The 72089-nt window shown below is 39.5% G+C and overlaps 3 protein-coding genes across 4 annotated transcripts; 1 reads left to right on the plus strand and 2 right to left on the minus strand.

Moving 5' to 3' along the window:
- The first annotated feature begins 850 nt into the window (after window positions 1-850).
- On the plus strand, window positions 851-10048 carry JCHAIN (joining chain of multimeric IgA and IgM). The gene is made up of 4 exons (XM_082726329.1): window positions 851-1088; window positions 5343-5469; window positions 8363-8443; window positions 9094-10048. The coding sequence occupies exons 1-4, from the start codon at window positions 1025-1027 to the stop codon at window positions 9296-9298; spliced, it is 477 nt and encodes a 158-aa protein (XP_082582455.1). The 5' UTR covers window positions 851-1024; the 3' UTR covers window positions 9299-10048.
- A 16826-nt stretch (window positions 10049-26874) lies between these two features.
- On the minus strand, window positions 26875-40373 carry ENAM (enamelin; the record flags this gene model as incomplete). The annotated part of the gene is made up of 8 exons (XM_082726330.1): window positions 40362-40373; window positions 38472-38540; window positions 38107-38151; window positions 37377-37418; window positions 35524-35796; window positions 34119-34199; window positions 32612-32662; window positions 26875-29718 (listed from the first exon to the last, which is right to left on the minus strand). The coding sequence occupies exons 2-8, from the start codon at window positions 38523-38525 to the stop codon at window positions 26875-26877; spliced, it is 3390 nt and encodes a 1129-aa protein (XP_082582456.1). The 5' UTR covers window positions 38526-38540; window positions 40362-40373.
- Window positions 40374-50519: 10146 nt separating this feature from the next.
- AMBN (ameloblastin) lies at window positions 50520-66168 on the minus strand. 2 transcript variants are annotated; one of them, XM_082726332.1, is made up of 9 exons: window positions 66093-66168; window positions 64750-64797; window positions 64138-64248; window positions 62507-62743; window positions 61579-61617; window positions 61256-61315; window positions 61118-61162; window positions 60678-60722; window positions 50520-51255 (listed from the first exon to the last, which is right to left on the minus strand). In XM_082726332.1, exons 1-9 carry the CDS (start codon window positions 66111-66113, stop codon window positions 51250-51252), a joined length of 612 nt encoding a protein of 203 aa, XP_082582458.1. In that variant the 5' UTR covers window positions 66114-66168; the 3' UTR covers window positions 50520-51249. The 2 variants fall into 2 exon arrangements, with proteins under 2 accessions (XP_082582458.1, XP_082582457.1); XM_082726331.1 differs by lacking the exon at window positions 50520-51255 and adding an exon at window positions 57555-58605.
- Between the last annotated feature and the right edge of the window lie 5921 nt (window positions 66169-72089).

A 72089-nucleotide genomic window follows, 5' to 3' on the forward strand; every position in this document is an offset into this window, starting at 1 on the left:
TCCTGAAGCATTTCTTTAGTGCCTCTCAAGATTCTAGGAGACCCTTAAAAAATTAGAGAACTGAGAACCAAAAGTAACATAATTGATGTTGTATATGTAGATATATAAACAACATGTTCCTGGAACCAACCCTAAGAGATAGGAAATTCTAACATGTTGGGGCAGAGGGTAGGGGAAATGTCCTGTCCAAAAGCTCAAGGTTTTGTTTACTTGTTTGTTTGTTTGCTTTTTGACACTAATTAATAACAAAAAAATCACAGAAATACTGCAGTGATTAAGTTTTCTGTTGAGGCATTTCAGATGAAAATCATTTCATGGGCTTATAATTCCAAAAGCCAGTATCAGACACAAGGTCTGCCTTAATGCTATCAAATTAAACCATGGCAACTGATACATCTAGTATCCATCTGTTTCAAATTCCAATTTTGTGTTTGAGTTTATAAAGTAACTGAAAGCAACCATATTATGTATATATTATATATGTTATTTAGAATATGTATATTCAAATCTGGTAACTTGGTTAATTAAAGACTAGGAGAAAAAGTTGACATAAGGTACAACTGGGACCTTGAAAGGCTTTAATTAATTTCTCCTTCTTCTCGTGCCTTCATTTACTGCTCTAGGCACAACAAATGTCCTATATTTGATTTGAAACTTTATTATCTAAGAACTAAAGTTGAGAACCCCCATTTAAACATTCTTAATGTACTTATGTCTTGAAGTTATTAATAATATTCATGTCTAATTTTATAGAGTCATTGTAAAATAAAGAGTTACTGCATCAAAGTATGGCTTTTGGGGAGATACTATGGAAGAAAATACAGAAACCTGGGACATACATCTCTGTACAGGGCAGCATTTAAATTTCTGACTCCAACCACAACTGTGATTGTTTTTAGTTTGTTAACTGCCTGGGAGTGTTATTTTAAGAAAGCAGAAGCACCATCATTTGCACAGTCCTTATAGATCACACACCTTAGCCCTGACTTTTCAGCTTCGGTTTCTCAAAAGGATTGAAGTCAAGATGAGGAGCCCTTTGTTTTTCTGTGGAGTCCTAGCCATTTTTGTTAAGGCTGTTCTGGTAACAGGTACGTGCTGTTTTGAAAATTAACCCACATAAAAGGAAAAATGGAACACAGATCTGCTTTTTAGATTTAAATTTTTATGTTTGCTTTGGTTAGCTAACCAGCTGGCTACTTTTTCTAACATGCCTTAATCTTTCTATGGGCAGTGATCTTTATGCAGAGAAAACTCACTGTAATTTTTTTATTCTTTTTTCTCTTATTTGTTTACCTACTATAACTTAGAGAAAAAGAAAATATATATTTGTGAATAAGTATGGATAGCTATACTTACATAAATATCCATTTTAAATCTTGAAAATCAGTAATCCTCTTCTTGAGTATCTTAAATGAATATTCTGGAAAAATGAAGTAATAATTACTATAACTACCATATGGGATGCATTGGGCTTTTACTTCCCTAGAGAGACTGATACTAGTTCTAACCATTTCCCTGAATCTGAGCCTACAGATTTAGTATGATAATTTAACAGTGTTTAGTCTTGTACAGGTTGCTTATGTCTCCCTGGCGTAACTTTGGTTGTTTTGTTTACTAACCTTTGAAACTACTGTAGAGAATGGAATACACTCTGAATACAGATGTAATAATTGTCATCTAGAAGGGTAATGAGTTAGAAGTGATGTAATTTGGCCTGATGTTTTCTAACACTTACTGAGCTTACTCTTATTTCAGAACAGGGTATGATGTAATTAAGAATAGTCATTTTACATATATTTTTATACTAATTTAGCATTAGAAATAATGCATTTCTTTTTTTTAAGATTTTATTTATTTATTTGACAGAGAGAGATCACAGGTAGGTAGAGAGGTAGGCAGAGAGAGAGGAGGAAGCAGGCTCCATGCTGAGCAGAGAGCCCCATGCAGGACTCAATCCTAGGATCTTGAGATCATGACCTGAGCTGAAGGCAGAGGCTTTAGCCCACTGAGCCACGCAGGTGTCCCGAAATAATGCATTTCTAATAATATTTTAAACAAAAAGATAGTAGTATTAAAACAGGTACAGTATATGTATCTATATATGTAAATAAATGTTCATGAACATGTTTATATACCTATAAACATATGTAAAACATATATAAAAGATCTATCATTGAGTACATACTATTTTCCAGGCATTATGCTAATGGCTTTACATATACTATTCCATTTAATTCTCACAATAACCACTTGAGGGTAAGTACTATTAATATTTCTAACATATAGGGGTGCCTGGGTGGCTCAGTCGTTAAGCGTCTGCTTTGGTTAGGTCGTGATTCCAGAGTCCTGGGATCAAGACCTGCATCGAGGCCCACATCAGGCTCCCTGCTTGGCGGGAAACCTGCTTCTCCCTCTCCTACTCCCCCTGCTTGTGTTCCCTCTCTCACTGTCTCTCTCTGTCAAATAAATAAATAAAATCTTTAAAAAAAATATTTCTAACATATAGTTGAATCCATTGATCTTCAGAGAAGCAATGTAACTTACCTACAGTCACACAGCAAACATGTAGAACCCAGGCCATCTCACCCTATAGCCCATGGCCTAACTTCGATCCTATTCTGCCTATATTGGAGAATCACCCTTTAGTAAACTCATTATGTTCATATCTACTGTGTGTTGTTAAGTATATTTTATTTGTTTGAACTGAATTAAATTTAACAAATATTTATTGGGCACCTGCTATGTCTTAGGTACTCTTGGAGTAAAGCAAGGCACAATCTATAACGCAAGTTTATTTGGAAAAATATTGCCAGTAAGTGAGAATGTTAGAAACTTTTAAGGCTTGGTGAATTGACTGTATTTGTACATTTCCTGGTAGATATAGTAGACTGCCTGATATTTTTATTTAGTAACAGTAAATAGTAATAAAAATTAATAGTTTTTTTCCTAGGTTTCTGGTAAGAAAATACATTTTATACTAAAAATAAAATATAGAAATTTTCTATTTAAGAGTTTAGTAGTCAAGTCACATACTTGACTCAATCTGTATTTTTGTTAGGCATTACACATTCATTTGTATTTTATTGAGAACAACATTTAATAAAATAAGATGAAATCAGAGAGAGAGATAAACCATAAGAGACTCTTAACTACGGGAAACAAACTGAGGGTTGCTGGAGGAGAGGTGGGGGAGGGGACGGGGTCACTGGGGGATGGACAGTAAGGAGGACACTTGATGTGACGAGCACCGGGTGTTACATGCAACTGATGAATCACTGAACTCTATCTCTGAAGCTAATCATACACTATATGTTAACTAATTGAATTTAAATAAAAAAATAAAAACATTTAAGAGTCATGAATATAGGAGTAGGGAAGAGGACACCATTTAAGTCGTCTTATTCTTTTCAAAATGTTAAGAGTTATATTATTGTCTTGTATTCATAATGTTTCTTCTCCAGTACTATATATACTTTTATCAGAAGATGTATGAAGAAGTTACGAATAATGCCATAATAATGCATAGTAAAGTACTTCCAACAGAAGTACAAAACAATGGTCTTAAATGTTTTTGTAATGACTGTTATCATCAAGACTGAAATACTGCAATTAGGTCCTCTCTGCTTTGGGACACCTCTGAAATAATTAGACTTCCAGTTACAATTATATCTATCCTGATCATTTAACCTTTGTAACTTCAATTAATGTGTTAAATATATATATTTTTAAGTTGAGACTTGATGGGAGAAATTTTAAAGGTCATTTAAAATTAAGATTAAAGTTAAAATTATAGAAATAAAAACATATTTAGTAGGTTAATTTTATGGTAGTGGAGTATAAGTTTGTCTTAAGTACCCTACACTGACTAAAAGCTAACATTGGTAAATTCTATCAAATTGAGTATTCTAGTTGGGAAATTGTACTATAGTTTTTCAGGATGTTACCACTGGGAGAAATTGGGTAAAATATATATGTGTTCTCTTTTTAGTATTTATTATTACCGCATGTGAATTTACAATGATTTAAAAAAGTTTAATTTAAAAACAAAACAAAAATATATCAAACATCATCATTATTGTTTAATTAGCACTAATAAAGTTGTTATTGATTCTTCAAATGCTTGTTAACTGATCTGAGTCCAGATAATGTGAAATTTTCTTTGCTTCTTCCTTGCAGCAATTCCCAGACCTCTTTGTCCAATATTCAGATTCGACAATAAATGTTGATACTCGGAGTTAAGGCTTTAATGGTCATCTGTGTATCCATTCACTTACTATTTTTTCTGTAAACAGCATATTATATTAATATGAGGTACAAGTAGAGCTTGTACCTCACAGTATTTTCTAAATTGTTTTTGTAAGTTCATAGCACTTTACGTCTATATCTTTTAAAATAATTCCTATAGGAAATATTAATAAATATAACACTTATTAGTTTATTTGATTGAATCATTATGCCATGATAGCCTTGTTATTATTATGAAAAAGAAGAATACAATTAAGTTTAGGAAAATTGCATTAAAGAATATTTAAACATCTCACAAAAATGTAGGGTTATCTTGGGGGAAAATGTGCCTGTTCTTAACTGTAATCCAATCTAAGGAGAAAAAAAGAATGTAAGTGGGAGTTCAGGAAGGATGTGACACTTCTAACTGGGACTTATAAAGGCTAATATTATTTGTTGTTCACTTTTGAATTATTACTTTGAAGTGAGAGACATCTAGTCTAGATTTTTTTTTCTCTATCATTTTGTCATTTGGCACTGATATTTGTAAGGCTACATTATTCAGAGCTGTGCCTGTATTAAAAACATTAGATGAAAACTAGAATTCTTTTAGCCCAGGTTCCCACAGATGGGGCCAAGAGAAAAAGAAAACAATTTGTCTGAAGTGCATTTGGATTTCCTTCACGACGCTGTGAGATTCCACTTAGCATGTTAGATTAGGAAAGAGGACAAAAATGGAGAAAACTGAAACTGATCAATTATAAAACTTAGTTTTTCTACTGGAAAAAGATAAACTGACCCAATAAAAGTATAGAAATACCTTTCCCCCCTTTCTTTTTTTTTAAATTATTTTTATTAACATATAGTGGATTATTTGCTTCAGGGGTACAGGTCTGTGAATCGTCAGTCTTACACAATTCACAGCACTCAACATAGCACAGACCCTCCCCAATGACCATAACCCCCCCCCCCCCCCGCTACCTCCCAGCAACCTTCAGCTTGTTTTGTGAAATTAAGAGTCTCTTATGGTTTGTTTCCCTGCCGATCCCATCTTGTTTCATTTTTTCCTTCCCTACCTCCCTTTCTCCCTTTCTTTTTAATGTGTTTTATTTCTCAAGCCCAAGACGAAGATGGAATGACTGTTCTTGCTGACAACAAATGTCAGTGTGCCCGGATCACTTCCAGGATCATCCCTTCTCCCGAAGACCCTAATGAAGACATTATAGAGAGAAACATCAGAATTATGTACGTGGCTCTTTAAATTTCTTTTATTTTTTCATGTCGTAAGCAGAGATACTATCTGATATTAGCCATTGTTTGAATGTATTGACTGTAATACCTATGTCTCTACTTCTTCTTCTTCTTCTTCTTCTTCTTCTTCTTCTTCTTCTTCTTCTTTTTAAGGGAGAGAGAGAGAGTAGGGTGGGGAGAGAGGCAGAGAGAGCGGGAGAGAGAGTCTTAGCAGGGTGGGCATGTAGCTTGATGTGGGATTCTATCTAGCAAACCTAAAATCATGACCTGAGTGGAAATCAAGGGTCTGTCACTTCATCAACTGAGCCACCCACTAGCCTCTCTACTCCTCTTTTTGATGTGTAATACTTACATGAACCTGTTTCCATAGATATTATCTATGTATGTATAGATACACATGTACTTTATGTGAGGATTAAATATGCTAAATGGACAAAATTAAATATGCTAATGGAAAAAAGCATCTAGGACATTGTTTAAAAACCCAAAGTAGTACTCATACATGTTTATTATCTTTCTCATTATTCAAGGCTTCTTCTGATATTACTAGAGCCTTTACAATCCAATAAAGAAGAGATTCATTCATTCATTCATTCAGCAAACATTTACTGAGGGCAACTGAACGCCACTGAGGATTGGAGCTGGTGATCCAACAATTTATATAAAACACAGTCCATGCCATCAAACAGTTTACTGTCTAGGGGAGCTTTAAACAACTTAAAAGGCAATTGCAATGCCGTATTGTAAATGCTGTGATAGGAATCAATGAAGGTGTTATGGGAGCACTAAGGAGGGGCACCGGGTCCAGTCCTGGGCGGCAGTGGGAGGCAGGCAGGGGTGTTGGAGTATGCGAAGGCAGCGGCGGTTAGCTGGCCCAGTGGGAGTGACCCAGTGGGGGTTACCTGGCCCAGCGTGTGGGGAACGACAGGGTTGGTAGGTGAGGCAGATCATTCCAGGCAAAGGAGACAGTTGCCGTGCCGATTGTATGAGATCACCATAGAATGCACTTCCCATAGTGCCAGGCACATTGCAAGTACTTCATAAATGTTAGAACTCTGGGTACTTTGTGGTTGTTAAGACTCGGAGATGAGAAAAACATGGCAAGTTTGTGGAATTGCAAGCAGGTGTTTCCAGCTGGTGTTTAACGAGGGTGGCCGCGGGGAGAGAGGGGGCTGGCGAGCTGCAGGTGGATCATCAGTGCCTTCTGTGCTCTTCTCTGGGTGGGGACACTGTGGGGGTAAAGCCGAGAAGAACATGGGGCTTGCATTTTAGACGCCATTTTGGCAAGAATGTGGTTAATACATTGCAGGGGTCAAGACTAAAAGAGGAAACTGCTGTTATATAGGAGAGGAATGGCAGTGTCTGGAACGAAGTGCATAGATTGCAAAGACCCAGAATCAGCGGAACTGTGGGATGGATTAGATGTGGGTCATCACAGAGAGGGGGCACCCAGGAATGGGATCTAAGGGCTTGACTCGGTATCTTTGGAGACGGTACTGCTAAATCCGCCCTCACCTTTTCCTTTGTGTCATTTGGTAGGGAGGGGGGCATGGGAGGAGGAATGATGGCATGTATTTTTGCATCAACACGGACGGGGCCGGAGGAAATTATGCTGTATGAAATAAGTCAAACAGAGAAAGTCAATTATCATATGGTTTCGTTTATTTGCGACTCATAAGGAAGAGCATGGAGGACATTAGGAGAAGGAAGGGAAAAATGAAGGCGGGGGGAATAAGACGGAGAGACAAACCATGAGAGACTGTGGACTCCGAGAAACAAACTGAGGGTTTTAGAGAGGAGGGTAGGGGGATGGGTGAGCCCTGTGATGGGTATTAAGGAGGGCACGGATTGCACGGAGCACTGGGTGTTGTACTCAATGAATTATGGAACACTACATCAAAAACTAATGATGTAATGTATGGTGACTAACATAACATAACAAAAAATTTAAAAATGAGGAATAAAAAAAGAAAAAATGTAAAATTAATGAAATTACCTCAACTATTTGATGTTACCTAATTTTTCATGGAACATCATCCAATCAGGAAGTCTGGAGTCCAGTTACAGTTTTACTACTTAGTTGTTATGTGAACTTGGATAGGTCATTGAGATCTCTGGTTTATAATTTCGGTATTCCATAAATATGGATAATAATGTCTGTCCGTTTATTCCATAAATATTGAACATATTCTACATGTCACACATCTAGAAAAGCACCGAGAAAACGTAAATGGTTTTGCCTCAAAGAACTTATGTAATCTGGGGAAGCAACTTCTCTACAGACAAGAAACTATATGGCACTTATAATAAAGATACGTAAACTTCAGGGCACCTGGGTGGCTCAGTTGGTTAAAGCCTCTGCCTTTGGCTCAGGTCATGATCCCAGAGTCCTGGAATCAGGCCCCACATCAGGCTCTCTGCTCAGCAGGGAGCCTGCTTCCTCCTTTCTCTCTCTACCTGCCTCTCTGCCTACTTGTGATTTCTGTCTGTCAAATAAATAAATAAAAAATCTTAAAAAAAAAAAGATGTGTGAACTTCAACGAGATATAAGAGGAGGAGTTTGTTCAGGAGTGAGGCTGGATCATCATGAAAAGGGGAAAACTTGAGTTGATTTTTGAAGGAAAAGCAGGGCTTTGCCAAGTGAGCAATGATCATTGTCAGAGGAGTTTCTGTGAGGTTTACTTTGAATGGGAAATGTTTAAAATATGCAAATTACTGTGAAATCTGACTAATAGTATTACTGTAGAGTGGTTTTAGTGTTATAAAGTGCTAAATGTGCTAAATTCCTGATGAAATAGAAAATGCTGTCCCAGCAATATACCTATTACTAAAAAAGCAGTATCTGTTCATTTCATTGTTTTGATTTATTTTCTTTCTTTTTTTGTAGTGTTCCTCTAAACAACCGGGAGAATATCTCTGATCCCACCTCACCAGTGAGAACCAATTTTGTGTACCATTTGTCTGACCTGTAAGAGATTTTCCTTCATGCTAATATAGATACGGACGTTAATAACTTTATATTTGTTAGTAGCAATGTTTCTGAAAATACGGGGTATAAACATTTACCGATACAATTTGAGCTTTTGAGTATGTTAATTTCTATGTTAATTATTAGATATCATAAATTTATAAAACTTTATCACAGATAAAGGTTAGCTATGAATTTATTCTGAATAAGAAATTATTGTCAGTAGTACGGAAGGGCCAATTTGTCTTAAGTTAAGTAATTAGATTTCAGACATATTAATATGCAGCTGTTTCTTTGGAAGCTATAGAATCCAACATCAAATACTTCCTTTTCTTAAAAATATTCTGCCTTCCTTGTTACTGTAAAGAACTTGTTTAATCCCAGTGTACAGGTGGGAAAAACCCAAGAGAGTAGAAGTTGTTGTATGGCATAGACAAAACAATCATATTATATCATTAATTATATTGTTTACTTTCAACTAATTCTTTTATATTAAAGGTTGAAAAATCCCATTACCTATTCCGTAGAGTAGCTGAGGTCTGAAAGGAGTTATGAGCAAGAGCTGCTAATTTTGGATAGAAACGAATATTCACTCATATTCCGAGACAACAGTTGACGGGGATTGTCTAATGAATGCATTTGTTTTTCAGCTGTAAAAAATGTGATCCTGTAGAGGTGGAGCTGGACAATCAAATAGTTATTGCCTCCCAGAGCAATCTCTGTGACGAAGACAGTGAGACCTGCTATACGTACGACAGAAACAAGTGCTACACGAATTGGGTCCCTTTTACGTATCGCGGTCAGACCAAAATGGTGCAAACAGCCTTGACCCCGGATTCCTGCTACCCCGACTAATTTAAGTCATTGCTGATCGCACAGCTCCTTTTCTTGAAAGGCTCTTCATTTTGATCCAGAAAGTTCATGTATTTACTACCAATGAATTTGAAAAAGTGATTTTTTTTTGTTAATATAAAACTATCCCCCCAAATAGAAATAGTAACATTATTATTTTTATTGAAATTACTTTTCAGCTATATGTTCTCACTCTAAGTATTAAAATCCCTCATAGTCCTTGCCCAGAGGGTTATATGACCTTGAGAATTTAATTTCTAGCATTTAAAAATAGACAAAAGGATAAACTAAAACTCAAAGACTAAAAATCAGAAGACATAATCAAATTTCACTATTTTTTTTGGCCTTGCCTTGGAGAGCCACAGCTTTTGCACCTTCCACACTCTTCTCTTTTTAAAAAGTATCACGTGCAGAGAAAATTTATGTGTAAACAAAGGTCAATTACATGTCTTCACTAGAAAAATAATAATTGGAAAATATGTTTTGGAAATAATTGCAAAAATAATTTAAAATGGGGTCTCCCTTAATGAAACCAATGAGCTGCAAGTGACATAATTAAATGCATAATTAAAAAAATATACTTTGACATAGTACAGATTTGGCGGCAGATGATACAGACTCTTTTTGATAATCAGAGAGTGTAAGAAATTCCCATTGGAAATCATCTATGCTGTAACTGTATCTAATGAAGTATGTATCCAAAATATGTATTCTCTAGCACAGCTTAAACAATTAAATAGATTCATAAGCATATATCTGTGTGAAATAATTTATTGAAAAGTTTACTCGTGTTAACTTCATTGCATGTAAGGTAAAATACAATTTATTGCTGATGAGCAGTTCATAAGTATGGTATAATTATGCATTAATCACTGAATTCATACATGCACATATTTGAAGTAGCTTTGTCATTTAAGCCTAAAATTAAATGAAAAGGCAAGGTCCCTCTTGACAAACATAGTGTTTACCATGGCACATAAAATTTCTCATGGCAGAAAGCCCAAGGCCAACTGACATAGATACCCAAGGGTTCTGTGGAAAGTAAATGCTGACTCGGGGTTTAAAATAACAGGAGACTGTTTGGTAAAAGTCAGTTTCCTGAAGAGGCATTGTTCCTTTTTTTTTCTTTTTTTAAGTGGGAACAGTAATTACTCATAACTTCTACTGTGTTCATATGGATTTTTCAGTGTCGGGCTTTTTGTTGTTGTTGTTTTGGGGGGATAAAGCTTGGAAACTCTAGTGCTTCCGTAGGAAGCATAGTTGATGCATGAAAGACACATCATTCTTGACTAATCTAGTGTGTGGTTTTAGCCAAGTTTTAAAAATTTTATCTAATTAGTAAACATTTACTAAATATTTATGCCATGCAAGGAACTGTGCTACACTTTTTTGGCGATTAAGCTGTGATTAAGTGCGCTCCAAACAGTACCACTCACTCCCTAGGCGTCTGTCTGCTCAGTTGTTGGCTTCTCATGAAGCTCACCGTGTTTTTCAGAACTGTAAACTCTGTTTCCTTATCCTGGTTTACTTCTCCCTGTATACGTATTACCCTCTTGTGGACCATATAATTTACTTATTTACCATTTTATATTTTCTCCCCCCAACTAGAGTGTAAGGTCCACAAGGGTGGGCATTTTTATAAATTTACTCAGTGATGTATCCCCAGCACCCAGAATAGTGCTTGGCCCATTGAGGTGCTCAGTACATGTTTGTTGAATGAATGAGCATGAATACAGTTTACTTGAGGAGACAAGACATACACATAAAAACAACAATCATTTGGGGCGTCTGGGTTGCTCAGTGGGTTAAAGCCTCTGCCTTCAGCTCCGTCATGATCTCAGGGTCCTGGATCGAGCCCCACATCAGGCTCTCTGCTCAGCGGGGAGTCCGCTCCCCCCAGCCCCCCCGCCCGCCTCTCTGCCTAGTGATCTCTGTCCAAAAAAAAAAAAAAAAAAACTTAAAAAAAAAAGGACAATAATTTAACAGAATCTCATAAAGACAAACAAATAGGGCCCAAAGTGTTACGAGAATTTATGGGGGCACTTACTGTTGGGGAATGTGGTCAAAAAAGATGTGACCACTGATTGACTCGTGAGCTGCACCTGGGCACTTAGAGGCTTCTCTCCCCCTCCCTGTCTCTGGAATGTTCTGGTTCTGCTAGCCTATCCCACTCCTGGAGGCTGCTCCAAGGACATTGCCTTGAGATAGTGATGTGGTGTTGAAAATACTTGCATAGTATACATGCTTGAGCCAGTTAAGGTCTCTTTATAAGATTTTACGATTTGGCAGGCAGGTGCGGGGGTCCATTCTTCCTGTTGCTGCCCAAGACAAGTCTCATATGAAAGTTTCCTTTGCTATTATTAAAATTGCCACCTACCAGCATGGAGTGGGCCTGCTTGTTTCTTTGGTTTCTTCCTGACCTCTGCGTCAAGGGGCTGGTTTCAGGTTATACCAGGAAAGTCCCCGAGAGGCCTGTGAACCTACATTTCTCCCTCCCTCCACTAGTTTTATTGAGATATAATTGACATATAACACTGGATAACTTAAGGCGTACAACATAATAACTTTGCATATATATCTATTGTGAAATGATTATTGCCATAAGTTCAGTTAACATCTGTCACTTCATACAGTCACAAAAATTTTTTTTCCTTGTGATGAGAACTTTTAGGGGGAGACTGTTTCTGAAGAGGGTCCTCTGTTCTTTCCCCACCCTAGCTTTAGTTTTTCTGCATATTCAATAGAAAACATTTTGGGGCTGGGGCGCCTAGGTGGCTCGGTGGGTTAAGCCTCTGACTTCAGCTCAGGTCATGATTTCAGGGTCCTGGGATCGAGCCCCGCATCGGGCTCTCTGCTCAGTGGGGAGCCTGCTTTCCACCCCCACCCCCACCTGCTGCTCTCCCTACTTGTGATCTCTCGCTCTGTCAAATAAGCAAATAAAATATTAGGGGGAAAAAACATTTTGGGGGGACGCCTGGGGCTCAGTTGGTTAAGTCTGCCTTATGCTCAGGTATCGAGTTCTGCATCGGGCTCCTTCCTCAGTGGGGAGCCTGCTTCTCTCACTGCCTGCTGCTCCCCTCGCTTGTGTTCTGTCTCTCTTTCTCTTTCTGACCAATAAATAAATAAATCTTAAAAAAAAAAAAAAAGGGAAAGTGTTTTTGGCTATTGTGGACCTTGCTGCCATAAGAGATTCTTAACCAAAGGAAGTAAACTGAGGGTTGCTGGAGGGGGGCAGGGGCGGGTAGGAGAACGGGGAACCGGGCGTGTGATGTAAGGCATGAAGGGGGCGGGTGATGTGAGGAGCATTGGATGTTATCCGCAAACGATAACGGCTGAGCTCTAGAGATAGAGCTGAAACTAGAGATGAAACTAGAGATACTAGAGATACTAGAGATACTAGAGATACTAGAGATACTGAAACTAGAGATACTCTCTGAAACTAGAGATACTCTCTATGTCTGTATGTTAATTAATTGAATTTAAGTTAAAAGAAAGAAAATGATTTTGTTACCACGTGGCAGGTTCTTGTAAGAAAGAGTCACTGCATCATGATATGACAGCTGAACGATGACGGCAAACCGACGGTTCTGTAGGTCTTGCTTCTTGCAGAAGCTCAGTTAAACGCTGAGACCCAGCACGTTAATAACAATTTGGCCACTCACCATGTGCTAAGACACCAGTCTAATTGCTTTATCGAGCACTGACTCATTCAGTATAAGTCCAGAGCCGCTGCTGCCTTTTAAGGGAGGCTTGTTGAAGAAAGATTGTCCTACATTTGCTTGTATCACTGGACAGTTACCAGGGGAGCGCTAGGGAATCGGCATAGAAGAGGCAGCTCAGAAGGGACCGTTGGCTCCTTGCAGGTGGCTTCTCTGACCGATGGCTCTAGCAGGAATCGCCGCGTTTGTGTGAAAGGTCCATAAGCTGCCTCCCAGCTAATAATGATCGAGTGTGGCAAGAACACCAAGACCGGCTCGTTCCTGGGAGACACAGGACTCCCCTGATGGGTGACAGACTTGACTTCCCAATCAGTTTCACTACAAATTTCTTGGCGCGGCACTACCCTTAGCTATTACCTACCCAGTCTTCCTTCCTATCCTCTTTCCTTCACCTGGGCCAGACCTGCAGTAGGGTCTGATAGTTCTCCCGGTGTTCTTGGGCTCCTACCCATATTCTCTTACAGGCTTTTTTTTTCTGATAAATCTCTTGCACCTTTAATCTCATCTTGGCTTCCTCTTCTTCAGGACCTAAATTAAACGAATAAAGCTAATTATGAGGTATCTGATTTAATGATTGTGATACTGAGCATTCTTCCCATGCCAGGCGATTCACCTATGCCATCTCATTTAATCCTCACACTAACCCTTTGGGTGTTACTTTTATATTGTAAATGAGAAAACCGACTCAGTGGGTAATTAACAATTTGACCAGTTCCGTTGTCTAGGAAATGGCAATGAGACCTGAACAAATATTAATAGACGTTCTTTGGCAATCATTTATTCTCACTAATAACATTTTCTCAAAACCCATGAAGCATTTTGAGGTTAATGTGACAAATTCATTGACCTGTCAAAAAAGTAAATTATTTTTGTATTTCTTGTCCTTTCTTTTTAGTTTGAATTAAATAGATATTTTTAAAAGACAGGCGTAAGTGGGTATTCTTGGTGAGAATGTTTTCCTTCTGTAGAGTTCTTGACAAGTTAGCCATTTACCCGAGTGAGCACACTCAGCACCAGTAGAGAAAAAATGTGTTAATTAACACTAGGAGTAATGCTTTTTTGTTACAAGCCCTTAAAATCCAGTAGACCCCAGCCAAGTGTTCAGTTTTCACTTTAGGACTATTGTTATTTCTAATTGTTTTACATAACTTAATATTCAAAATGAATCATATTTATAGTACCATATCATAAATACACCAATGTACACACATTCATAATCAGACATGTGTGGAGTCCCTAACCTAGAAGCAGTGGGATAGGAAAATTAACCTTTGATACATTTCCCAGGTCTTGGGGATGGCAGTGTAATATAGTGGGTAAATCCATGGCTTAGGTTGAAATACAGACTGACTGACTGAATGATAGGTCGCTAATGGCAAGGTCATTGAATCTAAGGTTGAAAAATGGGGGTAAAAACAACTATCTTAGAGACTTTAAAAGAATAATTAATTAATTGATTAATTTTTATTAATATATAATGTATTATTTGCCTCAGGAGTACAGGTTTGTGAATCATCAAGCTTACACACTTCACAGCACTCACCATAGTCCATACCTTCCCCAATGTCCATAACCTAGACACCCTACCCCTACCCCTCCAACACCCAGAAACCCTCAGTTTGTTCTGTGAGATTAAGAATCTCTTATGGTTTGTCTCCCTCCTGATGCCATCTTGTTTCATTTTTTCCTTCCCTACTTCTCTAACTCCCCACTCTGCCTCTCAAATTCTTCATATCAGGGAGATCATATGATAACTGTCTTTCCCTGATTGACTTATTGTGCTCAGCATAATACCCTCTAGTTCCATCCACATCATTGCAAATGGTAAGATTTCATGTTTTTTGATGGCTGCAGAGAATTCCATTGCATATATATATATGCCACATCTTCTTTATCCATTCATCTGTTGATGGACATCCAGGTTCTCTCCATAGTTTGGCTATTGTGGACATGGCTGCTATAAATATTCGGGTGCATGTGCCCCTTCGGATTACTACATTTGCATCTTTATGGTAGATACCCAGTAGTGTATTGCTGGGTCATAGGGTAGCTCTATTTCAACTTTCTCAAGCACATCCATGCTGTTTTCCAGAATGGCTGCACCAGCTTGTATTCCCATCAACAGTGTAGGAGGGTTCCCCTTTCTCTGCATCCTTGCCAACACTTGTCATCTCCTGACTGGTTAATTTTAGTCATTCTGACAGGTGAGAGGTGGTATCTCACTGTGGTTTTGATTTGTATCTCTCTGATGGTGAGTGATGTTGAACACTTTATCATGTGTCTGTTGGCCTTTAGGATGTCTTCTTTGCAGAAATGTCTTTCATATCTTCTGCCCATTTCTTGATTGGATTCTTTGTTCTTTGGGTGTTGAGTTTGATAAGTTCTTTATAGATTTTAGATACTAGCCCTTTATCTGATGTGTCATTTGCAAATATTTTTCCCTATTCTGTCAGTTGTCTTTTGGTTTTGTTGACTGTTTCTTTTGCTGTGCAAAAGCTTTTGATCTTGATGAAGGCTCAATAGTTCATTTTTGCCCTTGCTTCCTTTGCTTTTTGGTAATATTTCTAGGAAGAAGTTGCTGCAGCTGAGGTCGAAGAGGTTGCTGCCTGTGTTCTTCTCAAGGGTATTGATGGATTCCTGTCTCACATTGAGGTCTTTCATCCATTTTGAGTCTGTGTGTGGTGTAAGGAAATGGTCCAGTTCCATTCTTCTGCATGTGGCTGTCCAGTTTTCCCAACACCATTTGTTGAAGAAATTGTCTTTTTTCCACTGGACATTCTTTCCTGCTTTGTCAAAGATTAGTTGATTATAGAATTGAGGGTCCATTTCTGGGCTCTCTATTCTGTTCCATTGATCTATGTGTCTGTTTTTGTGCCAGTACCATACTTTCTTTATGATTACAGCTTTGTAATAGAGCTTGAAGGCTGAAATTGTGAAGTCAACAATTTTGATTTTCTTTTTCAACATTCCTCTGGCAATTCAGGGTCTTTTCTGGTTCCATATAAATTTTAGGATTATTTGTTCCATTTTTTTGAAAAAAAAATTGATGGTATTTTGATAGGGATTGCATTAAATGTGTAGATTGCTTTAGGTAGCATAGACATTTTCACAATATTTGGTCTTCCAATCCATGAGCATGGAACATTTTTCCTTTCTTTGTGTCTTCCTCAATTTCTTTCATGAGTACCTTATAGTATTCTGAGTACAGATTCTTTGCCTCTTTGGTGAGGTTTATTCTTAGGTATCTTATGGTTTGGGACGCAATTGTAAATGGGATTGACTCCTTAATTTCTCTTTCTTCTGTCTTGCTGTTGGTGTATGGAAATGCAACTGATTTCTGTGCATTGATTTTATATTTTGACACTTTACTGAATTCCTGTATGAGTTGTCGCAGATTTGGAGTAGAGTCTTTTGGGTTTTCCACATAAAGTATCACATCATCTGCAAAGAGTGATATTTTGACTTCTTCTTTGCCAATTTGGATGCCTTTAATTTCTTTTTGTTGTCTGATTGCTGAGGCTAGGACTTCTAGTACTATGTTGAACAGCAGTGGTGATAGTGGACATCCCTGCAATGTTCCTGACCTTAGGGAAAAAGCTCTCAGTTTTTCTCCACTGAGAATGATATTCGCTGTGGGTTTTTCATAGATGGCTTTGATGATATTGAAGTCTGTACCCTGTATCCCTACACTTTGAAGAGTTTTGATCAAGAAAGGATGCCCCACTTTGTCAAATGCTTTTCAGCATCTATTGAGGGGATCATATGGTTCTTGTTCATTCTTTTATTAATGTATTATATTGACTGATTTGCAGATGTTGAACCAAGCTTGCAGCCCAGGAATAAATCCCACTTATCATGGTGAATAATCCTTTTAATGCATTGTTGGATCCTATTGGCTAGTATTTTGGTGACAATTTTTGCATCTGTGTTCATCAAGGTTATTGGTCTGTAATTCTCTTTTTTGATGGGATCTTTGTCTGGTTTTCAGATCAAGGTAATTCTGGCCTCATAAAATGAGTTTTGAAGTTTTCCTTCCATTTCTATTTTTTGGGACAGTCTCAGGAGAATAGGTATTAATTCTTTAAATGTTTTGTACATTTCCTGTGGGAAGCTGTCTGGCCCTAAGCTCTTATTTGCCGGGAGATTTTTGATGACTGCTTCAATTTCCTTACTGGTTATGGGTCTATTCAGGTTTTCTATTTCTTCCCAGTTTATATGTCTCTAGGAATGCATCCATTTCTCCCAAATTGTCAAGTTTGCTTGTGTGTAGTTGCTCATATTATGTTCTTATAATTGTATTTCTTTGGTGTTGGTTGTGATCTCTCCTTTTTCATTCCTGATTTTATAAATTTGGTCCTTTGTCTTTTCTTTTTGATAAGTCTGGCCAGGGATCTATCAATCTTATTAATTCTTTCAAAGAACTAGCTCCTAGTTTTGTTGATTTGTTGTACTGTTCTTTTGGTTTCTATTTCATTGATTTCTGCTCTGATCTTTATGATTTCTCTTCTCCTGCTGAGTTTAGGCTTTCTTTGATGTTCTTTCTCAAGCTCCTTTAGGTGTAGGGTTAGGTTGTGTACTTGAGACCCTTCTCATTTCTGAGAAAGGTTTGTATTGCCATATACTTTCCTCTCAGGACCACCTTTTCTATGTCCCATAGATTTTGAACAGTTGTGTTTTCATTTGTTTCTGTGAATTTTTTCAATTCTTCTTTAATTTTCTGGTTGACCAATTCATTTTTTTAGTAGGATGCTCTTTAGCCTCCATGTAGTTGAGTTCTTTCCAATTTTCCTTTTGTGATTGAGTTCTAGTTTCAGAGCATTTTGGTCTGAAAAAATGCAGGGGATGATCCCAATCTTTTGGTACCGATTGAAACCTGATCTATGACCCAGGATGTGATCTTATTCTGTAGAATGTTCCATGTGCACTAGAGAAGAATGTGTATTCTGTTGCTTTGGGATGGAATGTTCTGAATATATCTGTGATTCCATCTTGTCCAGTGTGCCATTTAAAGCCTTTATTTCCTTGTTGAACTTTTGCTTAGAAGATCTGTCCATTCCAGTGAAGAGGGTGTTAAAGTCCCTACTATTATTGTATTATTATCAGTGCTTCTTTGATTTTGTTATTAATTGGTTTATATAGTGGGCTACTCCCATGTTAGGGGCATAGATATTTAAAGTTGTTAGATCTTCTTGTTGGACAGTCCCTTTGAGTGTGATATAGTCCATCTCTTATTATGGACTTTGGCTTAAAATCTAATTTATCTGATATAAGAATCACCACCCCAGCTTTCTCTTGATGTCCATTAGCGTGGTAAATGGTTTTCCACCCCTTCACTTTTAATCTGGAGTTGTCTTTGGGTCTAAAATGAATTTCTTGTAGACAGTATATTGATGGGTCTTGTTTTTTTATCCATTCTGATACCCTGTGTCTTTTAATTGGGCATTTAGCCCATTCACATTCAGGATAACTATTGAGAGATATGAATTTAGTGCCATTGTATGTGACTGTTACTGTATATTGTCTCTGTTCCTTTTTGGTCTGTTACTTTTTGTCTCTCTCTTTGCTTAGAGGACCCCTTTCAATATTTCCTGTAGAGCTGGTTTGGTGTTTGCAAATTCTTTTAGTTTTTATTTGTCTTGGAAGCTTTTTTTCTCTTCTTCTATTTTCAGTGACAGCCTATTGGGGTATCATATTCTTGGCTGGGTATTTTTCTTGCTTAGTGCTCTGAATATTTCATGCCAGCCCTCTCTGGCCTGCCAGATCTCTGAGGATTGCTGCCAATCTAATATTTCTACCATTGTATGTTACAGATCTCTTGTCCCAGCCTGCTTTAAGGATTTTCTCTTTGTCACTGAGACTTGTAAGTTTTACTATTAGATGATGGGGTGTGGACCTACTATTATTGATTTTGATTGGGGTTCTTTGTGCCTCCTGGATTTTGATGTTTGTTCCCTTTGCCAAATTAGGGAAATTCTCTCCTATAATTTGCTCCAATATATCTTCTGTCCACCTCTCTTTCTTCTTCTTCTAGGTTCCCAATTATTCTAGTATTTTTTCATCTTATGGTATCACTTATCTCTCAAATTCTCCCTCATGGCCCGGTAGTGGTTTGTCTCTCTTTTGCTCAGCTTCTTTCTTCTCCATCATGTGGTCTTCTATGTCACTAATTCTCTCTTGAGCCTCTTTTATCCTAGCAGTGATAACCTCCATTTTTGTTTAATTGCACCTCATTAATACCCTTTCTTATTTCAACTTGGTTAGATTTTAGTTCTTTTATTTCTCCAGAAATTGATTTTATTTCTCCAGAAAGGGATTCTCTAATATCTTCCATGCTTTTTTCAAGCCCAGCTAGCACCTTGATAATCATCATTCTGGACTCTAGTTCTGACATATTACTAATGTCTGTATTGATTAGGTCCCCAGCCACAAGTACCGCCTCTTCCTTTTTTTCTGGTGAGTTTTTCCACCTTGTCATTTTATCCAGATAAGAATTGATGAGTAAGAGAACAAAATACTAAAAGGGTAGCAATGACTCCAGAAAAACACCAACCAAATCAGAAGATATCTGATACTGGGGGAAAATAACGTGAGAAAAAAGAAAAAAATATATATGTATATGACTGGTGAATAGAACAGAGCCATGCACTTGATTTTGGGTGTATTTTGGTCTGTTAGAAGAAACTACCTGCCAAAATTTTAAAGAAAGAAAAACATACATATACATAAATAAGGGTAAACACAATGAAGGGATGGAATATGACTGTAAAGGTGAAAACAAAAGAAGATTCTAAAAAAGTAATTGATAAGGTAAGAAGTTGACTGAAAAGAAAGAAAAAAAAAAGAGGAAAGAATGTGATCAGGCTGGAGACTAGAACAATGCCATGTGCTAAATTTAGTGTATATTTTAATCTATTAGAAGAAATTGTATCCCAAAAATTTTTTAAAATTTTATTTATTTATTTGACAGACAGGGATCACAAGTAGGCAAAGAAGCAGGCAGAGGGAGAGGGGGAAACAGGTTCCCTGCTGAGCAGAGAGCCCTATGTGGGGCTTGATCCCAGGACCCTGGGATCATGACCTGAGCTGAAGGCAGAGACTTTAACCCACTGAGCCAGCCAGGTGCCCCTGTATCCCAAAATTTTAAAGAAAAAAAAAAAAAACCCTATATGTGTACAAAAATTAAGATTAAATACAATGGATAACTATAACAATGAAAATTAAAATAGATTTTTAAAAAAGGTATTGATAAGATAAAATAGTTTTAAAAAGTTAAAATAGGAAAGAGGAAAAATTAAAAAAATAGAATAAGAAAATACAAGGTTAAAAAAATTTAACTTTGAAAGACTAAAGTATCATGGGGAAAAAAGCCATGAAGTCTGTGTTGCTTTCCCCAGCTGTGGAGTTCTGCAGTTCTCATTGATTGATGTACTTGGTCTTGGCTGGATGTTCTTGCTGATCTTCTGAGGGACAGGGCTGTTGCAGTGATTCTCAAATGTCTTTGCCCCAGGTGCAATTGCACCGCCCTTGCCAGGCGCCAGGCTAAGTAATCGGCTCGGGTTTGCTCTCAGGAGCAGCTTTTGTCCCTTGATCGCTTTCTATAGAGCTTTGGAAGATGGGAATGGAAATGGTGGCCTCCCCCAGTCTCCAGCCCGGAGGAGCGGAGACCTTGCGGCCCCACTCCTCAGTGCACCCTCAGAGAAAAGCAGTCCATCCCTCCCATCTCCCTGGTCTCCCTCCAGCAGTGGTCTGTGCTCACCCAGCATGCCAGTGAGCGTTTCTAGCTATGGGGCACCGCCCTGTTTGGAGTCTCCAAACCCAGCAGATTCCTGCCGCGTGCTCCCATGCCGCTCCTCCCAGAAGAGGAAGGTGAGTTTCCTTTGGGCAGGGGCCGAAAGAGCACTGGCCTGATTCTGCCTTCCATCAGGGTTTAAGGGAATCCCTAGTTTAGAGTTCACTGCTCAGCTCCGTCTCTGCAGCCGGCTTCCCTGCTCCCATACCTGGGAGCTCTGTCACACTCAGACACCCCCGGTCTTTCTGTGACCCCGGGGGTCCTGAGACCACACCTTACAGACTTTTTTTTTTTTAAATACAAAACCCCAATATACATAACATATATATATATATCACTTCGTACAGCTAACCTCCTGTAAACTAACCTTCTGTAAACGCTGTGGTTACACTGTGTTAATTGTGTTTTGGCTCTTCTTTCTACCTGGGGAACAAATCAGGGAAAAAATGTAAACATGTATTAGATCAGGGATTCTCAAACTCTAGAATGCACAAACTCACCTGGAGGACTTATTGTAATAGATTGCTGGACCCCACCCCAAGAGATTCTGATTAAGTAGTTCTGGGATGCATTAGGGGAAATAATAGGTCTCAAATTCCCAGGTGCAGTGGCTCTTCAGGAATTGCTTAGGAACTACAGCGTGAAGATTCGAAACATCTGTTGCCCCCTGGTGGCTGATTTATGAAATATAATACATAAGCTTTTTAAAAAAAATTTTACCAGTTTATCCATTTTATTTATTTTTTTAAATTAAATTAATTAATTTATTTTCAGAAAAACAGTATTCATTATTTTTTCACCACACCCAGTGCTCCATGCAGTCGGTCCCCTCTATAATACCCACCACCTGGTACCCCAACCTCCCCCCCCCCCCCACTTCAAAACTCTCAGGTTGTTTTTCAGAGTCCATAGTCTCTCAGGGTTCACCTCTCCTTCCAACTTCCCCCAACTCCCTTCTCCTCTCTAACACCCCTTGTCCTCCATGCTATTTGTTATGCTCCACAAATAAGTGAAACCATATGATAATGGACTCTCTCTGCTTGACTTATTTCACTCAGCATAATCTCTTCCAGTCCCGTCCATGTTGCTACGAAAGTTGGGTAGTCATCCTTTCTGATGGAGGCATAATCTTTTAAATATACCTTTCATTTAATGCTCGAAACTGCCCTATGAAATAAAGACTGTCTTCATTTTACAAATGACAAAACTGAGATATGAAGAGACAAAATAATCTTCTTAAGATTTTCATATGGAGAACCTGTGATTGGCTCCAAGACTCTCAGACCCCATCTCCATGCTCTCATTCAGTATGTTACCCTGTCTAAAACACATTTTCAGATCATTTCCCTCAGTAGTAATTCTACCTCTGAGGAAATAATAAAAAAATATGGACAAAGAGGCACAAAGATATTTATCACAATATTATTTATGATAATGAAAATGTATAAGAAACTTTACATCTAGCATCAATGAGAATGATAGTATAGGTATATTTCTGAATATTTCACAGGCAATGGAAAGCACCAAGTATTTTTTATTGTATGGAAATTGCTTATATAATTTGAAGAGGGAAATGTAGGATATTTCATGAAAGAATTACCTTAAGACCCTCATCCCCCATACATACATATGAAAGAAAATAGGACAAAATATTAGCATTAGATGGTAGATTATGTGTTCTTTTTATTTGAAGGATGAAGACTGGGCCTTACTTTTTAAGAGTTTCTTTCTCCTTCTATAGGCAGAACTAACACAGGAAAAAGGCAATATTAAATATAAAAGATGATGTGCTGTGAGCCCTCAGGGAAGCTGGTGATGTTGGGGCTGGGGCAGTCTTGGAGGAGATATTAAAGAAATAGAATGTAAGCAGAACTTTCTAGAAATACAGGGGTCATGCAGAGGCAGGAAGTAGAACATAAATGTAGGATTGGCCTGCTCCTCCTTCTCTTTGTGTTCTCTATTCCAACTACATGCTTTATTTATGCATATACTTTCAAGTTGGTTATATAATTTGTTTTCAGTGGCCAAGACCTTTCTGTTTCTACCCCACTGAGTGTGCAGTTGTCCCCTACTTATAAGAAATAGCCTAACTCTTCACAACTCCAACTTTGGTCTGCCAACTGGCTAATTCGTCATCACCCTGGGGGCTCCTTCATCCAGAATCAAAGGTCCCACTCCAGATGATGAAATCAAAATCTGCATTTTAACAAGACTTAGGTGCACATTAAAGCCTGCGAAATACTGGTATAGTAGGCAACACTGTCCGAAAGAACCTCAGTCCTCTGTTGGAGAGACAGCTGCCAGCATGGTTTTATAGCCAAGGGACTGACAAGGTCCTACCCAAATAAAATTTCCTACCATTACCCTATTATCCTCCTGTATTTATGCCATGATTAGATTCACTCTTTAATAGTGTGCTGATTGATTTGGGAGGACTGTATATTAGCCGACATTTGGGAAGGAATCTTTTTGCCAAGTTAACCACCGCCAATCCCTACATTGTGCAGTGCAAAAAAAAGGAATGAGGCACGGTTTTTTGGGTAAGCTCAGAGGAAATTACTGTCCAAGTTATGATGAAGCATAGAAATGGAGGGTTCTGGGTCCTCAGGCAGACGGAATGGAGCGCTATGAGAGCAGAGGACCATGTCCAGCAGGTGACGACGGATCGAGAGCAGTGTCAATCAATGTCACGATTTTTTCTGTGTCAAATTATAGCTAGGGTGTGCCCTTCTCTCTTTGCGGCATTTTCTTCAGCCAGCATGGAATTTTGTTTGTTCCCAGCTGAATCTTGTTTCTAAATATCATTGACTATGAATTTAAAGTGAGAGAAAAGGTCTAGTGTTGATATTATTGGGTTAGGGGTGAGGTGCAGAGGCAAGGAGGAACAGGTGGCCAAAACCAAAAGCTCTATTCTGCTGTGAAATGGTGGTGGCCTACTTTTCATCAAGAGTGGTTTTCTTCTCAATGTTCATTGGGAAGTTGGCCTGAGTCACAATGAAATCCTTGAGGTTTTGTAAAGGAGGGACAGAGCTGCTGATTTTAAGTCCAACTTTTCTAGTTCCTCTTTTGGTTTTTAGAAACAAAGTTTGGTTTTCTGAGAGCGAGATGGTTCTTCTTTAGAGTTGTGACTGAAGGGGGAGTTAGGCAAAGGCAGAGATGGGCCAAAGGAAGCCGCAAGAGTAACTCAAAGGTCATGTCCTGTTCTTGTGACTTTTCTTCAAAAATGTGTAAAGTTGAGACTCTGATAGGAGTAAAGAGTAAAACATGTTCACATCTGAAAACTAGAGGAAGAACCTCCATGACTGTGGCTACCAGTCCAAGTTTTCAGAGGTAGACGTCTCCACATTTCATCATCTTACTTTGCTTCCTACTTAATGTGAAAAAGTGTAAGATCTCCCCCAACCAACTGGATCTATGGTGAATACTCTCTAGAGAAATGTATTACAGGCTGGGTGACAGGAAAGCTTATAAAGCAGGTGTGTGCTAGTTTTGCTGGATTATCTTCCCTTTTGCTATTTTCAGGCATTATTGTCTCGTTCTCTATTCACTTATCGTCTGAAGACACCACCAGGTTATAGCCGGCACTTTAGAACCAGCAGGTGACAGCCTCTCGGCATAGGAACCCTCCATAGAGGTAGGGCTGTGGCAGTGGAGTGTGGGTGCTAGAGGACAGGACCACGCTCAGAGCCTTCCATCTTCAAGTGTGCACCTTGAACTTAGAGCTTATTAATAACTTACCAACAACGCATGGAATAATCACTTTACTGTAGGGAACTCAGGCCTGGTGTCCAGGTTTGTATAAAGATACCTGAATGATGAGGTAGAGGGATTTTCTACAGGAACATTAACCACCCCCTTGTTTTTTCACTCTATATCCTCAAATTCAATAGGTATTTTTGTCCCACGTTCTTTTGCACTTTACATTATGGAGGTCTTAGATGATAATTTATGCTATGGTGCCTCGTAGAAGAAGATGTCTCAATATATCTACTGAAACCAATGTAAGATTCAAATATTTTATGAAATATTGAAGTGAATGCACATCATACAATGAAAGTATTCCTATCTAGATGAAAAGTCATTTGGAAAGAAAGTGAAACAAAAAATGTAGTTTTATTTTGATGAGGATAATTCTTAAGAGACAGTTTTGTATAGAAAAAGTTAATGACTTTTGAGTGTGTGATTAAGATGTAAAAGTGTGGGTGGGGGGGGGTTTAGCAACTAGTGAGTGGCCTAAATAATTTGCCTCTAAGATCCTTCTTACCCTGAGATTCTATGTTCTGCACATGTTGCTGAGTATCTAAAGCTACAGAGTACGCCACGGCTAACTCGGAATCCTGTATAGTATATCCACAGGAAAAGCACACCAAAGGATTTTCATGGGAGCTGTGAAAGCCATTTTAAAATTGGTTAATCAATAAATATTTATTGGGTATCGACTATATGCAAGACACTGGACCAAGAAGTTCAGAAGACTCAAAGGACAAGACTCCTTTCCCCTTGAAGTTTTCAACATTGTATATTCTTACATTTCTGAGCTCTTCTTATGAAATCTGTCCCAGGAAATTTTCTTCTAAGAAACTCCTTAGAGTTAGAAGTAACCTTCTAGATAATCCCAAGAATTCTTCCCCTCTAGGAAGGACTATACAGAGAGTCGACCAACATGCCATTATTAAAAAGACAAAACAAAACTCCTGGACCTATTCTAGCAAGGCAATACAGAAATGTCTACTTTACAAAATAATTTACACTATTTAATCAGGATACAAAGGAAGTATGTCTGCAAGTAATTGTACCAGGACATGAAAAATAAGACTTTATGTTGGTAGTAGCATACACTGGTAGAATCACTTACATTATGCTATCAAGGAAAACTGACCATTGAGTGTTTCTCTTATTTGATTAGGATAGTGTTTCCTCAAATGTACTCTCCAGATCCTGCAGAGCGCGAATTGGTGATGGGGTGTGGCGAGTTCCACACATTGTTTCTGTGCTCTCAGTCCCAGTGCTGCAGGCAGTTTCCCTCCCCACATTCCTAAGCCTTGTCCCCAGGCTGCTAGTTAACTAGCCTGTCCTTCACACTTCCTGATTGTGTTCCACAGGCCGAGCTCTATTTACCTGGTAAAGACCACAAGAAAATTAAAAACAAAAGTAGGTACCAGTATTTACTAATTCTGAAATATATTCTACAATGATGGTTAGGTTGGGTCAAAAAAACTAGCCCAGGATTTGGAGAGTAGATACAAAAAGGAAGAGAGATATGTGGTCTTATGATGTGAAAACGGTGTAACAGGAAAAAGGTAAATTGAAGGGAAGAAAGTCAGAGAAGAAAAGGTTTGGTTGGCAAGTGATCCATTAGGAGACGGAACAGAAGGGTGGGAAGAGAGGAAGACAAAATGAAGAAGGTAGACGTCAAGACTAGTGATGGCTGAAGATACCTTAGGATATAAAAAAGTGTCAGAAAGTGGGAAAGATGAGCAAGAAAAAATAGGAAGCGAAATACAGAATAGCTGACAGAAGGAAAACACAGAAGGAAGCAAAGAAATGATAGAGTAAAGAGAGAAACAGTGGAAGATAAGAGATATCAAAAGAATATTAGGGAAAAAACTGACAAAGACTAACACAAGAAAAAAATATACAGTCATCTGGATTATACTGATATATCGATCTCCATGCACAAAATGGAAAGTTCATCTGCCTTTCTGTCTTGCAAAACCAGAGAATTTTGCAAGTACGAACCTTTGAAAGAGAAAGGAAGAATCAGCAAACAAAGGGAAACTAACCCAGACAAATGGCTTCCAAGTTTCAAAGTGCTGGAGGTCATAGCCTTTCTGGTTATTTTGAAGGTCTGTGTTTGTGACAGTACTGAATCTAGAGGCCCAACCTCATCACCTGGGCCACTACTCCTATTGCTGGAATGGGGAAAAACTTAAGGATCACCAGCAAGGTCAGATACTTAACTGAGTCTGGCGGGGGTTGGGGGGACGGTGTGGGAGGGGAAGAATGTTGGGGAACCACTGTAGAATATCAGGTATTTTCCTTCCCCAAAGAATGTTTGGTTGAGATAATCCCTAGGCCTGAAGTAGTAAGCAGTCTTGCACGTGGTCCTGTGGATTGGTCCCTAATTGAAGAGGATCAAATGGAGTGTGTTCATCTGCATTAAGTGGGTCTACATTTATACTCTGAAACTCTGCTCCAGTAGCTAACCTAGACAATGAGTTCGGACTTTCGGTAGGCATAATCGGCTCTTCATCAAATGGGTCTTGCCTTCCAATGCTAGAGGGAGTTCCAGTGCTGGAGGAGTGATACTTGGCTATTTTGGAGCCAAAGCATGGTAACTGTAGGATGCTTGATGGTCTTTGTTGCTGCCTTTCCCCCTCATTTCCTTGCATTTCACTTCGGATTCCTTCTGGTTGAGGGCCTTCATCAGGTGCGCCAATAACAAGCTGTTCTGGAGTAAGGTCAACAGTCCTTTCATTGAACTGGTCGCCTTCAAATATTGGTTCCAAAACTTTGTTCCCATCTCCAAGATCACTTGTGTGACAAGGTGTATTCTTCGACTGAAGGGAACTGGCCTCAGGAAAGGGCACAATTCCCCTCTGACTCAGTTGATTCTTCATAGAGCATGGTGTGTTTCTTCTCAGAGTAGACACATCATCTCTAAAAGAATTTGGGTTTTGACTTTCCCCAGGCAGTCTTTTCTCTGAGCTGTTTCTTTGGTCAGGCAGGTTGCTTGTAGGGGAGATGGTATGTCTTGCATGTTTAGTATGGCTATCTTCTGTGTACAGAGGGTTGGTATCTTGATTCTCCCCTGGTGCAAGACCAAAGGATGGAGTGTAGTCCTGGAGAGCAAGTGGATTGTCCTTGTGTCCTGTGGAGCCACCAGCACAGCAGGGACCTCTCTGGCTTAGGTGAAATACATGTGCTTCTTTTTGACCTGCTGGGTAACTTGGAGGAATTAAGTTTGGGGAAGCCGGATGTTCTCGCTCTGGTGGATTTAACCTGGTAATTTGCATGCCATAATTCAAATTCTCACCTTCATGCCATGTTGGATTTTTCTGAAGCCCAGCTGGGGAATTACTGGGATAGGGCTGGTTCTCTTTCTGGTGTGGTGGACTAGGGGGCATTTTGTGTAAAGTTGTTGGCTGATCCCAGAAATTTCTGTTAAAATATGGCCTTCTTTCTTTCTGTCCTTGGGTTTGAATCTTGTGCTCCCAGGAGTTCCAAGAAGGAAACAGAGGGCTTTCTTCTTGTCCAACAGCATTATTAACATAATAGCCCCTGTTCTCCACAGGTGGTGGCACAGTGGGAGCTGTATTATAGGATGGAAAATTCTCATCTGGGTTCCAGGGGTAAAATTCACCGTAAGGGAAATCCTCCCTAGGTTTTGATGGATTATCTAAGGAATAGGGAAGGTATTCCTTTGGTTGATTTGAGGTATATTGCTCACCTTCATAGTGCCTAACTGTTGGACCTTCTTTAAAGCTTGTTTCCTCCGTACCCCATCTACTTTGTCCTGGGAAATGTTCATCTCCAGCTGGATCAACTGGGTCCTCTTCATTATAGGGGACGATTTCTTTCAGTTCTGGAGTATTTATGCGGTACAGCGAATTTCTGGGTTGCCCTATATTATTGGGAGAATCATCTCTCTCATCCCACGTATTGCTTCTAAGGTATGGTGCGTTTTCCCTGGGATCATAAGAGTTATAGTCAGGGTAGTAAACACCTCCCCTAGAGCCATGGGACGGATGAGGTAAGTGTTCCTCCTGCCTCCCAGGGTCTTCCTTAAAAGATGGAGAGATTTCTTGGTGATTCCAAGTATTTCTTCCAGCAGGAAAATGTTCTCTTCCAGGGGAAGGAATTTCCTCAGGGTATGCAGGTTGATATGTACTGTGCTTTAATTCTGGCCGATTAGTTTCTGATTCATATGGGTTTCTTCTTGGCTCCAAAATAATCCCTTTGGGCAAATTCTGGTTTTGGGTTTGTCCATCAGAATTTGGGGCTCTACTGGAATCTCCTCTTGGGTAATAAGAGTTTTCACGTTGGTCAATAGAATTAAAATTTGGGACTAGCATGTTACTCTCAGGGTGAGGCATTTTATAGTTTGGTTCATTAACTCCATAATCTTGAGAGTTTCTCCAGGAGCCAGATGGATCCCTTGTAGGAATGACTATTCTTTCTTTAGGACCTACTGGTTTCTCTCCTGGATTTTGGACTTTTTCATTGCGGACAACAGTACCATGTTTGGGACCCAGAGGAGGAATATTGGTCCCCACAGGGTGTTTATTTGGTCCCTGAGGCTTTCTTCTGATATTTCCCAGATTTGCTGCATGATTGGGAGAATTCCCTCTTGCAGTAGATGCATAAGCCCTGCGATAAATTGGATTTCCTGGACGAACTGCTTGCTTGCGTTCCAAAGCAAAGGAGTTCCACCGAGGACCCCTTTGAACCTGTTGATTTCGGTAAAAAGGCCCATTCTGTCTGTGCCCCATGATAGTACCAGTGGGACGCCATTGTCTCCCTGAAGGAAAATTTCGGATGTTAGGATTTGGATAATTTTCACGAATATTTGGCTGACTTGGTCCCCATGTGATTTGAGTTCTTGGTACTCCCTGGCCTGAAACATTAATGGTAGGGGGTGAGATAACCCCATTCTGAGCCGTGTTTGTACCAGGGCTGTTTCCTGTTGGGCTGGTGTCATTTCCACCCTGACTCCCTCCAGAACTGCGTGCATTTGGTTGAGTAGAATTAGTCTCAGGACCTGTTGAATTAGCTGAGGGCTCAGTGCCTGGACTCTCTGTTTTAGGAGGATCTTCTTCTTTGGGTTTTTCGAAATCTTGTTCAAACATCTCTTCTGAATAATAAGGAGGACGACCCCCAAATCCTTGATATCCAAAATATCCAAAGTAAGGATTCTGTAGGGAAAAAGATGGAAACTGGTAATTACTCTTTGTTTCCTATCATATTGTTGCTCAGAATAATAGGGAAATTATCAACATGCTTCTTTTAAAACAGTTAGCTATGCGTTCTTTCTTGAAAGTTAATTCCACCTGGGTTTCCTTGACCCTAGTCCCTTCTTGTTCTGTCTTTGGGTACTCTTTCTGACTGTTAATGTCTCAGTTTTCTCTTCCTAGACCTAGATCCTAAATCTGAGGGGGTTTTTGTTTTTGTTTTTGTTTTTTAAAGAATCCCATTTTCTACCCTTCCCATTCTTCTGTTCCCATTTTACACACCTCTTGAGCAATCTATGGCAGGCCAATTTGCTCAGTACAGATATATACCAGTGACTCCCAAAGCCACAAGTCTGGCCCATGACCCTTTCTCCTGAGGCTGAGGCAGCAAGACTTCATCACTAAAGATTTCATGGGCACCTCCAACTGAATGTAAGTTAAACCTAATACTCCCAAAACTTCCTTCTCCAATATTCTATATCTAAACAATATTCACTGCTATCTACCCAATTTTCCAGGTTTCTACTCTTCTCTAATTTCCCCCAGACAGTTAATAACCAAGTCCTATATTATCTAAACTTCCATTCTGTCCCTCCTCCTTTATCCCCAGTACCTTTGACTATTGCAATAGTTTTCATACTGGTCACTCTGTGTGTAATTTTACTTTCTTCTAGTCTTGTCTCTCCACTGCCATCAGAACAGTACAGCTTGGGGGTGGGGGTTGGTAGAACATCTATCACTTTCCTCTTTAAATATTGTCGAAAGTTGCCCTTACCTTTAACGACAGACTCTAAACTCCATTGCACAACATCAAAAGCAGGTCTAAAGAGTGGGGTTCTACACAGATATGGGTTAAAATCTCTGTTCCATCAGTATTAATAATATGACTCTGGGATAACCTCAATTTATGATAACCTCAGTTATTTGTAAACTCAAGATAATAATAGAATATCTACCTCATAAGTTGTCATGATGGTCAAAAGAGAAAACATCTGTCAATCTCAGTGCCTGGGACTTAGTAAGTACCTAACAAACGTTATACCTTGTAAAACACTGCTACCACCACGCTAATAATTTTTAAGTATCATCTGGCCCATGACTAATCCATCCAGCCTCATTTCCTCCCCGTTGTACTTTATGCGGTTGCAAATCTCAACTGTTACCTGCAACGCTGTTCACAATAGAACCTAAAGGTCTATCGACAGATGAATGGAAAAGGCATATGTGGTAAAGACACAGCGCGGAGTACTGTTAAGCTTTAAGAAAGAAGGAAACTTCAATATGTCAGAACATGGATGAACCTCAAGGACATTCTGCCAAGTGACATCCCAGGAGGAGGAAAACAGACTTTTTCATGCCTACGCTGACTGCCTGGGCCATTCTGCTTTATTTTCTCATACTATCTTTTTTTTTTTTTAAACATTTTATTTATTTGACAGACAGAGATCACAAGTAGGCAGAGAGGCAGGCAGAGAGAGAGAGAGAGAGAGAGGGAAGCAGGCTTCCTGCGGAGCAGAGAGCCCGATGCGGGGCTCGATCCCAGGAACCTGAGATCATGACCCGAGCCGAAGGCAGCAGCCCAAACCACTGAGCCACCCAGGCGCCCCTCATACTATCTTTTGAAAATTTAAAGTCCATGTTTCTGGGTTGCATACAATTATCTGAATCATTTTTATCTGGCAATTTTAATCTCTAAAGGAATTTTTATTTTACTTTTTAAACTTTTAAACTTTTTAAAACATTTTAAAAAGTTTTTTTATTTAAGTAATCTCTACATCCAACGTGGGGCTCAAACTCATGAACTTGAGATCAAGAGTCGCATGCTTTTCTGACTGAGCTTGCCAGGTACACCTTTTTAAAAGCACCTTATGCCATTCTGACATAGTGATTTCCAGTGTCATTATTTTAACTCCCTCCTTGCTCCATTTCCCTTCCCTGGTCCCCTAGAGCCATTTCACTGAGGACGTATATATTTAGGGGAAAAAGAAAGTAAGTTCCAGGGGTGGAGTTCCATGCCAGAATCAAAAATGATTTTTGGGGCGCCTGGGTGGCTTAGTGGGTTAAGCCACTGCCTTCGGCTCAGGTCATGATCTCAGGGTCCTGGGATCGAGTCCCGAGTCGGGCTCTCTGCTCAGCAGGGAGTCTGCTTCCTCCTCTCTCTCTGCCTGCCTCTCTGCCTACTTGTGATCTCTCTCTGTCAAGTAAATAAATAAAATCTTTAAAAAAATGATTTTTGATGACGCGGAGTATTTTCACAGTGTATATCACTCTGTGACATGCATTTGGCTCTTCTAGTGTGGTGTGGTAAAGAAGCCATTGGACAGGGTGTCAGAAGAGCTTGGGGTCCAGTTTATCCACTAACTCTGTGGGTGAAATTGACTCGTAATTTATCTTCTTTGGGTTTCAGCTTATTTGTACAATGAAGGAGTTAGATGATTACTTAATTCCCTTCTGGTGATAACTTTATAGGATGCATTTCCTTCCTTCTCTGTTTTTAGTTGCTCCATCACTGTCCAGAGTCCAAAGACTCTGGGAACAAAGGTTTTAAGGTTAGTCTTCTTAGAGAGAGACAGAGAATAAAAGAGAGAAAGAGGGAAGGAGAGAGGGAGGGAGGGGGAGAGAGAGAGAGAAAGAGGGAAAGGGAGGGAGTTAGGGAGACAGGGAGAGAGTTCAGGATATATAGAAGAGAAATGATATATCACATTTATTTTTGTTACTGGATATTTTTCTTACATCATGGGCACTTGAGCTATAAATTCTTATGTTGAATTTTACTCTTTTTATTAGATAGAAATAAAAAAGCAGAGGCTAATGGATTGCAATTCCTAATGGGGCATGTAGCTTTACTTGTACTCACTCCTCCTTCTTCATTGCTGACTGGGGGCCGTCCATAAGCCGGTGGTACCCTCTGGAATGGGAAAGCATAATGAATGCAAGGGGAACCATGTTCTGTGCTGCCATTGGTTTGCACGACTCATGCTGTCTTAAATTAGTTCAAGTCAATGATTTGGTGTTAGCATTGTTCGTTTTTAGCTTCTGAGACTTTAGCTCCCACAATCTTTTTATTATAATTATTAAAATTATAATCCATCAGTGAATACTGGTAAATGCAAAGTTTTCAGCTGGATTCTAGATTATCCTACTCAGAATACCATGTGTGGCTGCATCTCCTAGCAGTCACCCCTTCACCCCCCAAACACACACACACACACACACACACACACACACACACACACAGAGGAAGAGAGAGAGAGGGAGAGATTTGAGTGCTATTAGGATCTAAACATCCATATTAGAACATGTAATAATGGAGATTAAATAATGATGCTCTTTTTAGAGAGTCTATGTCACATTTTGGATGACAAACTGACAACAGCTTCTGGATTATTGCTATACCTTTTTTATTTGAGTAAGGTCTATTTTCCTAATCAAACTTGGAGGCTGAGCATTTGCTCAGGGGAGGATTTAGAAAATCGATCCACCTCCCACAGACCTTCAGGATGTCCTATGTGGATGAGATCATAGTTGAACACAAGAATCATGCTTATCTGCAATTCTTTTTTTGCTTATCTGCTTTTTGAATCTTCACCTGGTACTGCCTTAGTTTCCTGAGTTTAGAATGACCAGTGAAAGGAAGTCACTCTTTTAAAGAAAAAAAAAAGTAAGGAACTCTTACTTCTTGAGTGAATTGTTCCTTATCAATAAGAAGGCCTCTTGTTTATAGAGTTATAGACAAGAAAAACCAATGCCATAGCTGAAAAAAAGTCATCAAATATTTGCTGCTTCTGTTAATTTAATAGCAATTGGGCTTTAAACTTTTCTTTAGTTCAGTTTATTTTGTGATTTGTATTTTTAATTCTTGTGATATAATTTCAATATTATGTTTTATTTTAATGAATTTTAAACTTTAAAGGACTCTCATAAATATTATTTTTCAAGATTCTTTATCCTGAAGTCTCTGTGGCTAGAAATAATAAGATATCATGGAAAAATCTTAGTCTAATCATAGCTCATGATTTTCAAACTCCATTTTGTCTCAATTTCCCCATGACATTCAATGAAATAATCTTTGTATTTTCTCATCTTTTAGGGAAGTGGGGAATAGTAGCAAAATAGCACGGTCCTTTAAAATCATTTCATTAACTAAGTTATTAGTGCTTGGTGATTTCAACTGTTCATGCCACCAATTTGCCAAAGTAAAAAATTCATTAAACCATTTTTTCCCTACATGATTGCTGATGTGATGATTTTTTTCTCTCATGCTCTCCAGATAGCATTTCATTTAGGGAGTGTGAACTCATACTAGTTTGAGATATAACACGTTAATATTATTTTTCACTTCTAGTATAAAGAAAAAAACTCACGTGTGGTACTTGCCAGGGTGGTTGTTGATAGAGCCCATTGCTGAATGGTGGGAATAGCCCATTGCCGAATGGTGGGAATGCCTAAAGAGAAAGAAGAATTCAGTGATGGGGACGCGAGAAAGATAAATGGAAAACAAGACAAACCTATTAAATACAAGGTACAGTGTTTGCTACTTGGGAGTCTGCATCTCCCTTTGCATTAATCTGTGATTTCCTTTTTTTTAGGGCTGAGATGGTAATAACAACAACCATTAGTATCAGCATCCGTGAACACTTCTGTTGTAGGTACTGTGCTATGCATTTTACTGAGGTAAGCTGATTGAATCCTCATATAAACAGAGAAGACACATGCCAAAGATGTAATTTCCTTTTCACAGAAGATTCTGGGGTTCAGAGAAGTTGAGTCATTTGCCCAGAATCTCTCAGTTGGTAAATGATCCAGGAGGGTCTTTTTATTCAATGTTGTATTCTCTACATCTGTAATGGCGTCTGATAATAAATATAGTGAATGTTAACTGACGAAGGGATAGCATTCTAGAAGCACCACACTGGATAATACCTTGAGAAATCATTTGCACATCTTCTCATTTTACATCAGGAATGTTCACACCACACAGAAGTACTGGAAGCATTTTCACCTTTCAAGTATTTTGGGTTATCATAGCATAGATCTGGAAAGGACTTAGAGATTGTTTCTTTAGTCATGGGGAGCCTGGAGCCAGAAAGCTAAGGTGGCTACTCAAGATCATTCAACTAACAAGGGCTGGGGGTACAACTTCAATCTCTGTTCCCTGACTCATCTGTTAGTGCTCATGTTATAATACCATGCTGTCTCTGCGTTTTAAAAGGAGCCTCTAAGGCAACAGTATTTTGGTAAATTTTTTTTTTAATTAAAAAAAAGTGTGTGTGTGTGTGTGTGTGTGTGTGTTTAATAATCTGTGCACCAAATGTGGGGCTCAAACTTGTGACTGAGAGACCAAGAGTCACATGCTCTACGGACTGAGCCAGCTGGCCTCCCCTGTTTGGGTAATTTATTTTATTTTATTTTTTTATAAACATATAATGTATTTTTATCCCCAGGGGTACAGGTCTGTGAATCGCCAAGTTTACACACTTCACAGCACTCACCATAGCACATACCCTCCCCAATGTCCCTAACCCCACCCCCCTTGTTTGGGTAGTTTTTAATCACACAAAGACTGGAGGTAACCTGCAAGGCAATTTTCAATAGGTGGTTCAGGGTCACCTGAGAAAAATGTAAAAATGAACGATTTGATTTCATACATGGCAGTACCTGTATTGAGAAACATCGGACAAAGTGTGTATGTGGGGATGGTATGCTTCTCCAAAGCCCTCTGATGCCATTTATTGACTCTGGTTTGGAATTTTGCCGCGCAAGCCTCACCTGAGGTGGCTGGGTTTCCTCTTCCGGCTGTGCTGGCGTAGGTGGTGGCTGCTTTAAAGGCCGCTTTGGCGGTGGCTTTTTTGGTTGAGGCTGGCTGGGTTTCTGAGTCTCTGGGACTTGATCAGTCTTGCTCTTTTGGCGTTTGGGTGCTGAAGGGGATGAGGGTTTCTGTGGGTGGCCCGTGTTGGGCGGCGGTTGAGGCCACATGGGCATCTGGTACTGTGGTAAGAACTGGGGCATGCCATTCCCATACAAGGGGCCCAGTTGTGCCATCTGCAAGGGTAGCAAAAAACGGTCAAATTGTAGGAGGGCCGAGGTTCCAGCTCTCCTCATCCACTAATGTTAGTCTCTAAAACTCAGACAAGCGTCTTCAAATTTCTATGAAACTTAACTCAACCATAGAAGCCTCAAGATCTTTAGCATTTCTTAAAAATGTTGCCTTGCAGAAATGAAACTCTGTCTTTTAGAAAACCAACCAACGAAACAAAGCAAAAGATAGGATAAGGTGAAAATGTTTCGTTTTAAGAGTTTGGCTGATAATTTTCTAACTCTGAAACACTGACTCACGTAAGTGTATGAGTTAGGTTACAGAGGAGTTGGCATCCAGTTCAAAACTCCTGTGACTTGTTACAGGCTGGAAAAGGAGAAAAAGCAAAAAGAAGATAAAGGAAGGGAAAGTGACAAAGAGAAAAAAAAAACAACAATGAAAAAGAGAGTGATAGAATAAAAATTCCCTTTGTAAACATCCTTATATGGTGCCCATGATTTTTGGTTGCTGGTGAATTTTCATTAATTCCATCTGCATTATCACAATCTCCACAATTTCAAGGTTGGCAGGGAAGCAAAAGTAGTTCTAATCTGAAGAAGCTGATTTTTGAATTGACCTCCTACAATGTCAGTTCCCATTCAAACATTCCTGCTTTGGTTTAACACCAGTCTCTATGCCCAGTCTTCATTAATCAGTCTCTTGCTGTCTATTGGGTGATGGACACAAAGACACAAAGACAGCACAAACACCATATGGACTGATGGAAGGTGAAATTGTGAATCTTGCATTATGATGCAGAATTTCATGACCATTAACTTGGTGAAAATTTCAGATCACAGGCAAAGTCACTAAAACCGAGAATGAAAATTTGAAAGAGTTGGGCCAATCAATAGTTAGAGAGAAAATTGACCAGGATGATGATGGTAGGTAAGAAGCTTTCAAAGACAATGGCTTGAATAAAGGATTAAGAGAAAATGGAGGAAGTCCTTGATTTTTCCTTCCAATGGTTCTTAGGATCATCACAAAAGTCAAAAGTGACATATAATATTGCTGCACTGTCATATAATTTTTTCAGAAAAACTATGCCAAAAAGATCCAATGGATACATGATTCATTATTAGTTGCTTCTGAGAATTAGCACTAGTGGTAATTTTAACTTAAACTTATTTGAAAAAGATAAAAACTTATTTCATAATTTTAGTGTTATCTTTCAAGATAATCCAAATAAAATTTACCCCCCCCACATACAACTGGAGTATTTACTATGCTATTTTTTGTCGTCATTATTTGTGAATGCATGTTGTGTGATCTTTTCCCAGAACTAGTTTCTCTTGGATATAAAGAATGTTGGTAATTAATAAATAATTTTTATTTATGTAAGAGAACAACAGTAAAGAATAAGAAGAAAATTTGGGGTGAGGAGACAGGTGAAATGATTTTCCCCTTTGAAACGCTTATCATGATTACATTACAATTAAAACATGTGGATAACTATTAGTATCTTTATTAGCTATGACAAACCTTATAATGTAATTATCCATATATAAACAAGAAATTGTCAGAAATAATACAAAGCAGAACTTACATGTGGAGCATTCATAAAGTTGAATTGACCATATCGCATCATCTGTGACCGAAGGAATGCAAAAGTACAAAGTGAAAACTTTTTATCTAATCAATCTACAAATCACCAGAAATAAGATGAATTTCTGATTTTAACATATAACAGTCATAATGTCTTTTACTAGTTATGCATGAATTTAAAATAAGTATGCAATTAAAACCCTAGGTCACTTTAATTTTTAAGTCAGAATTTTATTTTGAGAAGAATTGATAAAGGATAATAGAGAACAAAAATCTTGTGTACTTTGAAGTTTTTCAATGTTCTACTCAAGGTTTGATGTTTGGAATTTGAGAATGTGCTAATTCTATGAAAAGATGATTCTCCTTTCTGATGTGTATTGAATTTGACTAATGGTCTTGGCTAAGAGTCATGTAGAAGATACTATATGCTTATGTGTTTACCTTCTAAAAACCCTTGGTACAAATGTCTACCTTTGCTAGCTTAAAAACTTAACGAAGAAGCTAACATTAACTATACATGGACCCAAATTCACATTTACCTTGAAAGTGAGTAGGTGGTATGAAGCTGGGGAAATTACTACTTTGCCTTGATTTGAAGGTTTGTCTTTCAAATTTCCCTCCCTCTGTTTCTTTCATAAGAAATTTTATATATCATAAAGTTTTCCCTTTTTTTAATGGACTCTCCGGGGAGGGCTTAGGAAAACTTCTCCCCAGGGACTTAATATACATACCTCCTCACTTTTACTGCTAAATCCAGGCATTCGGGGCATTTGCATCTGGAAGTGAGAAAATACTGGTGTCAAATTCAGAACATCACTTGAAGTGGACCCAGTAATTATTTCTAAGCTATGCAACAATAGAACACAAAGAAAAGTCCCAAATTTTGTTTTTTTAAAAAGATTTTACTTGTTTATTTGACACACACACAGAGATCACAAGTAGACAGAGAGGCAGGCAGACAGAGCGAGAGGGAGAAGCAGACTTCCCGCTGAGCAGAGAGCCTGACAATCCCAGGAGGCTGAGATCATGACCCAAGCCAAAGGCAGAGGCTCCACCCACTGAGCCACCCAAGCGCCCCCTAAAATTTGATACTCACTGGCATAGCAACAGAATTACCAAGCAGACCTAGAAAGACCAGGAGAATCTTCATTTTTCCACTTGGTACCTGGAATATAAAACTGGATTTTATTTTTGGACTGTGAAATGATTCTGCTGGTGACATTTTGCCCAACTGTCTGTCGAGGAGAGCACACAGAAATAGACCGTGATGGGGGCCTTGGCCACCGTTTTTGCTTTACAGTAAGAAACTGCTAGTTACTACCTGGTACTGTCCTAAACTGTGAAAAGTGTCAGATTAAACAGGAAAGATAAAAATGAGGTAGAGAGAGAGAAGATTGATACTTGAGAAGATGGGAGATGGTTTATATCACTGGAATGTGACATTAGAAACTAGGAATTTACCTGAAAATAGGAATATTGATGATTTTGAAGTGCTGTTGCTAGGCTGGTTTAGAACAGCATAGTAATGTCTGATTATAATCACCATTCAGAATAATCTCAGTTTCAGTGAGTGTGCAATCCAAAATCAGTACCTTGAGATACTTTCTAAGGTGCCATAGACAACATTCCATTATACAGAGGCTAATTAAAAAAGCTAGAATATTCCAGAATCCTATCCTTTTATTCTTTCCTCTATTGTTTTTATTATTATTATTGCTTTTATTATTATTATTTTATCTTTAAAATATCACTTCTGCTCAAGGGCTGGTCAGAGAAATAGAAAAATATAGGCAAAGGTATATTTATATCTTTGTTAGATACTTTAAACACATGGAAGAAAAGACTGAAGACTTACTTGTGAAGGTTGAGAATGTTTTCATGGATTTCGTTTATCCCACTCGAGTTAATTATGCAAGCCTGTGTCATTAAGACTTGTAGTTATATCTTTGAACAAGGGTTTGGTTTTTTTTAAAGCATTTACTTGTATAATTCTTTAAGAAAACTCCGTTCCATTTGCATATACAATGGAGTTATGATGGTTTTAATCAGAATGAATTATTTCCATGGTACATCAGTTACAACACAATTCCTAGCATAGTAACTAGCATGTAGACACCAGTGGTAGCTCAGTCTTTTTTGTTCCTCTTTCCTTTTTCTGGGCTTGAAATGCATCTAGCAGTATTTTGAGACAATGTTCGCCCTTCTGTTTGCTTCCCATAGGAGCAATTTAATTAAAGGACACTTCAGTATTTTCCTAAATTTTAGGGGTGATCAATTACCTTTTATATATCAGAGGAATCGGGAGAGTCTAAAGTCTCTCTAAAGAGAGTCTTTACTTTCTTTAAACAAAGAAAGTAGTAACATGTAAATGCCTTTCCAGTTAATTAAAGATTTTCAGAGTCATGATATTATAGAAAATTAAAACTAACAACTGAAGCTAGTGTCTTCAGTATAGGCTCACCAGAACACAAGAAAGCTAATAAAGAGAATATTGGTGAATGCTTTCTTTTCTAAATCTACTTTCTAAGATTGTGGCCCAAGATTTTGGGGGGAACTGTTAGATATTTAATTTCTTACCTAATCTTGTCTAATCATCCATTTAATCTCTATAGCAGCCGTCACTGAGATTTTTGATAATGTCACACACTTAAGCAAGAAGATGTAGCTTTTTACTTTGCCAATACAAAATGCCACTCATTTTCTCTTTTTGTGAAATTAATATATTATATTGGATGACTGATAGTTTCCTTCCATCTCAAAGGTTCATTATTGGATGAAAGTCTATGATTAACTCTTTCTTTTTTAACTGAAAACACACATTGTGGTGGCTGTGGAGTACAAAGACTATATAAGTTCTTACTTCTTCATCTTATCTTTGTTTCTTCTGACATACTTAGTAGTGTCTTACCCTCTTAATTGTACTTCTGGCTGTATTTAGTTGATATGTGACCTGTAGGTATTATAAAAAGTGAATAAAAATACTCACCAAGTTATCTAGCTTAGGAAGAGGGGCTCCGTGCCTGTCAGCACAGTGCCTCAGTGGCAGCATGTTTTCACCAAAATTTTGAAAAACACAGATTTGGCATGAGAAGAAACTCAAATATAGAAATGAAGCAAATAAACGAAATGAATAACAAAAATTCAGCTCTAAGGCAGCGCATGTCATGTTAATTATTTTATCCAATTTTTTAATTTTACCCAATCCAAAATAAATCAAATTTTAATTGGATTAAATCCAAAAATTAAATCTAAAATCCATTATTAAATCCAAAATATTGGATTTAATTTGGATTATTAAATCCAAAATCCAAAATAATTATACAATCCAAAATATTATTAAATCCAAAAATAAAAATTATTTTATCCAATCATAGCCTTATTAGAGGGACTTCAAGCTGAATCTTCTGTTGTGTTAAGAGAAGGGTAAAAGCTAAATTAGAGAGAAAATGACCCAGGAATGGTATTTTTGAGATACTTCTAATGCAGTATTGATTAAACTTTATTGCTCTATAGGGAGATGTACAAAAACATAATATTAAATGAGATCTAAGTAGCTTGGAAGAAAAATTAGAAGAAAACAATCCCCCAAATAAACCCAATTTAAAGTTTTATCAGAAGGTCAGTATGCAAACAATGACTATATAACCAACATCAGAGAATGCAATAAGGAAGTCAACCAATATCTATGAATTAAGTTCATTTTTTGGCACTATATTAGTTATGCTGATAATCTCTAATACTCACCCAATTTCAGTTAGTAGCTCCAATATATAACAAATAAGTTTTACTTGAACTTTGTTAGCCTGTCTTTGAAATATATTCTTACTTTCTACAGTGGAAATAACACAAGTTGCTGAAGCCAAGGAGATCTCAAGGAGCAAGACACGTTTATTTCTTAATAATAAAACAAAAATTCTTCACGAAGATGTCATGTTGTGTAACAAAAAGGCTTAAAATAAAAAAATTCCTCCTGTAAGAAAGTTTGGGATAGCAAGGTCACATTTAAGCTCTGTTGCAGACCTGCACAACCAATCAGCTTTGAGAAAAATGGTTTTGCTATCACAAGAGTTTAAGGTTAAAAAAACACATCCAATGTAAACTTATAATGTGTTATTACCGGAGCTGTCAAATCAAGTCTCTTATTATGTATAATAACAGTCCAGGAAAATGAGCTTACAGCTGTAAGTTTTGGAAGATGCTTTCCTTGATGAATTTGGAGTTTTTCAAGTATAGAAACTTTGTTTTTGCAAAGATATTTAGGGAACAAAAGTGAAAATTAACTATATCCTATTGTGATAAATCATGGACTATCATCGAAATGCAGGCCAACATATACTATAATTTAATGTATTTAATTAATATTTATTTGGTACATAATTAAAATGAGCTGTAATGTTATCTCCATAGACAACTCAGGGACTTCCTTTGGTTTGTATTACATAAGGCTACCAAGACATAATATACCAAGACATACGAAGACGTCTTTTTTTTTTTTTTAACATTTTATTTATTTATTTGACAGACAGAGATCACAAGCAGGCAGAGGCAGGCAGAGAGAGAGAGGAGGAAGGAAGCTCCCTGCTGAGCAGAGAGCCCGATGCGGGGCTGGATCCTAGGACCCTGAGATCATGACCTGAGCGGAAGGCAGAGGCTTACCCCACTGAGCCACCCAGCTGCACCCCCCCCCCCTTTTTTTAGATTAGATTTTTAAAAGAAATTTTAATTAACATATAATGTATTATTAGCCCCAGGGGCACAGGTCTGTGAATCATCAGGCTTACACATTTCACAGCACTCACTATAGCACATACCCTCCCCAGTGTCCATAACCCAATCCCCCTATCCCTTGCTCCACTCCCCCCAGCAACCCTCAGTTTGTTTTGTGAGATTAAGAGTCACTTATGGTTTGTCTCCCTCCCAATCCCATCTTGTTTCATTGATTCTTCTCCTACCCACTTAAGCCCCCATGTTGCATCACCACTATCAGGGAGAGAACCTAGATGTACTTTTTTATTTTTTTTGAGTAAGATCTAGGCCCGGTGTGGGGCTTGAACTCGTGACCCTGAGATCTGGAATTACATGTTTCACCGACTGAGCCAGGCAGCTCCTACTTTTGACCACTTTCTTTAGTTACCCTAGTTCCCTCTGCCACAGGGTTGATTAGTGACCATGAGATAATTCATGTCTTAAATATTCAGCTGAGCTACTGAATGGGTGAATTCTTAGTAGTGGTTGGTAGGATGGAGGAAAAATCAAGTCTCTTTTTTCTTTCAAAACACTGAAAAAGTGCTTAACTTGATAAAATATTTTGAAACCAGTCATTTGTGAACTTTCCCTTTGACTCTGGTCATCTCTGCTGATTTTATAAAAAAAAAATTTCCCCTTCAGACAATTACTACTAGTAGTAAACATGTTAATAGTATGACTTTTAAAAAATTTAAGCATCTCTCCTTTCTTTTTTCTCTGTTTCCCCTCTTGTCCATGAGACAAGTCTTAACCTCTTAACTGGGATCTGTAAATGTATGAAATTGTATGAAATTGTGTGTTTGGGTGTAAATGCTTTTTTTTTTTTTTCCGTAAAGGAGAACCCCTATCCTCCAATGGTCTCTGACCTCCAAACTGTTGTTTTGTTTTGCCTCCAATTATTAAGATTCTCTCATTGTCCTAGATGTGAAGCCAGTAAGAACAGAAAAGTCTTTTGGTTTCTTACTGTAGATATGGTAAAAAGAGGCCAGGCTTTGGAGTTGGCAGGCCTGAGTTTAAACCTTCCACAAATATCCAATTGTTAGTTTCTCCATTTAGCAAAATGGGGATAATATGTTTCTTCTAAGAAGTAATTAAATAATGCATGCAAAGGGCCTAGCGCTTAGTAGGCACAGAATGATGATCAGTGACTGATAAGTACATGGTTCCACATTACACTTTGTAATGATTTATTTTATCTTATTTATCTTGTTTTAATTCTACTATCATTAACACTAACCTTGTAATGATTTACTAAGGACTCAAGGACTAAAGGCAGTCGGAGTTCTCATAGAAAATAGATCGTCCTCTAAGCACAACCGTGGACCTGAAGTTCTATGAATTATTATTAGTAGAACATTCTAACAGTGAAGGATTAGTGAATGAAACACTTGAGATAAACAGAGCTTTAGACATTTGTTACTGGTGACCAGATAATCTCTAAGTATCCATAACCTTGACTTCTCAATGGAATGGCTCCTATAGCATACACAGAGGCTCTAAATGTGAGACACTCTTCTGTCACAGCAGAAGAGGAGTTGCTGTTGAACTCTTTTTTTTTTTTTTAAAGATTTTATTTATTCATTTAGCAGACAGAGAGCACAAGTAAGCAGAGAGGCAGGCAGAGAGAGTGGGGGGGGGGAGGCAGGCTCCCCGCTGAGCAGAGAGCCCGATGCAGGGCTCGATCCCAGGACCCTGAGATCATGACCCAAGCTGAAGGCAGAGGCTTTAAGCCACTGAGCGACCCAGGAGCCCCTGAACTCTTGCAGATTAAATGGCTGATAGAGTTTTATTCTACAAACATTTCATGAGTGGCCTCTTCATGGGAAGCTCCGGCTTAGGTGCCCACGCTTCCCACACAAGAAACCAGGGTAGGAAATTTTCCCAGTCAAAACTCAGCGTCGAGTCCAAACTTCCGACTTCTATGACTTTCTTGTTTTAAAAAACTTGGTCAAGTGAATTAATCTTTTTTTTTTTTTTAAAGATTGTATTTATTTATTTGCCAGAGATAGAGAAAGAGCGAGCAAGCACAAGCAAGGGGAGCAGAGGGAGAGTGAGGTTCCCCGCAGAGCTGGGTGCCCGATGTGGAATTCCATCCCAGGACCCTGGGATCATGACTTGGGCCGAAGGCAGCCACTTAACTGACTGAGCCACCCATGTGTCCCTGAATTAATAATCTAATTAAGCTTTAGTTTCTTCATTGGTAAGGTGGAAGCTAATAACAGAATTTCCTTCATTAGTTTGTTAAGAATTCAATGAGATAATTCCTTGGAAGTTCAAAGCATAGGGGATTCTGGGTGATTCAGTCATTAAGCGTCTGCCTTCGGTGGTCATGATCCCAGGGTCCTGGGATGGAGCCCTGCATGGGGCTTAAGTCTGCTTCTCCCTCTCACACTCCCCCTGCTTGTGTTTCCTCTCTCTCTGTCAATAATAAATTTTAAAAAATCTTTAAAGTTCATAGCATATAGCTCAAATAAATCTGATAAGTAGATAGATGTTACCCACGGTCATGATTAGAGCTTGCTTAATACCTGCTTTAATACCGACCACTGATACATTTCTTGGACTTTCTGAGGCATATTTCACCTCACGAGGCTTATTCATTAAAAAACAAAGCAAAAGTGGAAAACAAATACACCCCCTCCCTACCCTTACTCCCCCCAGAGCAACCAAACATACATACATAAATATAGAAAAAAAAATGGGATCGTAAAGTTGACCAGATTTATCCCGTCGAAGTGCAGCTTTTGGCCTTCACGTACAGGAGTTATTCTGTGATTATCTGTGAGTTCCTGCTGGTGGGTGCCTATTTATTTGGACCACACTCTGAGGTAGTATTTACTTCTTGGAACTCTAAGTCATAACTGTCTTGTATGTACTCAAGATCAGTTTTAAAATGATTCAGAATCTCGGGGAGACTATCTTGTTCTCCAACATCCCTCTTCACCTGGAGAAGAAAATGTAACCCACTGGCTAAGAACACAGGCCTCAGGGTTCAAAATACTGTGTAATGTCTACACTGTGCTTAAGAACAGCACCTGACTCCTACCCAAGTCCTTCATATGGGTTAAATGTTTTTCTACTTCTTATACCTCATTTAAGCTGGTTGTGATCTCGTCTCAGGGTAGAAATAATTTATTTGTCGACCATTTGCTGTGTATGTTGAGAGCTGTTTTAAGCACCTTTTATGGATTAACTTATTTATTCCTAACCACATTCCTATTAAATAGCTTCTATTAGTACACGCAGTTTACTTTAAGGAAACCAACATACAGAAGGATCAAAGAGTTTGTTCATGGTTCCACAGCTAGTCGATGGCTAAAGCCAGAGAGTCTGCCTCCAGGGCCCCTGTTCTGTCCTCCACTCTGTGCTACATTGGCTTGAATTGAAGCGATAATGGGAAGATAGAGATTTTATAGTTTTTCCTTCTAAAACAAAGGTAGCCAGTGTCCCTATTTAGGTGTCTCTATGTTCACTATGGAGAAAAGTCACAGGAAGTCAGACTTTCTAGCTTCTAGTTCTTGATAGATGACTCACCAACCCTGGAACTTTGGCAATGTCATTAGACTGCACAGTGTTTCAGTTTCTTTAACAAAAACCTACTTGTTTTCCTAAGCATATTGTTCTTTCCCAGTAGAATAGAATATTAGTGGGCTGGACATTCAGTCTAAGAGAATCCTAAAATAGTTGCAGTGCAGTTCTGATGAAATGCCTGATTGAGGAAAGTGGTTTTGGAAAAAGAGCTCTCGAGGCTCCTGGAAAGTCCGAGATCTGTCCCTGGATCAATCATACTATCAGTAGCCCATGCTTTTAGATTAGCTTACTCCTTTAAGAAAATCACCTTCATTAAGTAACACTTACTAAAGCTCACAAATGAGACAGACATAGGAAATATGCCTTTATTGAGTGCCCATGTATGTTGGGCACAGTGCAAGTGAGTGGTGGTAGAATGCTGGGCACCATGGATGGTTTATACCTTCCAGGAGCTATTCACCCAACAGTAGATCTAGACACTGGATTATCAGGTGGGATACTGCATAACGAGAAATAAAGTTGGGGGATTCCGAGCCCCTAAGAGCGATTTTAGTATGGAAAGCGTCCCAGAGGAAGTGAGATATGAGCTGCTACCTGGTCTCTGAGTTGAAGGTGGCCACAAGAACATAGGAAAGGAAGCAGGGCCGAGAACAGCAATCGGTGACGTCTGGAGGAAGAAAGAGAGAGCTGAAACCCAATTGACGGACCACAAGAGTCAAAAGAAACAGCAGTTTCAGCTAATCTTGTACAAGTTTAAAAAAACACTCATGGTCATGTGAACAGATTGCCTGGGCCCCTCTAAGGGGGGAAACGGCTCTGTGCTTCATAAATGTAATGGTGAAACCACCTGTGACCCGATGTTGAGCCTGTCTGTACTTCCTTTCTGCTTGTGTCTAGACCTTCTAATTTTACTAACCTTCCGACTATTTCTTGCTGTTGTCTAAAGTATCTTTTGAGAAGAGACAGTTATAAAAATTTAATTCAGGAGATAAAATAGTGACCACAAACCCAGCCTACTTACCATTCTTTTATAGTAATAAACTTTGGAATAGAGATAAGAGTAATCACTTCACTGACTACGTGCTGAGCACGGTGCTAAGTGCTTTAGATGATTTTTCTTATCTAATATTCACAAAAACCCTCTGAGATAACAACTATGATCCTCCCACCAAGAGTTCACCATTGAAAAAATGAAATCTTAATGAAATTAACTCACTGCCGCAAGACTAAGTGGTAGAATGGGGATTTGAACCCAGCTCTGCCTGTGGTTAACCCGGTCACTCTAAATATAGTGTAGCCTTACCCAGTATGCGTGTTTTCGCCCATGGGGTCAAGACACCAGGACCAAGATTTTATAAAGGACTTGTCTGGAGAAATGAAGTGGGGTGTGAACTTAAATGAAGTGGGTTTGTGAAGTTTCAATCTCAAATACCAACACAAATTATGGCTTTTTAAAGTTCAATTGCATGGAAAGTAAAGAAACAAACAAACAAACAAGCAAAAACAAAACAACAACAACCAAAAAACCCCTTCTCTTGAAAGCAAGAGGCTGTCTCTTTGCATTGGGAATGTAGTGCATGATGGGCCAGATGAATCAGCTTTTAAATGAGCAGTTAGAGCAGACTAGATAATTGAGTTAAGTTGAAGCTTATTGAGTCTATCACAGCATTTCTTACCAGACATCATCTAATCACTTTTTCCAGAAAATGCTAGCATTTACACTGACACGACTACATTGAAACGGTGCGTATCTTTCAAACTTTTCTCCCTAAACAGGCTCATACATATGGGGTGCAGCCCTTTGTTCGTGGCTTTTGTATAGTGTGGGTTCCCTTCCAACCCATCCCCACCCACATTCACCCACCTGTTCTCAGTAAATGATTCTCAGAAGCCCACCCACAGGATGTTAGATCAGCTCCTTGGATCCCAAGGGGTTGACACTCATTTGTTTGGCATGGGACTTAGGGACCAATTATGTACTTCAGATATACTGTTTTCTGCTCAAACTCTGAATGGTAGATATTTAACGATTACAGGGACTGAGGCTCAGGGTGATTAAGTAACAAACATGAGCTGAGGCTCCACAGACAGAGTGTCGGTTTTTCACGGAGGTCCGTCTGTCCCTGTTTTCCATTTGTCATGTACCATCATCCCAGGGCAGGGCAAGCACAAGGGGCAGCACAAGGGGCACCACTAGAATGAGGCCACCAGAGTTAGTAAGTGTTATCTGCAGGCAACTTCCCCCTGGCCTTAGGCCTATCTTGGTTCTTTTACTTTCTTCTTCTGATAATGAGATCATTCTAGGTCCAGTAGCAATTCAATACTTGCCTTATCTACAAGAAATGTAGGGACCCAGTATCATTTAGTGTTCAAAGGATAGGTAACTGGAAAAGACTGGGGCTCTAAACAATGGATATTTTCCTTTTATTATTGTTAAAGAAAGGCTTTTGTCACAGATTTTTTATTATAAAGCTTTCTGAAGAGAGAAAATAATTTTAAAAAGATATCATATATTTTCAGTTTTTTAAGAACTAGTTTCTAATTGAATGGTAGTTTCCAACCGCAGAAAAAAGAGAAGAAGCATCTCCAAATCATAGAGTGTCAAAGTCAGAAGATACTTTAGAATCACCTGCAGGGATGTGTCTACATCTTCCTAGTTTCACAAACCTAAAACCTTGGGGTCATCCTTGACCCTTCTCCAAGTCCTGGAGAAATCCTGTCAGCTCTACCTTCAAAATAGATCCAGAATCAGACATTTTGCACCACCTCCTCCTCTCTGGCCAGGTCTTATCACCTTAGCAGTTGCTCTGCTTCTTGCTCCCCTTCAGTTTGTTCTCAAATCAACAGCCAGAGTGACACATTACATATATAAGTCAGACCACGACTCTCCTTATCATAGCCTGCATTAAAGATAGTCCTACATGGCTACAAGTTCTCATGTGATCTGATCTCACTGGATATCCATCTCCCCTAGCCTTCTATCCTTCCTCTGCTCCAGCCATCCTGGTCTTGTTACTTTATCATGATACAGGTGTGCTTCTGCCTCAGGACCTTTGCACTGGCAAACCCTTTGGTTGGAATGCTTTTTCCCAGAGTTGACATGGCTCACACTCTTGCTTCCTTTAGGTCTTTCACACAAATGCTACCTTCTCAGTGATGGTTTACCTAATGAAAATTGTCATCCCATCACCTTCCCTAATTCCCTTTTTGATTTATTTTTTTCTATTGTACTTATCGTCAATTCACTCATATTTTCCTAACTTAAATTTTGTTGTCTGTCTTTCCTTTACAATAAAGGCAGGGACCTTTGTCTGTTTTTCCATTACTAAATCCCTGGCACCTAGAACATAGCAGGACCTCAGTAGATACTTGTGGAATTAAATAGAATCTAATAATGTATCCCCATTATCGACCGGATGAAGGAACTAAAACCTAGAGAGACTACGTGATTTTTTCCAGGGTTTCATTGCAGGTTGGTCTCAGTGTTTGGGTGCATTGACTTTCAATGTGGTGCCCATTTCACCACATGATATTTTGTTTTGAGCAACTCCTAGCAACTGATGCTATATTCTGAGTTTGAGCCTCAATACATCAAATAATGACAAAGGGAGAGACAGAGCGATGGAGAGAGAGAGCGAGAGAGGGAGAGAGAGAATGAGAGAAAGCAGAGAGCCAAAGAAAGCAAGAGGCCAAGAGAGGTATACAACCCAGGGTTCGTACACAAACACACTCACAAGCACACATTAGGAAGACAGAGAGACCACAGACAGGAAGAAAGTCTCAGAGGACAGAACAACCCTAACTGGATATGTGCCTCCAACCATGCCCCATCCAAGGACACCCTCCGCCTACCACCCAACTACCAGGGTTCATTTCACTCAAGCCTGTTCCTGGCGTATAACACCCTTCTCTGGGAGCTATAGAACAAAATAAAAACTCCTTAGCTTAGCATAAAAGTCACCATCTGCCTTTTCCTGTTTTTCCTAACATAGCACAGCAGAATTTTTCCTGACATCATGATACGTCTTGCCATATTGTTCTATTTCTTCTCCACAGATTTGCCCATCTGCAAATGTGGTTTCCTGAGCCCAGAGCTCCTGCTTTTCTTCTTCCATTTGGAAAACTGTATCTTTCCAAAGCCAGCTAAAAAAGCCCCTCCTCTGTGAAACTTCCCTTCTCTCTCCGAGCAGGGTCAACTTTTTTGTCGTTTGAGTCCTTTTTCTAGATCGCTCTAGATCCCAGAGCGTCTTGGTGCCATTGCATCTCTAGGGGCTAGACAGAGTACCAGGGCCGAGAAGGTGCTCAGAACATCTTAGCTGAATGGATTTAGAACATTGCAGCAGCTTAACTAAGCTTGCTTCTTCTGATACGTGGTTGTGGGGAATATGAAGTAGGGGCCACATAGATGAAGCTGCTTGTGTAAAGTAAAGCCAGGCTATGACTTACTTAAAGCCCTCTCTTGTGACAACAAATATCAAGTTCTACATTGAAGCCTCATCCAGTCAAAGTGGGATTTGGCAGCTTTTCCTGGCAAAAGTCTCATCGGCTTTACTTCCTTTCCAATGACTATGGTAATTGTGCATTTTAAACTCATTAATTTATTCAGTATATGCTTATTGAGCACATTCTGAGTCAGGTACTGTTCTGGGGTCTGGGAACACTGAGGGAAAAAGACAAATATAGTCCTGCCACCAGAGAGCTTATCCAGCAGAGAATTAGCAGGGGAGGCAGGTTTTAAACAAATATGAAACACATAGTTCATTGTCCTAGTAGTCATGATAGATGATATTATATACATCAGCAGTTCTAAAAAGGACAGCGATACCTAGTATTTATTGGGTTCCTAATATGCAAGTCATTACCTCTCTTACCCTTGAGTGTTTTGTTTTCAATAAGGAAGTTGTGGCACAGAGAGGTTAAGTAATGGGGTCACGGTCGGGAAGGACAGAATTGGGATTTAGACTACTATGTTCTATTGCTGTATAGTATTTGTAAGAACTAATGTTTTCAAGTTCAGATGAAATCCAGGCATAAAGTGAGGGTTAATCTTTGTGTTTTCTTTCATCTGTATAACACCCAGACTAGGAAGGTGCCCTAGACTGTGGTAGGAGGTAGCGGAGGGTACCAGACTGGAAATGCTTCCTTCAGGTTCGCTTCCAACTGTGGGTCCCCTAGTCTTCTCTGTGTCACCTCGAGCAAGTTCCTCAGCTTCTTTAGAATTCAGTGTTCTATTTTTAAGACTTTAAAAGTGTGTGTATGACTAGTTTTTCTCTAAGGACCTTTCAGTTTTGAAACCATGGCATTCAAATGTTACCTCCTCAGGGAGTGCTCCCCGACCACCCTGTCTTCCCTTCTTCCTCTTTCTTCCCTCCCCCTGCTTTGGCTTTCATCACGAGGCTTGTCATTGCTTGACACTGTATCACACGTTTGACCTTCTGCTCGCTGCTGTTTTCCTAATGCCTAGAACAGGGCTTCATGCATGGTGTTCGCTGGAAGCTTCGTTGAGCAAACATGTTTTCCAGAAGACTGGGCTACGGTACAGTCCTTCGACCCGCTGTGGTGTCGTCCACAAAAATGTATGCTTTGTGCTAACGTTTCTAAAACTGAAAAAAGAAAAAAAAAAGCAAATACGATGTTTTTGAGAATCTGCTGTTAAAGGGAAAACTACCTTTCATAAATTTGGCTTGAAAGTAGCTCACTTGGCACATTCGTGCATTGGGTGGATACGAAAGAAAGCCCTAGAAATCCCAGGCAGAGAGACCCCCTCAGTCAGGGTTTTTTCCTCCCCCCTCCCATTCTCTCTCTCTGTGTGTCCCTCTTTCCTTCCTTCTCTCTTTCCCTCTTCCTTTCTGTCTTCCATTTCGGCCAGGGCTGCTGCCTGTGTTGCTGCCGTAGCTTTGGTTCTCCTGGACGCAGCCCTCCTCGCGGCCCAGAGACCACAGAGCCCTAGACGGCCGTGTTGAAATGAGGTTCAGAGTGTGCTAGACACTTAACTCTAGGGTTGACCTTTTTTATGTCAGTTTCTCCAAACCCATCTTTAAATATCACCTGCACCTTTCTAGTTTGTGAATAAATTAGAATGTAAATCCCCATCCACTCTGGGAAACCCACACTCATTTCCTTCCCGGCGCTCACTGCAGCTAATCTTTAAGTCATTTTCAACCCTGTTGTTAGGTGGGTCTCTGGGTCGAAAGCTGCTGAAGCCTGGGGAAAGATGAAAGTGCAGCGGAAAGCTGAAGGCATCAGCAAGCGTGTTATGACCAACGGCCCCATAATGACCGTTTCTCAGTGCTTGGGGACTGTGTTTCTAACGTCTGGCTCCCGAGCCGTGTGGTTGCCGTGGGGGTACTTCTGCTCTCTCTCCAGTCTCTAGTGCTTATGGAAGAAAGAATTGTTTAAACTTCTGGTTTGGTTTCCTGCTTTGCCAAACACAGCACCGTCTGAGTTGGCATCATTTGGCTGGTCGCCGCACGTTGTCTGTACGAGGCAACCCTTTAGTGCTGAGCAGTTTCAGATGGAAGCGGGATGTGTTTAGGGATTCAAAGCTTTTCTGTATTTGAGATTTATTTTCCCAAAGAGAAGTATGTTCAAGTTCTAAAGACATTCAGATTGTGAGTCTGGGGCAGTGGGAGTATTCGCTTCCGCTCATGCGCTACCATGTACTGGTGGGTATTTGAATGATTACATTTTGGACTATCGGAGTAATCAGGAGAAAGAGAGATTAAGGAGTCAAGCTCATTTGCAATTGCACCAAAAATCATAAGATACCTGGGAATAAACCTAACCAAAGAGGCAAAGGATCTGTACTCTGAAAACTATAGAACACTCATGAAAGGATTTGAGGAAGACACAGAGAAAATGGTAAAATGTTCCATGCTCACAGATTAGAAAACAAGTATTATAAAAATGTCTATGTTACCTAGAGCAATCTATACATTTGGTGAAATCCCAATCAAAATACCATCAACTTTTTTCATAGGGCTAGACCAAATAATCCTAAAACTTGTATGGAGCCATAAAAGAAAAGCCTGAATAGCCAAAGGAATATTGAAAAAGAAAACCAAAGCTGGAGTCATCACAATTCCAGACTTCAAGCTCTATTACAAAGCTGTAATCATCAAGACGGTATGGTACTGGCAAAAACACAGACACAGATCAATGGAACAGAATAGACAGCCCAGAAATGGACCCTCAACTCTATGGTCAACTAATCTTCAACAAAGTAGGAGAGAATGTCCAATGGAAAAAAGACAGTCTCTTCAACAGACAGTGATGGGGAAACTAGACAACCACATACAGAAGAATCAAATTGGACCATTTTCTTACACCACACACAAAAATAGACTCAAAATAAATAAAAGAGCTAAAGGTGAGACTGGAATCCATCAAAATTTTTGAGGAGAACACAGTCAGGAACCCCTTTGGCTTCACCCAGAGCAACTTCTTGTTAGACATGTGTCCAAAGCCAAGGAAAACAAAGGCAAAAATGAACTATAGGGACTTCATCAAGCTAAAAAGCTTTTACACAGCAAAGGCAATAGTCAACAAAACCAAAAGATAACTGAAAGAATGGGAGAAGATATTTGCAAATGACACATCAGATAAAGGGCTAGAATTTAAAATCTATAAAGAAGTTATCAAACTCAACACCCAAAGAACAAATAACCCAATCAAGAAATGGGCAGAAGACATGAACAGACATTTCTGCAAAGACCTCCAAATGGCCAACAGACACGTGAAAAAGTGTTCAATATCACTCGGCATCAGGGAAATACAAACCAAAGCCACAATGAGATCCCACTTCACACCAGTCAAAATGGTTAAAATTAACAGTTCAGGAAATGACAGTTGTTGGAGAGGATGCGGAGAAAGGGGAACACTCCTACACTGTTGGTGGGAAGTAAGCTGGTGCAGCCACTCTAGAAAACAGAATGAAGTTTCCTCAAAAAGTTGAAAATAGAGCTACCCTATGACTCAGCAATCGTCTTATTGGGTATTTACCTTAAAGATACAAATGTAGTGATCCAAAGGGGCACATGCACCCGAATGTTTATAGCAGCAATGTCACAATAGCCAAACTATGGAAAGAGCCCAGATGTCCATCAACAGTTGAATGAATAAAGAAGATGTGGTGTATCTATACAATGGAATACAACTCAGCATCAAAAAGATGAAATCTTGCCACTTGCAACTATGTGGATGGAACTAGAGGTTATTATACTAAGCAAAATAAATCAATCAGAGAAAGACAAATACCATATGATTTCACTCGTATGTCGAATTTAAGAGACAAGACAGAAGATCATGGGGGATGGATTGAAAAGTAAAGCAAGGCAAAGTCAGAGAGGGAGACAAACCATAAGAGACTCTTAATCATAGGGAACAAACTGAAGGGTGCTGGAGGGGCGGTGGGTGGGGGCATGGGGGAACTGGGTGATGGACATTAAGGAGGGCACATGATGTAACAAGCCATGGGTATTATGTAAGACTGATGAACCACTGAGCTCTACCTCTGAAACTAATAATACACTATGTGTTAATTAATTGAATTTAAACTTAAAAAATTATATATTTACAAAGTCAAAAAAAAAAGTCAGGGACAACACAAACTTTTACCGTGTTGCCTCAGGACTGTGTCACTTTTCTTACTGTCTGTCATAACACAGTCCTAAGGTCACTGGACCATCTTTCTATCCCATAGGAGTCATGCTAGTCCCTGACACTGAAGGCACAGCTCATCAGGTTCTGGTTGGCATAAACCACAAGCCAGAAGGTGGGAGATAAATATGGCACAACTTCACAGGGATGCTGACATTTCTGGAGGTCAGGTTGTCTGGGCCATGTCAGGAGATCTAAAGTGGAGGGCAAGCTGCCGCCGCTTCCACCACCCTGCATGGAGAGAAACCAGAGTGCTTGTTGGACTTCTTTGTGTTTCGAAGATAACACATATCACTCGAAAGCCTGCCAGGTTTGTGCAGAAGTTAGCGCAAGAAAGGGGTCCATGCCGCAGCCCTGGTATCCCTGTCCCTGCAGCATTGTGACTCAGGGACCCACATGGATGGAAACTGTCAGTGGCTGTAGGGAATTCTCTGCCCTGGCAGGGGAGTAACAACACAGAACTTCGGAGTTTTCTTTGTGAAAAGAAGTTCTTGCCTTGCTGCTGGACCCTTATCGAGACAGTCTGCCTGACTATGGGAGGCCAAGTGATAATGTTGAGTTGCTTGTTGAACTGGGTGGTATATGTTCCACTGAAACCGTAAAACAGAATACGGGCAGCAGCATCCCTGGTACGTGGAGATGGTGGATATGACGCCAGGTTTCAGCCCACCCTGGGGGGCTCTGGCAAATTGCACAAGCAAGTGAGTCAGACTTCCGAGTATTTCCTCTTTAGGACCTTGATGCCTTTCCTTCAATGCACACCTCTAGCTTCATGGGGATTCCATAAGACAGACAAACCAAAACAAAATAAAGACCCGAAAACAGATGTCCCGCTTTGCCCTGGGTAGTACTGGTTTATACCTGTTGTCAGCATTCATTTATCATTCATGACACTACTTTTCTTTCTTTCTTTTTTTTTAAGTGATTTTATATATTCCCTTGACAGAGAGAGAGAGAGAGATAAAGAGCGAGTGCACAAGCAGGGGGAGTGGCAGGCAGAGGGAGAGAGAGAAGCAGGCTGCCTGCTGAGCAGGGAGCCCAGTGTGGGCTCCATCCCAGGACCATGACCATGACCTGAGCTGAAGGCTGATGCCCAGGGACTCAGCCATCCAGGTGCCCCATGACACGTCTTTTCGTTATCAAAAGTGTCCCAGTTTGGAGAATCAATTTCATGGCTTCCCCATCGACGATCGGTTAGTGGAGAGGAAAGAGTGTGCCCCTGGTTTGTGGATTTCTGCATGGGATTCTAGCATCAGCTGCAAGTGTGCAGTCAGGGTGCCACAATCCTGCTCAGTGGGCAGGACACTGAAAGGTATGTCTGGTTGTCTATTTTGTTTGGAAGGAGAGATGGCCTGAGACAGATTCATCCTGCCTCAGCCTCAGTGCCATATTGGTCAGCGCGTTAGGGCCTTGAAGAGTAAAATTGGAAAATTGGCCATAAGGAGGTCTAGACGGCAAGCTATCAGCATGGGCCTCCCACGGTGGGATAAAATATTTGTTTCTCATTATTATGAAAATATTTGTTTCTCATGTAAATGTGTGATAGAGGGGAGCCACCGTGGAGGAATTCTCAATAATTAGGGTGGCTACTGTGGGTGACATGTAGCCTCTATCCTTGGCCAACTTGGTGTTTGCTCACTGGACCCGTGTTTGAGGTGGACGTGGTGGCAGGGAGAGAGGTTATTCAAGGGCTAAACAACACTGTATCCCCCCGGTCAAAGCTGATCTACCTATCAGTGCTGTTCAGTGCCCAGCCTGCCAAAAGGGAGGCCACCTTTGAGCCCTTGGTATGACCACATCCACCGGGGAAACCAGCGTGTGCGATCTCACAAATGCTCACTCTCAACTGCAAAGAAGCAGCCGGTGGTGTGCAGAGTGTCCGTGGAAAAGCACACTTCATCAGATAACGGGAACAATTCGGTTCCCTTCTCATTGCTGCTCTCTTGCTCGGTTCTCTTCGTGAGAAGGACCAGTAGGAAAAGGAGGAAACTGCTGGGACTCAGCGATTTCCTCTGAGAACCTCATGTCCTAGAGTTCTCACAACAACCTTGGGAGGTGGGTTGGGTCCTAGCTCCATTGTAGAAATGAAAACACAGGATCAAAGAAGTAAGTCTCACGTCCAAAGGCTCATAGATGAAGGTCGAACCCAGATCCGTCCATACGTCTTTTACCGCACTCTTGGTCGGAGGCCGTCTAGCCCGCTATGGGTCTCAGTGGGCACCTGCTGGCTCATGGGGACCTCACTTTCCTAGCCTCGCACCTCTGCCGGAGCTGCTCCAAGGCACACACTGAATTGTAATCTGCAGGTCTCCCGCCACAGAGTGGGGGTGAGCAGAGCTCTGCCTGAAAAGAGGGAGACCACAGGGGGTGCCTTTGTGCTCCTGCTAAAACTCCTGAAGTATCCAAGGTCTGGAGGCCTCAGAGCGCCTTTCCTGGGCTGTATCCCTAGAATGTCTATAGGGGATAGAGGGGGGTCTGAGTTCTGTAGAGTCTAAGAGCTGGCCAGGCAACTGGGGAGGAGGTGGACAGAATGGGGCAGGAGGCTACTTTCCACAGGCGACCAGATCTGGTCTCAGAACCTCTTCATTTAGGCCAATAGTCCTGACTGACCCATACCTAGCTTCGGTGACAAGTAACAATCATTTTCTCGTTCCCTTTTTATCCAGAGCACTTCACAGGAATGAGCTAATTCTCACACGGCACCCACATGACTCTTCTTGGGTTTCTTCCTCCTGGAGGCCTTGTTCTGCAAATGCTTTCAATACTGTTCTGAGAAAACTCATCTGACCCGTCCCAGGCCCTCCAAGGCTTCTTAGGCTTCTGTGGCTTCGGGGGCACCCCGGGCTTGGCACTTTCATAGCATTTTTCACACGTGCTGTGGGTTTGGGAATATCTACTTTGCAGTGTTGTTGTGAGATAATATATGTTAAGTAGGTGATTTTGTCCAGAGTGGCCGTTTCTATAGCAGAACAAATTGCGATTGTCTGCTGTTCAAACATTCCCACTATCAGCACTGGGGAAGGGACTGTGTCTCTGTTGCCTAGCCAGGGCCTGGGACATTGGTAGTTACTCAGTAAACTTTCCATGAAAGAATGAACAAATCAAATAAAATGGGCTAAAGAGTAGCATGGAGAGGGAATGCATATGCCTTTCTTAACCATTTGAATATATGTAAATAATGAACATATAATTCCTGATATTTTCCAATGAGAAAAATTCTTTATTTAAAACAGGCTAAGTGTTTTTACTAGATTAAATAAAATGCTCTACAAATGAGAATTTTAAATCCAATATACCAAACCCAGTAATACCAGTCAGGGATTGCTCACCAATCCCTGTTTAATAAAGTTTGAATAATATATCTCCTAATTCTGCAAATATGTGCCTTTGCCTAGAGAAACATGTTGAAGCAATGTCACATTTCCTGGATATAACAGTGTCATGCTAGTTAGAGAAATTCTGTAATACCAAAGACAGCTGAGAAACAGTGATTTTCCAATGCAGAGACCCTTAGACTTGCTCTAATGTCATTAATAGTGTTTCTAAATCATAGAGATGGTCGATACATTTTATTTCAGTAAGAGAGTGAAAGCAAGAAGGGGACCTACACTATTTCTAGCCACTTATATTTATTAATATATGCTTAGCATTTTCAATGCCTTTGCTGCGGAAGGGTAGTGTGTTAGCAGAAAGATATACTACAGGGACAAAGCTGGGAAGCTTGTGCATACAGAAGGAAGCTGATAATCTCCAGGCTCTCAGGGCTCTTGGAAACGCCACACATCGTGCATAACCTGAGGCTGCTGTGCGTTGTTTTCTGGCATCAACGTTTGCTGAGTGTCCGGGCTGGCTGTGGTATCTGTGGGCGTTTCCTCCAGAGGTGTGGTCACATCAGCACCGTAGTTCTCATAAATATCAGCTAATCCAGGGGTCATCAGTGGGTCAGCGTCTGCTGGGGTGACCCTGAGGGGTCCCCCACTCTGCCCAGCTGGGCCTCTTGCCATGTTGGGGTCGTTGCCCTTTGGATGAGCAAGAAGCCCTCCGAGGGCTCCAGGTGCCCCCTCTGGCAGGAGAGCTGGGCTTTCTGGATTGGCTGGGTCGAGCTCGGTCAAAGGGGAGCCTTGGGCACCGCCTTCTCCCTTCTCAGGGCCTTTGGTTCCGGCGACCGGGGAGTCAAATTCCAGAGTAAAGTCTCCACCCATAGCTGGATTGTGGGGCATCCCTCCAAGGTGAGGCCTCATGCCTCCAAATCCTGGGAAGATGGCTCCATAGGCCATGGGGCTTCCTCGGCCTCCCTGGGGAAAAACCATTGACCGAAGACACCATGATCACATATGATGAAGTATACTATGCAATCGCATGTGGTCAGCTTCGCCAAGAAACCACAAAAAGCTGCTAGGAAACAAGGAGTTGACTGAGAGTTTGCGTGAGCACACTTCACACTAAAATGGCTTTGACGTAGAAAGGAGAGGACCTTGGACTTTTCTGGTTGCTCACTTCTGTGAAAGACAGGGGGACACCCTTTGCCATGCCTGGATGAAAGCGGGAGAAGGAGGCATGCGGGGAAGCAGGGCCGAAGCAAGGCTACAGGCAGAAGATAGTTTGAATTTAATGTTAAGAATACAATAAGCAGGCAAAATAGACAACACCATCATAAAACAAAGAAAAATGGATCCGCGGCTGAGTGTGTTGAGGGATGTTTTAGAGAACTAGGTCAACATCATTTCTAAAATAATTGAAGCCTCACGCAAGATTTCCTTCTTTCCTTCCTCTCTCTTTCTTTCTTTCTTTCTTTCTTTTTTCTTCCTTCCTTCCTTTCTTTCTTTCAGAACATGTGAAGAAAAAGAAGCGTGATGTCTCCGGAGGGGTGGAAATATTTTTTTCCTATGGACAGTTAGAATTGTGGAACTGGCCATATTTCCTTTTTCTGCCTTTGCTGTCAAAAATGCCCAACCCAACCTCTTGGGCTATTTACTGTGACCGTGCAGAATCTGAGAACTTGCATTTTTGTCATCTCTCTTACAATATTGACTCATTTAAAATTTTATCTTCAATTTTTGGTTATATTTATTGTGTTTTTTTTTCATAAGCTGCAGAAAAATCTTTTGAGCAGACTATAAATTGAGGCAGACTATAAATTAATTAAAATTATAAGATGATAATTACCACTCGCTTGAATTTTTGGCCAGTTGAGTTGGTGGTATGTGGATCCAGTATTCTCTTCTCCTACCTTCCCCTGGATGTCCACTCTCTACATCTCCCCTCTCATATCATCTCCTTGAGCCCCTCGGCTGGGCTACCTTCCTCTCCCTCCTCCCTCTCTCATAGCCCTGTTGCCCTTTATCCCATCATTTTGACACTATCCGCTCTTATATCTACATTTTCTATTGGTGAGACCTAAGCTCCCTGAAAACAGAAACCTTATCTAATTTTTGTTGTCTCTGTAGCGTCTTTCTATGCATCTAGTTCACAGAAGGCCCTCCAGAATGTTGGGATGCGAGTGTTCTGTCACTGATAGCGTGTATCTGTATTTATTAATTTGATAGGACTGTAGTGGATGATGACTCAATTTAGTATGATGCTTGTCTTGATTTGTGCTTAACAGATGTAACCGGTAGAAATCGCTGAGGGAGAATATAAAATTGTGCAAGTCTATCGGTCTCAAATTTCAAAGAGGTCATATGCATGGATAGTAGAAAAAGAATATGCTCACATGAACTCATTCATGCACTTTGGGTTTTATACTAATCACATTTTAAACTTGGTTGGTTTTCTTTTCTTTTCTTTTTTTTTTCAATCTGAATATAGTTGACACCCAATGTCACGTTGGTTTCATGTGTATAACATTGTGAAGTGTTGTATGGTGACAGATGGGGAACTACACTTGTAGTGAACATGAGATAATATATAAACTTGTTCATTTTCTTCTTCTTTTTGACCTCTTGATTTTGAGGTCTAAAAGACCTCAAAATGCTGTTGCAATGCTGTTGAATTATTGTCTTGAGGGGTTAATAGTCCAAGAGGAAGCGGGAATTCTGTGCAAATGATATATCTCTTCTTTTGGTTTGAGCATATGCTATTCAGTGATAATGGCTTTTCAAGAGTGGTTTCTTCCCTGCTCATATTCAAGAAATGGGGGCAAATCCCATGTTCTAGAATGGTCATTGCTCAGAAATGATGATATGGGAAACATGGGGAAATCTTTGCATGTTGCATAAGAATCAAGTTCTTGGTTTTGGAGTCAAACCATCTGGAGTCCTGTGCAGTATATTCAGTGACATTCATGGCTAATGCCTCTTGCAGGAAGTCATCTGTGACTGCTCTCCCCAGACCACTATTTTAATAAGAACTTGAAGACATTACTCACCGCCATTTCTTCTGAACTCATGATGCCAAGTCTGGCAGGAGCGTTCTGTTCAAAAAGAAACAGGCATCAATAGCAGATTCCTATTATCCTATTAGCTACTCAAGACAAAGTTAAAAGTCACTTAGCTTTTCCTGAAGACTTAATGTTAATGCTGTGCCCAGAAGCAGAGTCAAGTGGAGAGATGAGTCATTATTGAATAAATGTGGCCAATTTGGATAATTCAGATAGAAAATGTACCTTTTCTTTAATGCCACTACAGTGTGCGCGTGTGTGTCTGGCCAGAGTTATTAAAATAGAAAGTATGGCTTCTTGTCATTTCAGTTGCCTATTTAGGTGTTCAAAGAATATGGGCTCTTTTGTGTGAGGCCTAGATTTTATAATTTTAGCTCTTAAGATAACATTTAATTTACAATGTTATTTTTTGTAGGATATAGACTTACCAGTTGATTTGCTCCATAGGACATGTAAAATATTCCCGGATAAAGCTAAATATAAATGCAATAATCATTATAAAATGCATTTTCCAAGATAAAATTTTAAGTAAATTGTAGGCAAAGACATATTTTTAAAAAACTTACTGACGATGGTTTATTTTGTGGCATTGGTCCCCGAGATATCAAACGGGCTATTTGGAACACCTTTAAGTGGTAGAAATCAAAATCAGTAATTGATTTTTGCTATAACTTAGGAAAGCCTCCCATTATGGCCATTTCTAAGAGTTACAGGAATAGCATTTTCTGGCGCATTAGCATAATAAATAAGTATTTAATATTTAAGAAAACAAAGGAAAGCGTTATACTTCACATTCATGGATAAATCGTGCTATCAAGGTTTTGCACTCTTCTTTCTTGAAGTATAGATATTTCCCCCAAGAAAGTGTCTCACTGGGATCTGTACTTACCGACGGACCCTGCAGATCAGCAAAATCCATTCCTGGTAGCTGCATCACAGATAAACATGAAAATTACTAACCCATAAAAATAGAACTGGATACACTCTTACCTCATTTATGACTATGAGAAAACAATCTAAAATGAATTTCCTGATTTTCACTTTCATTTAGTCTTGGACAGTACACCCAAGAGATAACAATTGGGTTTTATTGTCATGGCTCAAGTGCACGGGCCGGGAGACAGGACTTGTCTACCACGAATTTGCTTTGTTTTGCAGGGTAGAAAGTAATGAGTTTGGGAATCAGAGCATGCCAGGTTGGTTTGAATCCTGGTGCTGCCACTGAATTATTCGGTAATACCGGGAACATTTTGGAACTTGTCAGAGTCTGTCTTCTTTTTAAAAAGGATGATAATATCCATCTTTCTAAGAATGTCATCAGGATGATATGGGAACTGTCAAACACCTGCCACATACTTGTTACATGGTACCTTCCTTTCTTCCCACTGCTCTCGTCTCTACGTTATTACATGATCACCTTCTCGCTACCAGACAGAGAAATAATAATCCCAAATGCTACTTGCTATGCTGTGGGATCAATCACTTCTTTCAGTCCTTGCAACAAAGAAAAACATCCCGATGATAGGAAGAGCGGGCTTCTCTGGGCTGTCCTATTTCCTCTGAAAGCTTTCATCTTTTTGCAGCTAAGGAACCATCTTCTAGACACCGTATCTTTTAGGATCCGTGCCTTGTCTCTGATGACAGAGGACAGGAACGGAAATTTATGTTCTACTCCCAGATATGTCAACTGCTTAAAAGCATATCTGTATTGTATATTATGCCTGGAAGTTCTGATTATTGAAACGGGCTCCGCAAATCAGTTTTCCTTCTCTGAGCTAGTGGGGAGCCCTGATTTGACTTCAGAGAAAGGGAATTACCTCGGCTTTTGGTGGCTTGTCTGTGGGCGCCACCTGCTGCTCGAGCATCGGCCCTTCTGCCTGCTGCAAGGGCGGTTGTCCCTGGTAAGCCGGAGCCTGAGGTCCTTCCTTCGGGGCGGTGTCCTGGACGTCCGTCACCAGAGCGGACTGGAGGAAGGGTTTCTGTCCTGGCTGCTGAGGCTGCAGGGATGGCTGCGATGGGAGAGGTGGGGGATGCACAGGCAAAGAATATTCATACTGCAGAGAAATTTGAGAGGCGTGTCAGGAAGGGAGCGCTCTCTGGGCTGTGGTATTTAGAAGTTCTAAAGCAAAGGGCTTGAGAAAAGTTCTGCTTGCAGGAGAATTGCCTTGGAGCTATGTTTATGTAGGAAGCACCGATTTCTGTGCAGGCAGGGTTGTTTGGGGCGGGCTGTTGTGTCTCCCTTCTTCCTTTGGGACTACCTGTGCTCAAGAACGTGGAGAGCTCTTGGACTTCCCGGTGGAGTCACTTCCTCCTCCGAGTTCCTACAGGCGCGTCTGTTCTACCCCTTTCTCACTGGGTCACAGAGATTTGTTAGTTATCTCTGCCCCCAGTCCACTGAGACACAATAATATGTGTTTCTTGTCTTTTTGGCCTTGGACTTAACACGGTTCATGACAAATGCCTGGCCTAGGATAAATAATATATATTTTTCTGTTAATGAAAGGAGAATCAGTTATTAAATAAAATGCCAAGTTCCTGCATCAGGGAGTCCATTCTGGAAACAAGCAAGTGGAGAAACAGTCACTATTAACATAATTTATGGTCCTGTGAAATGTGGATTAGTGAGTAATGCTGCTTGTCACAGAAGGCCTTCTGGAACCAAAGGTTCTGGTTAAAACAACCGTGTTTATTTGTTCCTTTTTGAAATTAACTGTGGTGAAGGGCTCCCTGTTATTTTTCAATCCTTTGCAAGATCCTCAGAGTGTCCTGGAAGTCTCTCCTTAATCTGGCTCTGCTCTGCCTCGACAGCTGCTGCGTATCTCCAAACGCCCACGGCTATTATTACTTATTCCTCACAATTTGGCACCTTGTCCTACAGTGTCTTGTCTTATCCCCCAGGCAGATGTGAAACTTCATGGACCTTGGAGCGATTCTTAACCATTTTCACTCTCACTTCCACTCCTCAGTTGGGCGTCTGCGTTTCTCAGACACCTAACAACTAACGGTGAACCGAAGGATGTATTTTTGATTGCTCCAGGGTCTGTGGTATTTTACCCAGGGCTTTGGCATCATTTTAAACACGGTTTTGAATAATTATTTGGGGAATCTTGACTAAAATGAGAGTTGTCCAAGCCATCGTCGGCTTCGACCTTGAGACAGTTTATCTGTTGTTACTGTTCATGTTGTTAATGTAAGTCTCTTACTATATTTTGGAGGCCGTATCTTCCTATGTGAAATAAATGTATAAGTAGGTCGAAAGTTTGGGCCACTTTATTGAAAAATTTCCCAAGTCCTAAAAACAATGATAGGATTTGATTTATTAATACTTGGATCACTTTCTGTTCATTAGTATTATCTGTCTGTAGCTAGTTTATGACAATTTAGAGAAGACCAAGAGGGGAATTTTTTTAAGCTTGAAGTGTCAAGCACATTGATGTGAGTAACCTACCTGCTGAGTTTCATGCTCCCTCGGTCTCATCCATGGGAAGGAAGAATGTGGCGGGAGGAGACCATGCATCCACAAAGAATTAAATGATTTTCCAAAACCGAATCTTGAATACTAAAGACATGCAGGGGAAAAAACAAAAACAAATACATGCTTTTATTTCAGTATTGGCTTCAACTTGGTTATCATTTTCTATAAAATCCACGGAAAGTGTAGAGATAGCAAAAGTAAGTGTGACATCAGTGGATTTCATATGGGTGGGTAAATACTGTCTTCCAACAGACTTCCCTTCCATTCTGAGCCAGACTGCAACGTTTCCATAAACTTACTTAAGATTTAGCTTTTTAAGCCCCCTTATTTTGGACTGTTTAATAAAACTAATGGCACAAAACTTGAGCTTTTTTCTTACTCAAGAAAATGCCATATTGTTTTACCTACCATGCCATCCCAGGATCTTCTTTTGTTTTAGGTTATTTCAGTTAGTCATTTTTTCTTCCAATATTTAGGATAATGTCTACTCACTAACACATTTTAAGAGTTATGATGTTGTTGTTAATATCATTACCACCACCTCCATTAATTCTTGCAATAAGAGATATTGGAAATGCAGTTTACCTGAGAAAGCATGTTTAGTCCTTGCAAACTTCCCAGCTGTCTCATTGTCTAGCAAGAAAAAAAGTGGGTTAGTGTTTGCCACATATATTTTCTGTATGATACAACTATTTTGTCAACATGTGGTATTATTAGCACAAAGTTTGTGGTGGGTCGTTTTGAATAAAATAAAAATAGACACAAATCATTATTGAGAAGTAGAAATGTTAAATGTGGTTTTGCTATTGTTGTTATGGCCATTAAATTAGTACGCTTGCTTTTTAAATCACTAATCAAATAAGAGAAAAAGTATCATCTAAGTGGGGCTCTCATTGAAACATTGGAAATAGCTCATTCAATTGAAATAGAAATTCAACTGCAAGAATATTGTTTCATCGACTCCCCCCCCCACTTAATTTATTTTGTCTTTTATAAATCCAGCCCCCAAAGAGGAAACAACAAAAAAAGACAAAACAAAACAAATCCTACCTCCTTTCCAAATAAAAAAGGCCTCAAAATAATGAATACAAAAAATCTTGGGGGAAAATGGTGACCATCTGGATAGATGACCAAGAATGTTGACAATTCAACGAAAAGTCAATCTCAATTTAATGGGAAGAGATTTAGAGTGCTTTAAGTTGATTTTTAAGCTAGAAAGTGAGAAAAAAAAATAACTCAATGAAATTAGCTTCCTTTCAAAATAAGCTTCTAGCTTATGTAAGTATTGATTCCCCCAGATTGTCATGCTGCAAATAAATTCTGCAAGGTCTTACAAAAAATTTGTGATCTCATAAATATTTTTCTACTCAGAACTGTCAATATTTTCTATTGATTTGGTCAAATATTTCTATCATGCTGAGATTTTTCTAAGCACTATTATTAGTTATGAGAACTACAGGAAGGTAGACACAGAGTAGGAAACAGGTACTATAGAACTGTAGAACAAGGTTAGTGTGACCTACAGGAATTCTTATAAACAACTACATTTTATAAGGTAAATTTTCTTCATGGGAACATTTTCATATAAAATACCATGAGGTGATGGAATTAAATATAAACCACATGTGGCTTCAGGACAATGTTTTAATTAATGTAGTAATTATGTTAATATAGTTATTAAGTAGATATAATATATATTAGGTATTAAATATTAGTATTGTTCTGATTCACACACACACGACATTCCTAAGATACCTGAGAGTTTAAAATTGTGGTAAAATGATAATATGAGGCTCTAATAATTTTCATACACTTTTCTGAAGTTTCTCTAGAAAAGTCCTGACTTCCAGCTAGGAAAACAGAACCAGCCCATGGTGTTTCTCTTTCTAGGACTATACAATTAAATGTAATACTCTGACAATACATACCTCCAGGCTCAAACTAGCCATGCCTGGTGTCCCAGGTTGCTGAGGAAACACCTAGATGGAATTAAGAATAATTTTGAGATCTCTGTTGAGAACCTTTTTTAAATGCACTCTGGGAATACAAAGCTAGCCCAGTGCATAGAGGTCAGCTGAGGGCTTTTGACTTGAGCCTTTAAGTAGGAGAAAGAGGAATTTAAATCATTTGGGGAATTCACACCATACTTAATAATTTTGTTTCCACATGAACCATCTATCCTTTGTCTGTATCTTAATGCAGCAAAATTTGATTTAGTTGGAGGTTACACTGAAAACAAGAAATAAAATAAAACTACAAAATAGAATACCAAGAGTACTTTGTATTCTAAAAATTTATCCCATGAAAAAACAAAAGGGACAAACTTAAGCTTAAGTTTCTTGCACATTTGGCAAACTTACCTGCTTCTGGTTAATGGAATGTGGCTGAGATCATGGTATTCAGCAAAATCAAATGCAAAACATAACTTGCCACTCATTCAAGGGGATTCAACAAATCATCTGTCATCTTTCATGAAAGTTTATTTTATGTAAAAATCTATTGATCTGTGTTTGTATTTTTGGGTTCATATCCAAGATACAATTTTTAAAATAAATTTTAAATAAAATTTTAAAAATTCTAGTTATCAAGTGTCCTTATACTTAATGTGCTTAATGAGCTCATTTAAAAGTTGTTAAAAGTTGTTAAAAATACAGTTATACTTACACACTTCTTAAAGTGGGAGATATTTTTCTTTCTAAAGCAATCCTTATTAATACACACAAATATTGGTAGAAAAACATGAAGAATGGAGAAGTAAGAATTAGAGTACATTTTGGCGGTCTCTGGTTCTTTGGAAATCCTTATTATTGAGAGTCACAAGTTCTTAACTCCTTCCTTCCTTCATTTATACTTCAAATGCTGACAGAGTGTCCACTAAATATATTGGGATTATTTATCTTTTATGAGTAAGAAGTTCAGGGATAGATTCTTGAGTATGTTATCTACACTCCACCTTTTGCTTTTTTATACAGATAAAACCTCACCCTCTGGTGCAAATTTCTCCAAAGAATTCAGTTTTAGCAATGGATCATAGGAAAGGAATTATAAATGTGTAACAAATACTCCAGGCAGAGAAAAAGTTCAGGTGTGTAGACAGGAAGAGTGATGTGTGTGTTTGTGGCGGGGACGTGAGCAGGTTGTTCAGCATTTGAGAGGACTGTGAGAGGAAAGTCTTCCATCCTCTCACTGGCCAGTACACAAATAGGGTACCCTGGACAGATCCAGCTACAGGGCAAAGTCTACTTTGCTTTCCATTTGCTCCAAGTCAGGATTCAAACAATATTTACATGAATGTAAATGGACAGAGGATACATTTCCAACAAGGAAGTCAAAGGAGAATGCCTAACTTAACAGGCAGTCAGTTGGCAATCCCAAGCAATTGTGTCCCTTGGGGGTACACCTGACTGACACGGGTGTGGACCAGCATAGGTTCCAGAGGTGTCAAAGGAATCAAAGTATTCGACAGATAGTTGATGGCTGAGGCTGACCCCGAAGTCAGTATCACAGAAAAGCAAGCTAGGGTGGTGGCTTCCATTTTTCTTTCACTTTAGGTTCACATTGGGTAATAGAATAGAGCTCTTTTTATTTGTAGAATTGAGATTTTCATCCTTGTAACCAGTTTTATCCCTTTCCTCCCAGACATTTAGCTTTAAGAAACCCAAGGAGTTGGGGCGCCTGGGTGGCTCAGTGGGTTAAAGCCTCTGCCTTCGGCTCAGGTCATGATCTCAGAGTCCTGGGATCGAGCCCCGCATCGGGTTCTCTGCTCAGCAGGGAGCCTGCTTCCTCCTCTCCCTCTGCCTGTTTCTCTGCCTACTTGTGATCTCTGTCTGTCAAATAAATAAATAAAATCTTAAAAAAAAAAATAGTTAAAAAAAAAAAAAAAAAGAAAGAAACCCAAGGAGCTAAGCTCTTTTCTCAGGGAACTGGAATATTTTAAAGTTCACTGGAGTCCAACTATGAGTTAGTTCCTCAAGAGGGGAGACTACGTCATATTTACCTCCATCCCTCCAGTGCCCAGCACATTGCTGGGTACACGGCAAGTGCTCAATCAATATCAGCCACATGCACATAGAAGCTGAAGAAAGTCTTCATGAACACAGAAACACATACTACTGGCAGAGTAGTTCAGGACTTAGAGGACTGCATTTGTAGGAGGTCAGATCAAATAAGTGATAGAGTGAACCCGGCGTAGGACTGTAACACACAATTAGCCCCATTGCCGTGGCATGTTTTGACTTAAGAAACTTAAGCTCTCAGTCACACAGTATCTCCCCCATAAGACAAATCTGTTGATTAATTACTAGATTCAAATGGATCTCTTTAGTTCTGTTTGGGATCATCATAACTTGGCTAATATTCTTTTAAGAATGAAGAAAACATACTTCGCTTTTGTGGAGGAATTTCTTCTCCATTTCAATTACATAAAGGTAGCAAGTAGTTGACAATGAAAGGGTGCCCTGGCCCTGTGGAGGCTACGGAAGTACTTTATCTTTGAATGAATGGATTAAGACTTCAAAATTGCCTTTGGAATATTATAATATCTTTTTGAATAGAAAAGTTATATATTTGAATTAGTCCTTTTGGATGGTAAGACTGATGTCTGGGCAACTATGACTTTGACTCAATAGGAAGTCTGCCACTGGATTAATTCAGATGAGCTCATGCACGGACTTCAGGCCACATCCTTCAGCACTGCCTAGGATCCAACAATGTCCCTCTTAGGGCACAGTCTAAAAAACTCGGACTTACCGGCACAGCCGAACTCATTTCCAGGACGCATAAGATGAGTATCAGGTCCTTCATTTTGAAAAGTGGGATCTGAAATGGAGTTAAGTCGGAGAATTAAATCAGATGCATTTTTATTTCAGAGTGGTTAAAAGACAATATTTTGAATGAACCACATCTCTGTTCTGCTGCCACAACAGTTTCAAAAAAGAAAACAAAAAATACAACTAAATGTTTCTAAACAGCTTGTTTGTATTTGCTAGTTTTTGGAATGAATTGGCAATCAATTTAAAAAAATCTTAGTAATTTTTTTTAATGGAGCTGCGATCTAAATGAACCTGAGGAACAACTTCTGTGCTGTGCTCTTTAAATGTTGTATTCAACTTCTGGTGACATATAAAAATCCACTTTATAAAAGCTACCTAGAGATAGAAAAAAAGAATGTATAGGAATCACATGTATTTCCATTTTGTATTTTGTATTTTGTATTTCCATTTTGTAAAATGAATTATGATTTTGAAAACCCTTTCCACTATGTGAAATTTTGGTCTATTAAATGTCATCCATGTACTTTCTTTCCAGAGTAAATTTTGAAATGCATTCAAAATATAATACAACCAATTATTTTAAAGCAAACTTTTATTTGCAGGTATGTTAAAGCATCTGACTCTAGGCTTCAGTTACCATATAACCACGCCAAAATCTATCTTTTTGAAAATAAGAATACACTGATTTTTTAAATCGCCTTTGACATCAGTGGGAAATATGTCTCAAAACTGAGCTTTTCTCTTTCTTTTTATTTTTCGGAAGATTTTTTTTTATCTATGAAAGAGAGAGTGAGAGAGAGCAGGAGAGAGAGTATAAGCAAGTAGGAACAGAGGGAGAAGCGGGGTTCCCCCCAATGCGGGGGTCCCAGGACCCTGGGATCATGATCTGAGCTGAAGGCAGATGCTTAGCCAACTGAACCACCCAGGTACCCTGAATTTTCCTCTTTCTAAAATGAATTATCTCTTTAAGTTTATTCTGTAAGTTGAAAGGCTCTTTACTCTTACACAAACAAATCTGACTAGCCAAGATATTTGCTCATTCTTTTAATACCTTTCTACATTAGGCCTTCTCACTAATAATAACAAACAATAAAAAAAAAAAAGTCTATAGATTTGCTTTCCTTAGCTGATAGGGTATAAAAGACATGTCTTTTCTGGAACATACTAATGGTTTACAATAAACTATTATTCAACTTCTGGTGACATATAAAAATCCACTTTATAAAAGCTACCTAGAGATAGAAAAAAAGAATGTATAGGAATCACATGGAAATAATAAAAATCACATTTTACCTTTAATGCTGACATGCACTGTGTTCTCAGGGCCTGGTGATGCCAACCAAGACAGTTCTAAGAAGATTAAATTTTTTTCTAGACTGTGCCTAGCACTCACTCTGTATCTCTCATTCAGGGAAGACCAGAAACCTTTATTTAAAGTGCCAATCCACCAATCAAAGTGGAGAGAAACGGGGAAAAAACCAAACTCTGCTCCTGTAATTAGCCCACACCCTTTTATTGCATGCAAGGACATTGGCCCCGTGGAAGCTCATTATTTTTAACTGTAAACCAACCCTTGTATATATTCAGGGAACTCAACTGCACACAAGACAGTAAAGGAATAATGGACATAAGCTCTGAAGACAATCATTTTGGTGAACTGAAGGGAATATATACAAAAAATAGGTGTCAAATTAACCATTATCTGTTTGTGCAGGTTTTTATCTGCAGATAAAGCTAGTGACCCTGTGCCTGTTTTCAAGATGTTCACCCTCATATTTGTTGTTGTAAAAGTATCCTTACTCCCTTACATACACATAGTCTAGAAGGAAACGTAAAATAACGTTCTGAGCTTGAAGGAGAACATGGAAATATTAGATGGATAATGAATACATTGTGATTTTTTTTAAAGATTTTATTTATTTATTTGACAGAGAGAGAGATCACAAATAGGCAGAGAGACAGACAGAGAGAGAGATGAGGAGTCCCTATGCGGGACTCGATCGCAGGCCCCGGGATCATGACCTGAGCCGAAGGCAGAGGCTCAACCCACTGAGCCACCCAGGTGCCCCACATTGTGATTTTTTCTTCAGATTTTCCTAGACAGTTTTATATCTGAAGATAATAAAGTAGAATTAGCCAGGCTTTTTTTTTTTTCTTTTTGAGATTTTATTTATTTATTTGACAGAGAGAGAGAGAGAGAGATCACAAGGAGGCAGAGAAGCAGGCAGAGAGAGAGGGGGAAGGAGGCTCCCCGATGAGCAAAGAGCCCGATGTGAGGCTCGATCCTAGAACCCTGAGATCATGACCTGAGTCGAAGGCAGAGGCTTAAACCACTGAGCCACTCAGGTGCCCTAGCCGAGCTTTTGTAAGAAGTTTTAACTGGACCCTCTGAGAAGATCACTTCAGGTAAACCTTTGGTGCATGTTCTTTGCAGGGAGAGGGGTATAAATCAAAACATTCTCCAGGAAACAATCAAGTCAATGGGTACGCATCTCACCTCACTCATCTTCAGACAGACCCACTTTCACACATTCAGTAGGAAGCCAGGTTCGTCATATTTGTGTCAGTTAACTGGCTAACATCAACTTGGATGGGTTTTTCTCCAGGAGCAGATAAGAATGTCTTGGATGTGGATTGAACTTTAACTTCTTTTGTTATTTCTCTGCCCCTCCTGATCTTTCCAAAGCTGTGATTTTAGATATGGTAGGGATACGAATTTAAGATTCGTTTCTTAAGAAGGGATGAGTCAGTACACTCTTTAGGGAAGTAGGGATGTTGCCAATTACAGGGAACACTGCAGAAGCTGGTATTTTGGGAGAAAGATGTCTTCATACCTATGTGTAGGCCCAACGTCTTCAAATAATGTTATCCAAGAAATTGTCCTTGAAAAACTCCATCTCCTGTTGATCACAGAAGTATTTTTAGGATGCAAAGAAATAAGGAATGTGGATATGCTTTGTAAAGAGCAAAGTGTTATTGAAATAAAAAGTATTATTTTTGACCCCATCCTTCCCTTCTCTTTATTCTGGTTCTGGTGCAAATCAAGTCCTTTAATCTTTCTGAGCCCTCGTTTCTCCTCTGTAAGATAAAGATGATCATTTACTGCCATTGGTTTGTTTTGAAGATTTGGTGAGATGATAAAGGTATAGTAGT

This window comes from Mustela nivalis, assembly GCF_964662115.1.
Source record: "Mustela nivalis genome assembly, chromosome: 4".
Classification (NCBI taxonomy): domain Eukaryota; kingdom Metazoa; phylum Chordata; class Mammalia; order Carnivora; family Mustelidae; genus Mustela; species Mustela nivalis.

Excerpts from the sequence above, each read along its gene's own strand:
- AMBN (XM_082726331.1), bottom strand. The coding sequence starts at position 66,113 with ATGGCTAGTTTGAGCCTGGAG. Across the intron at positions 64,798-66,092 it reads TGGCTAGTTTGAGCCTGGAG|ACAATGAGACAGCTGGGAAG; the intron begins GTATGTATTGTC and ends TTTTCTTGCTAG. Across the intron at positions 58,606-60,677 it reads TGAGTTCAGAAGAAATGGCG|GGAGGCCGAGGAAGCCCCAT; the intron begins GTGAGTAATGTC and ends GTTTTTCCCCAG.
- JCHAIN (XM_082726329.1), top strand. The coding sequence starts at position 1,025 with ATGAGGAGCCCTTTGTTTTTCTGTGGAGTCCTAGCCATTTTTGTTAAG. Across the intron at positions 1,089-5,342 it reads TAAGGCTGTTCTGGTAACAG|CCCAAGACGAAGATGGAATG; the intron begins GTACGTGCTGTT and ends TTATTTCTCAAG. Across the intron at positions 5,470-8,362 it reads GAGAGAAACATCAGAATTAT|TGTTCCTCTAAACAACCGGG; the intron begins GTACGTGGCTCT and ends CTTTTTTTGTAG.